The sequence below is a fragment of the Ursus arctos genome, unplaced genomic scaffold (genome assembly GCF_023065955.2).
Source record: "Ursus arctos isolate Adak ecotype North America unplaced genomic scaffold, UrsArc2.0 scaffold_3, whole genome shotgun sequence".
Taxonomy (NCBI): Eukaryota; Metazoa; Chordata; class Mammalia; order Carnivora; family Ursidae; genus Ursus; species Ursus arctos.
Window position 1 is genome coordinate 2,243,812 of NW_026622985.1, and position 72,089 is coordinate 2,315,900.

At 36.8% G+C, this 72,089-nt stretch overlaps 2 pseudogenes; both read left to right on the top strand.

Moving 5' to 3' along the window:
- Window positions 1–29,106: 29,106 nt before the first annotated feature.
- LOC113265780 (uncharacterized) lies at window positions 29,107–33,112 on the top strand (annotated as a pseudogene).
- Window positions 33,113–36,519: 3,407 nt separating this feature from the next.
- Window positions 36,520–54,387, top strand: LOC113265792 (UMP-CMP kinase-like; annotated as a pseudogene).
- The last annotated feature ends 17,702 nt before the right edge of the window (window positions 54,388–72,089 follow it).

Genomic DNA, 72,089 nt, shown 5'->3' on the forward strand with positions numbered 1-72,089 from the left:
CATTTAAATTAATAATGTAACTGTCATTTGAAAACTAGGGAGGAATAAAATGGTCCAGAGGCAGATAGACGGACGAATCAGACCCAGCACAAAATTATGAAGCATACTAGGAAAGATGGTTATTAAGTAGGGGAATAGGCTCCTCTCATCTCCTTTCTTCCTTCTATTTAAATAAAAGCTTTATGGTTAAGAACTCCCTCCTCATCAGAAATTTTATATGACTTGATGTAACAACAAAACAACAATAAAAATTACATTCTAATTACCACAAAACACTCACAGCAAACAGTCAGGGAAATGGCTACTATTATTGCCTAATTTAAATCATGGAGCTGCAGCAGACTCTTGTTCAACCACAGTTCAGGGCATCATGGAAACCTTAGCAGAGGTCTAAGATCTGGTGTTTTGGTTGCATCAGCTCAGTTTATGGAATGACCAGCTTAACTTCAGCACTGTCTGTTACCAGTGATCTCTTCTCAGTAGGTCTCAAGTTAGCAATCTCCCTTCTAAGCCTAAATGGGTAGGTCAACGACCTATTTGACAATTTTTTACTGTTAGAAATGGCAATTTCATACAGTTCAACCTAATAATGAGAATGCAGACAACAGAGGAATTTCTTTTTTTCTCACTCTTTTTTTAAGATTTCATTACTTTTTTTGTTTTAGAGAAAGGAGGGGAACGGGGGAGGGGCAGAAGGTGAGGGAGAGGGAGAATCTCAATCAGACTCCATACTGAGTGCAGAGCCTGATGCAGGGCTCGATTTCAGGATCCTGAGACCACGAGCTGGACTCTTAACTGGCTGAGCCACTCAGGTGCCCCAGAGGAATTTCTTTCTTAAATGTTATCATTCTGATAGACATAAATACATCCATTAGACAAATTCACGTAAGATACAGGGTTTTCCTTGAATTTCCATATCTTCCAAATGACTGGCTTTATAAAGCACTGATTACAAAATTTGAGGTAAAAAGAGCCTTGGAAAATATATACTTTACAAAATGCTTCTGCATAAAATATCTCCTTTAATTTTTGTAAAAACCCTATGACCTCAGTATTATCATTTTCTGCATTTTCTAGCTGAACTAAGATCTAAGTTTATTCAGATTCGTCCATGCTCTTAACTGCTGAACTGTACTGCTACCATCTGCAAACCCATTGAGATACACATCTAATCTTAACTTCATTTTCTAGATGAAAAAAACTAAAATCAAAAGAGGTTACGCCCTTATCCCAGGTTGCATTTTCTACTCTGCTCCAGTTCTGTTCACAGCTGGGTCTAATATAGATTTAAATGTCAGAGCAGTGTACTTTCCCATAAATACATATTTAACTCAAAATAGTCTTCTATTTATTCTTTCAATCACATCAGATGATAGTATCTTAATTATATGCAATTTTGTGGTTCCTATCTGTCAACTAGGGCTTTTTAATGTTACAAATAGTCAAAAGAAATAAAAACAATGCAAATGGGTTTAAATAAACAAAAAAAATTGAACTGAATCACTCACAAAATTGTGAAGTCCATAGGTAGGACAAGCTCGGGTTTGTCTTGAGTTAATGGTTACCGGTTGACAAAGACATAATTTCTTTCTCTCTCCGAGTGTGGTAGTTTTTTGTTTGTTTTTGTTTTGTTTTTTTCTCCTAAGGCTAGATTCTCACATATGGTAACAATTCCAGGCTTTAAATTCATGACTTTTAGTAGCTCTTTTAGATGATCAAGAAATATTATTTCACTAAAGTCTCAAAAAGTCTTCTTTCTTGGCTCAGTTTAATTGGGTTGATGCTAATTCTTATAGCCATATGAACTCTGTATGTTGAATGGTTTAGTCCTGATTAGCTTAGTTCAGATTCTAACTAAAGGTGCTACTGTGATTTGATCTAAGCAATCAGTGTTCAATCAGGGAACTGGGTCAATGCTATTCCCATCCCCACTCACCAAAGAAACAAAACCGAAGACTGACACTTAACAGGAGAGGAATGGAGGATTGTTGTTGAGATGTAAAATGCCAGCAAACCTATGGCCCAAGAAATTCAGTGTGACAGTGATCCTGTACTAAGGATGCACCCTGGGTACCCTCTGGGATCTTTGTGCTATTGTTCTTATGTTTTAGCCTTTTATTTTATTTATTTATTTTTTAAAGATTTTATATATTTATTTATTTATTTATTTATGTATTTATGTATTTATTTGTTTATTTATTTGTCAGAGAGAGAGAGAGAGCGAGAGTGCGAGAGCACGACCAGGGAGGAGGGGCAGAGGCAGGGAGAAGCAGGCTCAGGGAGCCTGATGCAGGGCTCAATCCCAGGACCCTGGGATCATGACCTGAGCCAAGGGCAGACACTCAACCAACTGAGCCACCCAGGCATCCTTCATGATTTAACCTTTTAATTGAGAAATACAATTTACACACTGAAAAGTCCATTAAATATAAATGCATGACATCATTAATCACTGTAAGTAGAACATTGGTATAATCTTGATCTAGGTCAAGTAAAAGCACATTGTCAGACCTGAAGAAGCTTCCCATGTGCACCCTCATCATCACAATCCCTTCTGACTTCCCTGAAGGTCACCATTATTACACGTTATGGTAGCCATGTCCTTGTTTTACTCAACGCTTCCACTGCCTACCACCTTAGTGTGAGTCCCTCAGCATTATAGATTTTCCCATTTGTAGCACTCTGCAGAAATTGAATTGTACAGGGTGGAGGCTGGCTCTAAAAGTCTGTAAAATTCCTTCATGTTGTTGTTGTGTATGTTGGCATTCCAGTGAGTGAAACTATCACATTTTATTTTTACAATTTACTGTTAATGAACATTTGTGTTAACCATCATGAACATTCTTGAATATGTCTCTTGGCATACACTTGACTTCATTTCTGTCAGATATATGCCTCTAGATTTGTTGGGTCATGGAAATATATCTGTTTAGCATATTAGATACTTCCAAATGGCTTCCCAAAGTAATCTAACCACTTTATTGACTGCTAGCAGTAGGAGAGTTTCTCTTCTTCCACACCATTGCTAAATCATGCCATTGTCAGGTGAATTTCAGCCATTCTTTTTATTTATTTATTTATTTTTAGATTTTATTTATTTATTTGACAGAGAGATAGAGAGCACAAGTAGGCAGAGTGGCAGGCAGAGGGAGAAGGAGAAGTAGGCTCTCCACTGAGCAGGGAGCCTGACGACGTGAGGCTCGATCCCAGGATGCTGGGATCATGACCTCAGCTGAAGGCAGTCACTTAACTGACTGAGCCACCCAGGCACTCCAAATTTCAGCCATTCTGATGGATATCCACCAGTGATACCTCATTGCAGCTTTACTTTGCATATTCCTGGTTAGAAATAAGATCTGTTGGTCTTTTCTCTGTTCTTTTTTGTTCAATGACTGTTGAAGTCCCTTGAACATTTTTTTTTTCTTGATTAGATTATCTGATTTCTTTGGTTTCATATATTCTGATAGGAGTTACTTGACAATTTTTTTTTTGTATTGCAAATATCTTCTCCCACTCTGATTTCATTTTCACTTTCTTAATGCTTCCTTCAGCAAAAAGTTCTTAATGCCGTAGCAAAACCTACCAGTCTTTTAATTTATACTTACTGATTTTTGTATTCTACAAAACTACTTATGATAGATCAAAACTATCTTTCTAAATTATTTAAGTTTTATTGTTTAATTATTTCTTTGACATATATAGTTACAACAAACTTAGAATTGCTACTTGTGTATGTATGGTATGTGATATTACTTTATATATCATTTTGTATTTATCTTTACATATAATCTCCAATGCCAGAGCACCAGTTTATGGGAAAAAAATATTCTGTTTTGGCTATTGTAGATAATACTGCAACAAACATTCAGGTTCTCTTCAAACTAGTGATTTTGTTTCTTTTGGAAATATACTGAAAAGTGGATCCAAAATGTTGGATCATATGGTAGATCTACTTTTAATTTTTTTTAAAGATTTTATTTATTTATTTGACAGAGAGAGACAGCCAGTGAGAGAGGGAACACAAGCAGGGGGAGTGGGAGAGGAAGAAGCAGGCTCCCAGCAGAGGATCCTGATGCGGGGCTCGATCCCAGGACCCTGAGATCATGCCCTGAGCCGAAGGCAGACGCTTAATGACTAAGCCACCCAGGTGCCCCTACTTTTAATTTTTTGAGCAAAGTCCATGCTTTCCATAGTGACTGTATCAATTTATATTTCCAGTAAGAGTGCACAAAGGTTCCTTTTCTCCACATCCTTCGCAACACTTATCTCTTGTCTTTTTGATAATAGCTATTCTAACAGGTATGAGGTGACATCATATTGTGGTTTTGATTTGCATTTCCCTGATGATGAGTGATTTTGAGCACCTTCCCATGTACCTGCTGGCCATTTGAATATCTTCTTTGAAATAATGCATACTCTAGTTCATTGCAGCATTATTTACAATAGCCAAGACATGGAAACAATGTAAGTGTCCATTGAGGGATGAATTGGTGAAGAAAATGTGGGGGGGGTGTGTGTGTATACCATGGAAAATGTGGTGTGTATATATATACACACACACACAGACACACGCCATGGAAAATGTGGTATGTGTATACACACACACACACACACACACACACACACACACATACACCATGGAATATTATTCAGCCATGAAAAGTAGGGACATCCTGAACTTGAAGGCACTGTGAGTCAAAGAGAGAGCAAATAGTGTATGATCTCACTTATATGTGAAGTCTAAAAAAACAAATACAAAAAGAAATACAAATACAGATTGAGGGTTGCCAGACTCGGGCAAATCACGGGAGGATGGAATGGGTAAAGGTGGTCTAAAAGCTCAAACTTCCATGGGGTGCCTGGGTGGCTCAGTCAGTTAAGTGTTGGGCTCCTGATTTTGGCTCAGGTCATGATCTCAGGGTTGTGAGATCAAGCCCCTGAGGGCTCCACAGTGGGTGTGGAGCCTGCTTGGGATTCTCTCTCTCCCTCTCCCTCTGCCCCTCCCCACCCCTGCTCCTGTTCTCCCGCTCTCTCCCTCTCTCTGGATGGGGGAGGGAGGGAAGCATGCAATTCCATTCCTAAGATGATTAAGTTCTGGGACTTTAACGCACACCATGGTGACTATAGTTAACAACACTGTTTTGTATATTTGAAAGTTGCTAAGAGATTAGATCTTTAAAGACCTCATTACAAAAGAAAAAAACTTGTAACCATGTGAGGTGATGGATGGATGTCACCTAAACTTATTGTGGTAACTATATTTGTATCTATATATACAATGTTATATGTCAATTACATTTCTATAAACCCGAAAAAGAGGGGCGCCAGGGTGGCTCAGTCAGGTAAGTGTCTGCCTTCAGCTCAGATCATGATCTCAGGGTCCTGGGACTGAGCCCCACATTGGGCTTCCTGCTCAGTGGGGAGTCTGCTTCTCCCTCTGCTTCTGTTCCTCCTCCTAACTCATGCTCTCTTTCTCTTTCCCTCTCTCTCTCAAATAAATAAAATCTTTAAAAAAAACTGAAAAAGAAAAAAAAAAAAAACCTTTCCCAGTCTTCTGTACTGCTAATAGTTCACAAATTTATATTCATATATGTGTGGATCTGTTTGGAGATCCTCAATTCTGTCCTGTTAGTTCATTTGTTTGTCCTTGGTTTGTCAGTTGACCACTTTAAAGACTTCAAGTGTATAATACAATTTGATATTGGAAACACGGAGTCTTCCCATCTAAGTTCCCATCAAAAGTAACTTAGCTCTTCTTGGCCCACAGTATTTTCACCAAAGTTTGTAATCAGCTCATAAGAGTCTACCATAAAACCTCTAATGAGGGGCACCTGGGTGGCTCAGTCGTTAAGCATCTGCCTTCGGCTCAGGTCATGATCTCAGGGTCCAGGGATCAAGCCCCACATAAGGCTCTCTGCCCAGCGGGAAGCCTGCTTCTTCCTCTCCACTCCCCCAGGCTGGTGTTCCCTCTTCTGCTGTGTCTCTCTCTGTCCAATAAATAAATAAAATCTTTTAAAAAAATAAAAAATAAAAAATAAATAAAACCCCTAATGAGTGAAGAGACATTGAATCTATAGGCCACTTTGGGGAACATTTTCTTCATTATAATACTCAAACTTCCACTGCATGAATGTGGTCCATTTTTCCTTTTTCTTGGGTCTTCTTTCATTTGAAAGAATTAAATGTTATTTGGTAGTTTCCTTCATGTTGTGTACCCAACTTAAAAAATAGTATGTTTTTGATATGTTGAAGCTATTGAAATGGTCTGTTTCTTGAATTCTCATTTTTGCATTTTGCTGCTAGCGTATCAGTATGATTTATAAATTGGCCCTGTATCCAGTAGTTTTGCAAAACTCACTAATCCTATTAACTCATCTGTAGATGATTTTGTCAGTGCACCAAATGTGCCTCCTTAGGAATTTCACACCCCCCCCCCCTTGGAAGAAATCAGAGAGACGATTGCCTGATTTCTTCCCTCTCAATATTCATTCATCTGTCCATTCACTCCTTGTTTTATTGTACTGGCAAAATCCTCGAACACAACATGGAGCTCAAGTACTGTTCCCAAACATCCTTACCTTGTTCTGTGTCTCAAATGGAAAGTTTTCAACATTTCACCATTTAGGAAGATAACTGTTTTAGGTCTGTCTACGTATGTTTAATCACATTAAGAATGTTCCTTTCTATTCCCAATGGCTAAGATGCTTTCCTATGAATGGCTGTTTGTTTCTTACCAAATACATTTTATGCATCTATTAAATGATCACAAGATTGTTCTTTTTATTTATGTGACGAATTACACTATTTGATTTGCTACTTTTTTTTTTAGGTGGATATCCTCTTTATTGGATTTTTTCTCCCCTAGAGGTAATAATCCAAATAGTAAACAGCTGACACAGCAGAGGCACCAATAAATCAGAACGGACAACATCTGTATGCACACAGGACAGCATGTGCATGTCAGCACACCTCCACCTGTCAGAGTACCTAACCCGCCCCTGGGCCTGTAGTCAGGCCTCCTTATTTATGTTGAATCCCTTTCTTTCTTTCTTTGCCCCCCCCCTTTTTTTTTGCATCTACTACTTTTAATACAACCTTTCGTGCCAGGTATAGGCTGAACTTGCTCAATCTAATTTTTTTTTTTTTTTTTTGCTAATGTTTGTTTAGAATTTTTGCACTTAAGGAGACTCTTGGAAGATGGCGGAGGAGTAGGGGACCCCTTTTTCAGCCGGTCCCCTGAGTCGAGCTGGATAGGTACCAGACCAGCCTAAATAACCACGGAATCAGCCTGAGACGCAGGATGATGCATCTGGAACTCTACAAATGAACATCTCCAGCGCTGAGTATTGAGGTACGAAGAGGGGAGCTGTAAACCGTGCACAGATAACGGAAGATAAACGGAAGGGGGAGGGAGCCGCCGCGTTTGGGCTCCGGGAAGCAGCAGCCACCTGCACGGGGGAGCGGGCGGACTCACAGAGGGCACCCGCGAGAGAGTGGACTGAGACCGGTGAGCCGTGAACGTGCGCCACCAGGCATCTCCCGGAACACCGGAATCCCGCTGTGCTCACGGGATCCAGACTGAGACCGGGAGCTCCTGGAGCGCGCGCGGGGCGGCTGGCGGCTGGCGGGCCACCTGCACGGGGGAGCGGGCGGACCCGCGGTCGGCACCCGCGAAACAGCAGACTGAGACCCTGAACCGGGTGCGCGCGCCACCAGGCTTCTCCCGAAACTCCGGAATCGAGGTGTGCTCACCGGGCATAGACTGAGACCGGGAGACCCGGGAGCGTGCGGGGCGGCCGGTGACTGACGGCATTAGAAACACAAAGGACAGAGACGCGCCGGCCCTGGAAGTGAGGGCAGGGACGCCGAGTTGGTGCGCACATCCCGGGACGCTGCAGGGTTAAGCAGCACCAACAGTAATAGAGTTAAAGTGGCCAGAACATCAGTGGAGAACGGGCCGCAATCCCTCTGTTCTGTGACAATGCAGCCTCTGCTGCTCTGACCCTCAGAAGAGGCATAGCCGGCTGCCAGGGAAAGCCTCCAGAGAACAAAAGCCTGGAAATACCGGCTCACAGCGTGCCCATCCCCATCCCCCCTCGCAGGGGACACGGAGACTCTAACCAAACAGGGTTGCCTGAGTATCAGCGCGGCAGGCCCCTCCCCCAGAACACAGAAGGCAGGCTGAAAAATCAAGAAGCCCACAACCCGAGGCGCCTGGGTGGCGCAGTCATTGAGCGCCTGTCTCCGGCTTAGGGCGTCATCCCAGCGGTCCGGAAAGGAGTCCCTCATCGGGCTCCTCCGCTGGGAGCCTGCTTCTTCCTCTCTCACTCCCCTGCTTCTGTTCCATTCTTGCTGTCTGTCTCCCTCTCTCAGATAAGTAAATAAATAAAATCTTTAAAGAAGAAGCCCACATCTCTAAGATCCCTATAAAACAAGGGGCACGGCCTGGGACCCAGTCAATAATTTGGGCTCTGGACAGCCCCGCAACCTCTCCTCATCAGAATGACAAGAAGGAGAAGCCCCCCCCCAGCAAAGAAAAGACAGTGAGTCAGTGGCCTCTGCCACAGAAGTAACGGATATGGATGTAACCAAATTATCAGAAATGGAATTCAGAGTAACAATGGTCAAGATAATGAGTAGACTTGAAAAAAGTATTCAGGAAAATGTTACTGAGAATATAGAATCCCTAAGGGCGGAAATGAGAGCGAATTTGACAGAAATTAAAAATTCTATGAGCCAAATGCAGGCAAAACTAGAGGCTCTGACGGCCAGGGTCATGGAAGCGGAGGAAAGGGTTAGTGAATTGGAGGATGGGTTAATAGAGGAAAAAATAAAAATAAGAGATGGTCTTAAAAAAATCCACGCCCACGAATGTTGGCTACGGGAGATTACTGACTCAACGAAACGATCCAATGTTAGAATCATCGGCATCCCCGAGGGGGTGGAGAAAAACAGAGGTCTAGAAGAGATATTTGAACAAATTGTAGCTGAAAACTTCCCTAATCTAGCGAGGAAAACAAACATTCGTGTCCAAGAGGCAGAGAGGACCCCTCCCAAGCTCAACCATGACAGACCTACACCACGTCACGTCATAGTGCAACTCGCAAATATGAGATCCAAGGATACGGTATTGAAAGCGGCCAGGGCAAAGAAATTTCTCACGTACCAAGGCAAAGGCATCAGAATTACGTCAGACCTGTCTACACAGACCTGGAATGAGAGAAAGGGTTGGGGGAGCATTTTTAAAGCTCTTTCAGAGAAAAACATGCAGCCAAGGATCCTTTATCCAGCAAGGCTGTCATTCAGAATTGATGGAGAAATAAAGACATTTCAGAATCGACAGTCACTAGCCAATTTCGTAACCACGAAACCAGCCCTACAGGAGGTATTACGGGGGGTTCTATAAAAGTAAAAAGGCCCCAAGAGTGATACAAAACAGAAAGTCACAGCCAATACAAACAAAGACTTTACTGACAACATGGCAGTATTAAAAGCATATCTCTCAGTACTCAGTCTTAACATTAATGGTTTAAATTCTTGCTTTTAATGCCACAGGGTTGCAGATTGGATAAAAAGAAATGACCCATCCATTTGCTGTCTACAAGAGACTCATTTCGAACCCAAAGATGCATTCAGACTGAGAGTAAGGGGATGGAGTACCATCTTTCACGCAAATGGACCTCAAAAGAAAGCTGGGGTAGCAATTCTCATATCAGATAAACTGGATTTTAAACTACAGACTATAGTTAGAGATGCAGAAGGGCACTATATTATTCTTAAAGGAAGTATTCAACAAGTGGATATGACAATTATAAATATATATGCCCCCAACAGGGGAGCAGCAAGATACACAAGCCAACTCTTAACCAGAATAAAGAGACATATAGATAAAAATACATTAATAGTAGGGGACCTCAACACTCCACTCTCAGAAATAGACAGAACACCCTGGCAAAAACTAAGCAAAGAATCAAAGGCTTTGAATGCCATACTCGACGAGTTGGACCTCTTAGATATATATAGAACACTACACCCCAGAACCAAAGAATACTCATTCTATTCTAATGCCCATGGAACATTTTCAAGAATAGACCATGTTCTGGGACACAAAACAGGTCTCAGCCGATACCAAAAGATTGAAATTATCCCCTGCATATTCTCAGACCACAACGCTCTGAAATTGGAACTCAACCACAAGGAAAAATTTGGAAGAAACTCAAACACTTGGAGACTAAGAACCATCCTGCTCAGAAATGACTCGATAAACCAGGAAATCAAAAATCAAATTAAACAATTTATGGAGACCAATGAAATGAAAATACAACAGTCCAAAACCTATGGGATACTGCAAAGACAGTCCTAAGGGGGAAATACATAGCCATCCAAGCCTCACTCAAAAGAATAGAAAAATCTAAAATGCAGTTTTTATATTCTCACCTCAAGAAGCTGGAACAGCAACAGAGGGACAGGCCTAATCCACGTACAAGGAAGCAGTTGACCAAAATTAAAGCTGAAATCAATCAAGCAGAAACCAGAAGTACAGTAGAGCAGATCAACAGGACTAGAAGCTGGTTCTTGGAGAGAATCAATAAAATTGACAGACCACTGGCAAGACTTATCCAAAAGAAAAGAGAAAGGACCCAGATTATTAAAATTATGAATGAAAAAGGAGATGTCATGACGAACACCATTGAAATTGGAAGGATTATTAGAAATTTTTATCAACAGCTATATGCCAATAAACTAAGCAATCTGGAAGAGATGGAATCCTTCCTGGAAACCTATAAACTACCAAGATTGAAACCGGAAGAAATTGATTTCTTAAACAGGCCAATTAATTATGAAGAAATTGAGTCAGTGATAAACAACCTTCCAAATAACAAAACTCCAGGCCCGGACGGTTTTCCTGGGGAATTCTACCAAACATTCAAAGAAGAAATAATACCTATTCTCCTAAAGCTTTTTCAAAAAATAGAAACAGAAGGAAAGCTACCAAACTCATTCTATGAGGCCAATATCACCTTGATCCCCAAACCAGGCAAAGACCCCCTCAAAAAGGAGAATTACAGACCGATTTCCCTAATGAATATGGACGCCAAAATCCTCAACAAGATACTTGCTAATAGAATCCAACAGTTCATTAAAAGGATTATCCACCACGATCAAGTGGGATTCATACATGGGATGCAAGCGTGGTTCAATATTCGCAAATCAATCAGCGTGATACATCATATCAACAAGAAAAGACTCATGAACCATATGATCCTCTCAATCGATGCCGAAAAAGCATTTGACAAAACACAGCATCCTTTCCTGATTAAAACCCTTCAGAGTGTAGGAATAGAAGGTACTTTTCTCAATCTCATAAAAGCCATCTATGAAAAGCCTACTGCAAATATTATTCTCAATGGGGAAAAGCTGGAAGCCTTTCCCTTAAGATCAGGAACACGACAAGGATGCCCACTCTCGCCACTATTATTCAACATAGTACTAGAAGTCCTTGCAACAGCAATCAGACAACAAAAAGGGATCAAAGGTATTCAAATCGGCAAAGAAGAAGTCAAAATGTCTCTCTTCGCAGATGACATGATACTCTATATGGAAAACCCAAAAGAATCCATCCCAAACTATTAGAAGTTATAGAGCAATTCAGTAACGTGGCGGGATACAAAATCAATGCTCAGAAATCAGTTGCATTTCTGTACACGAATAACGAGAACGAAGAAAGAGAAATTAGGGAATCCATCCCATTTACAATAGCACCAAAAACCATACGTTACCTTGGAATTAACTTAACCAGAGACGTAAAGGACCTTTATTCTAGAAACTATAAATCACTCTTAAAAGACATTGAGGAAGACATAAAAAGATGGAAAGATATTCCATGCTCATGGATCGGAAGAATTAACATAGTTAAAATGTCCATGCTACCCAGAGCAATCTGCACTTTCAATGCTATCCCGATCAAAATACCGAGAACGTTTTTCAAAGAACTGGAACAAATAGTCCTTAAATTTGTATGGAACCAGAAAAGGACCCGAATCTCCAAGGAACTGTTGAAAAGGAAAAACAAAGCTGGGGGCATCACAATGCCGGATTTCGAGCTGTACTACAAAGCTGTGATCACAAAGACAGCATGGTACTGGCACAAAAACAGACACATAGACCAATGGAACAGAATAGAGAGCCCAGAAATGGACCCTCAGCTCTTTGGGCAACTAATATTTGATAAAGCAGGAAAAAACATCCGGTGGGAAAAAGACAGTCTCTTCAATAAATGGTGCTGGGAAAATTGGACAGCTACATGCAAAAGAATGAAACTTGACCACTATCTCACACCATACACAAAAATAAACTCCAAATGGATGAAAGACCTCGATGTGAGACAGGAATCCATCAAAATTCTAGAGGAGAACATAGGCAGCAACCTCTACGACATTGGCCAAAGCAACCTTTTTCATGATACATCCCCAAAGGCAAGAGAAACAAAAGATAAAATGAATTTATGGGACTTCATCAAGATTAAAACTTTCTGCACAGCCAAGGAAACAGTCAGAAAAACTAAGAGGCAGCCCACGGAATGGGAGAAGATATTTGCAAATGACACTACAGATAAAGGACTGGTATCCAAGATCTACAAAGAACTTCTCAAACTCAATACACGAGAAACAAATAAACAAATCAAAAAATGGGCAGAAGATATGAACAGACACTTTTCCAATGAAGACATACAAATGGCTAACAGACACATGAAAAAATGTTCAAAATCATTAGCCATCAAGGAAATTCAAATCAAAACCACACTGAGATACCACCTTACGCCAGTTAGAATGGCAAAAATAGACAAGGCAAGAAACAACAATTGTTGGAGAGGATGTGGAGAAAGGGGATCCCTCCTACATTGTTGGTGGGAATGCAAGTTGGTACAGCCACTCTGGAAAACAGTGTGGAGGTCCCTTAAAAAGTTAAAAATTGAGCTACCCTATGATCCAGCCATTGCGCTACTGGGTGTTTACCCCAAAGATACAGACGTAGTGAAGAGAAGGGCCATATGCACCCCAATGTTCATAGCAGCAATGTCCACAATAGCTAAATCGTGGAAGGAGCTGAGATGCCCTTCAACAGATGACTGGATTAAGAAGCCATGGTCCATATATACAATGGAATATTACTCAGCAATCAGAAAGAACGAGTTCTCAACATTTGCTACAACATGGACGGCACTGGAGGAGATAATGCTTAGTGAAATAAGTCAAGCAGAGAAAGACAACTATCATATGATTTCTCTCATCTATGGAACATAAGAACTAGAATGATCAGTAGGGGAAGAAAGGGATAAAGAAAGGGGGGGTAATCAGAAGGGGGAATGAAACATGAGAGACTATGGACTATGAGAAACAAACTGAGGGCTACAGAGGGGAGGGGGGTGGGGGAATGGGATAGACTGGTGATGGGTAGTAAGGAGGGCACATATTGCATGGTGCACTGGGTGTTATACACAACTAATGAATCATCGAGCCTTACATCGAAAACCGGGGATGTACTGTATGGTGACTAACATAATATAATAAAAAATCATTATTAAAAAAAAAAAAGAATTTTTGCACTTAAGTTTATAAGGGTGGACTTTTTTTTTTAAATATATACTTTCCTTTTAAAATCTTTGTGAAACAAAGTAAAGATAATATGAACTGAGGAGGATTTATTTTCTTTCCTATTATTAGAGGTGATTGTGCAATTTGAAAATACTTTGTCCTTGAGTGTTTGGTAGAACTTCCCAGGGAAGCCACTGGAAACCAGAAATTGTGTGTGGGGTGTGTGTAAAGGTTTTTGATGACTAATTCAAGTGAGCAATTATAAGCAAATTCAAGTTTGCTAAGTTTTCACAAGTCAGTCTTTGTCTTGATAAATTATATTTTTTAAGAAATTTGTATATTTCATAAACATTTTAATTCATTGGAATAATGGCGTAAGTTTGTCTATATTGTCATCTTATTAATTTATAATGGCTGCATGATCTGAAGCGATGTACTCTTGTTCATTTCAGACATTGTTTATTTGCACCTCATTCTACTTTCTTTGTTTTTTTTTTCTCCTAACTTTCTGAGATTTTTGCAGCTTGTTTTTTATTCTAATACATGTACATAAGGTTCTAAATTTCCCTCTAAATGCTGTTTAGCTGTACCACTCTTTTTGATGGTGACATTTCTCTTAGTATTCAGTTTAATTTTCTTTGACTTGAGGGTTACCTAGAGTTATACATTTTAATTTTAAAACACCTGTATTTCTTTACATTATTTATTTTTAATTTAATTAAATTGTGATCAAAGAAGTAACTGCAATGGTTTCAATCTTTTGACTATTTTGAAACTAGTTTATACTCTAATAAAATATTCAAATATTTTACATGTGCTTGAATAGAATGCATATTTTATATTTATACGTTCATTTGTGGGTTCATAAACATCTATACATTTTTATTAGGGGAGTTGATTGTATTGCTTAAATTTTATATATTTCAGCACTATTTTTGATTGTTTACTTAATCAGGTGCTAAAAGAGGGAAAATAAATCGCTGGTACGATTGTGGTTTTGTCTTTACCTGCTTGTCTTTGGTCAATTTTATGTTTTATATAGTTTGAGGCCATGTATTTAGGTGCATACTACTTAAGAATTGCAAAATGTGTCTGCTGAATCCATCCTGATAAATAAAATAATTTCATTCTTAATCTCTGGCATGCTTTCAGCTTTATTTATTTATTTATTATTTATTAATTTATGAATGAATATATGTACTTACCTGTGGTTAGAGTTTAAATGATGTATATCTTTTATTATTCTTTGACTTTCAAGCTTCCCGCTACCTTGTGATTTAGGCATATTTCATTAAAATAGCATAGACCAGTTTATTTTGTTTTGTTTTTTTATTTAGTCTAACACCTTCCTTTTCATTAGGACTTTGAGTCCACTTTACATTCAATGTAAATACTTAGATACTTTTTTAAATCTACCATGTTACACTCCCTCTCTTCTTACCTCTTCTGGGTTTCTATTTCTTTCTCTCTCTCTTTTTTTTCTTCTTTTTTTATTGACTTCTTTTGGCTTTATTTTTTTTTTCTTTTTTTAAAATTTAAAATCAATTTAATTAATATCTACTGTGTTGTTAGTTTCATAAGTAGAGTTTGGTGATTCATCACTTACATATACCACCCAGTGCTCATTACAACAAGTGCCCTCCTTATGCCCATCACCAGCTTACCCCATTCTCCGCCCACCTCCCCTCCAGCAACCCTCAGTTTGTTTCCTATAGTTAAGAGTCTTTTATGGTATATCTTCCTCTCTGATTTCATCCTATTTCATTTTTCTTCCCTTCCCCTATGTTCATCTGTTTTGTTTCTTAAATTCCACATAGGAGTGAAATCATGTGCTATTTGTCTTTCTCTGATTGACTTATTTCACTTAGCATAATACCCTCTAGCTCCATCCCTGTCATTGCAAAAGGCAAGATTTCATTCTTTCTGGTTGCTGAGTAATATTCCATTGCATATATACTACATCTTTTTATACATTCATCTGTCGATGGACATCTGGGCTCTTTCAGTATTTTGACTATAGTTGATAGTGCTGCTATAAACATTGGGGTGCATGTGCTCTTTCGAATCACTACGTTTGTAGCCTTTGGATAAATAGCTAGTAGTGTGATTGCTGGGTCATATGTAGTTCTATTTTTAACTTTTTGAGGAGCCTCCATACTGTCTTCCGGAGTGGCTGTACCAGCTTGCATTCCCAAGTGTAAGAGCTTGCTCCACATCCTCACCAACACCTGCTGTTTCCTGAGTTGTTAATTTTAGCCTTTCTGACAGGTGGGAGGTGATATCTCATTGTGGTTTTGATCTGTATTTCCCTGATGGTGAGTGATGATCTTTTGGCCAATTTTTGTATTTTGATGTCTCCTTTTACAGTTTGTGAGAAAGAAAGAAAGCTTCACCTTTGTTTTGGGATGCAATACCTAAGGGAATGTACCTTCAGTGATGCCATCCCCTCTCTCCACCTGAGCCCTCTCTTCCCAGTGTGATCCCCGGCCCAGGTGAAGGCCCTCTTCTGGATGATTGGAGGAAGCCCCAGGCCAGGGGGTAACAAGGGGAGACTCTCTCCCTCAGGAAGCAGGTAGTGGGACTAAAGATTGTCTTTTCCTCTTAGTCCCATCTTGCAGGGGGGTCAGGTCAAGGTCTGCCCCATTTTTCCTTCCTAAGAGAGTGACATGTTTTAGCAAATCTGTTTTCATTTTGGAAAATATTTATGAATAAGTAGTTTTGTGTGAAAAAAATAAAAAATAATATAGATATAGTTAAATTTACAGTTGACCCTAGAACAACATTAGAGTGGGAAGTGCTGACCCCCATGCAGTCAAAAATCTATAACTTTTGACTCCTCCAAAACTTAACTACTAATAGCTTACTGTTGACCAGAAGCCTTATCAATAACATAAATGGTTGATTAATACATATTTTTTATGTTATGTGTATTATATACTATGTTCTAACAATAAAGTAAGCTACAGAAAAAAATGTTAAAATCATAAGAAAGAGAAAATACATTTGTTGTACTATACTTATTTATAAAAATATCACATATAAGTGGACACACACACAGTTCAAACCTACCTTGTTCAGGGTCACCTGTACATACATCTATATGTATATTTATATCCATCATCCAATATATATCTACATACTGTATATACAGAGACATAGATATACACATATAAACCTACATACACGTACATATAAATATACATATTTATGTACGCATACGTATATTTCCTTACAAGACAGTTTACCTTCATTTTTAAGTATTTAATCAGTCACTACACATATATGTGTGTGTGTATATATATGTATATGTATATGCATTTACGTATTTTCAATTACAATCACATATTTTCCTATTTTGATTATCCTTTATTTTATTCCTGAATTTCTTGCCTTTAATCTGGAATTGCATTTTTCTGCTTTAAAAAATTATGTCTTTGAGTATGAATGTGCTGGTTACAATTTCCCTAGTGTTTTTTCCCCCTGAAAATGTATTTATTTTACTTTCATTTTAGAAACAATTTTTTCCTGGGTATTTATTTCTAGGTTGGCAATTATCTTCTCCACACTTCAAAGATACCATTCATTGTATTTTGGCCTCAACTACTTCTGTGGAGAAGTCATTTTTGGTAATAGTTGTTTCTTTTTAAGCTCTTCTATGTTTTACCTTTGGCTTCTTTAAAAATTTTTTTCTTAGTAATTTATGTCTTACAGTTATACTATAAGTGTCTCTAGACGTGCTTTTTATGTATTTTAATCATGCTGGAGTACTTAGGACTACTTGAATCTCTAGAATGGTATCTTGTGACCAGTTCCAAATGTTGCTTCTCATGTCTACAATAACCAAAATATGGAGAGCCCAGAAGTCCATCAATGGATGAATGAAGATGTGGTTTGTATGTATAGAAGAAGATGTGGTTTGTATGTATATACATATGTGTACATACATATGCATATATACACATATGTACACATATGCATATATATACACACACAATGGAGTACTACCCAGCCATCAGAAAGAATGAAATCTTGCCATTTGCAACAACATGGATGGAGCTAGAGGGTACTATGATAAGTGAAATAAGTCAGAGAAAGACATATAGCCTATGATTTCACTCATATGTGGAATTTAAGAAATAAAACAGGTGAACGAACATAGGGGAAGGGAAGAAAAATAAAATAAGATGAAGTCAGAGAAAGACAAACCATAAGAGACTCTGTAGGAAAAAAACGGAGGCTTGCTGGAGGGGAGGTGGATGGTGGTTGGGGTAACCGGGTCATGGGCATTAACGAGGGCATGTGATGTAATGAGCACTGGGGGTTACATGCAACTGATGAATCACTTAATTCTACCTGTGAAACTAACAATACAGTATATGTTAATTAAATTGGATTTAAATACAAAAGTTAAACAAAAAAACAAAGCAAAACAAAATAAATGCTTCTTCTCCCCCCATTCTCTCTGGTCTCCCAGTGGGACTCAGTCCAATTAAATGAAAGTCAGTTTTTCTCACCTTTTTCCTTTTGTTGGTCTTTTTACAATCAATCATCCTTTTTTTTCCTATCAGTCCTTCAGTCTGAATAGTTTTTTGATCTATTTAGTTATTAATTTTCATCTAACTTTTGAGATCTGCACTCAACCCTACATTCCGAAATCATAGCTTTAATTATTTCTAATTTTTGTAGACTTTTTAATATAGATTTGCCTGTTCTTATGCTCTTTTCCAATGAATTATTTTATTTTCTATATTTGAATTTATAGTAGCAATAATAACTTTAGCATAAAAATGTACAGCTAACATAGTTTGCCTAATTATTTAAAATTCTTTCCAACTCCAATATTAGAGGCTTTGTTGGTCTATTTCTACGGCAGATCCATTTCTGTTGATTGGCATTTGTGTCTCTTTGTGTGCTGGTTATTTTTTATTGTGTGCCCATTCATATAAGTTGCTTATAGAAATTGTTTGTAAAAGTAACTTAAGGCCTAGGCTGGTGGTATTATTTTCTTTCGAAGAGAAATTCTGCCTTTCTTCTAGGTTTATGGTTATGAAAACATTAAGTAAAACTTCATTTCAGTTTTAGGCATTGATGGAGCTTTTCTGGGTTAGTCAGATGATTTGAAGCTTGAATAGAGTCTGGGCAAATGGTTACTTCATTTTTAGCTCTTCCTTATCATACTATCCAAAACTTTGGCATTTTACCTCAAAATATACAAACACTCATCTCCTCCTGCTGGCAGACCCCGAAATGTAGCTTTTGCATCCCTAGGACTTTATGCTGACAGACACTACACAGTTCCTCAAGTGCTTTCATGGAAAAATCGCTTTTTCAGATGCTGGGCTCACCATTCTGAAGCTTTGCTTTGTCTTGCATCTTGACTCAGTAGCTCATCTCTAATTCGTTAACTGCCTGATGACTTTGATCCTTCTGTGCACATCTTATTTTTATGTGTTCAGTATATTAACCTGAACCGATAAGATGTGTGTGTGTGCACACAAGATCTATACTACAGATATTGGTTCATGTGATTAGGGAAGTGAGCAATCCCAAATCTGCAGTCCGCAAGCTGGAGACCCAGGAGAGCTGATGGCTCAAGTTTCAGTCCAAGTCTGAGTCCCAAGGCAGAAGAGGCCTGACATCCCAGCTCTAAAACCAGTGGAGAGAAAGAATTCTTCACCAGCCTTTTATTCTATTCCAGCCGCCAATGAATTAGAAGAGGCCCATCCACCGGCTTTACTTGGTCTACTGATTTAAACGTTAATCTCATCCAGAAACACTCTCATCGACACACCCAAGAGTAATGTTTAGCAAAATACGTGGGCATTCCAGGGCCCAGCCACGTTGACACATAAAGTTAACCCTTACACCAAGGTTTCCAAGTTGTCCTGAGGGTGAGTTTGTCTAAATTACCTCATCTGTCATTACTGGAGTTGGAGGTCTTCACAGAATCTTTTAAAAATATGGATACACTCAGGGGTGCCTGGGTGGCTCAGTCGTTAAGCATTGTACTCCTGATTTCGGCTCACGTCACGATCCCAGGGTCCTGGAATTGAGCTCCACATGGGGCTCCCTGCTTAGTGGGGAGTCTGCTTCTCCATCTTCCTCCGTCCCTCCCCCCCGCTTATGCTTGCTTTTTCTCTCTCTCACTCACTTTCTCTCTCAAATAAATAAATAAATAAATAAAATATGGATACACTCTGTCTTCAGGAATTTATTTTCTTATGGACTGAGAGATACTGATAGAGCCATGTCAATCTCCAAATATTCAAAATAAATGAAATAAAAATGTCATTGAATTCTATCCTTTAAATGTTCCATGAAATAAACATCTTTTTCTCTTTCAATGCTCCATTGAGACTAAAGAATTCTCAAACTATGAGCTATAAATCTTGTTTGTAACAATTTCTGCTTAAACAGGTCATTATTACTTCATAATCTTTGAAGGCTGACAGTCAGGCAGAGTTCCTTGTAAAGTAAGAAGTATATTTCAGGACATATTTTTTTTCCTTAAAAATATCTTAGCCTCTTAAGTTTCAGTTACCTAATAATGTTTCTAACAAAAATATGTGATTTTGATGTACTTTATTAAGAGGTAACATTATCCTTTAACAACTAACCTTAAAAAATAATTTGCATTGTGATCTCAGATGCAGCAGTCTAATGACTGATAGGTCAAGAATTATCACTTACCGGAAACCAAACACTAACGATGGCGGCGCCGGCAGGCGATAGGCTGTTGGGCTTAAGGCAGGAGTGATCGCTTGAGCTGTGAGGACACTCTTGAAGAGCACGAGTCAACGAGTCAACGTGAGTGCGACAACTCGCGCAGTCCAGGGAGTGAAACACCCAGGGCCAACGAGCCACGAGTCTCCTGAGGCGTGAAGTATCTGTCTGCGACCCCTGCTGTCACTGCAGCTCCGGAGCGCAGAGTCCTCAGCCAGGAGGCGCAGCTGGCCGGGCCCCAGGCCCCGGCCTCCGAAATGAGAGCCCCGGGCCACTCTCTGTGTCGCAGCTTCGCAGGTGAGGGTGACTGTTGACTAGTGAAAAAAGGGACCCAAGGTTCATGACTATCTTCTTACTGGCAGTGGAATGACCTGTGGAAACCGTCAATCCATTCTCATTTAATAAATCTCTGGGATTCTTCTGGCCTCTGTGATCAAGGAGCACTTAGTTCTACAGTTTTGTGCAGAGCACTGGGTTTCTACCTGCCTGTAAGATTGAGGTCATGAACTCAAGGTCCTGAGACTGAGCCCCATCTCGCTCTGTACTGGGTGTGGACCCTGCTTAAGATTCTCTCTTCCTGGAGGGAATTAAGACGGCTGAGGAGTAGGGGACTCCTTTTTCAGCCAGTCCCCTGAGTGGAGTTGGATAGGTACCAGACCACCCTCAACATCCACAAAATCAGTCTGAGACGCAGGAAGATACATCTGGATCTCTACAAATGAACACCTCCAGCGCTGAGTATTGAGGTACGAAGCGGGAAGCCTTGAAATCGCGCACACATATCGGAAGATAAACGGAAGGGGGAGGGAGCCGCCGCGTTCCGGCACCAGGAAGCGGTAGCCACCTGCACGGGGGAGCGCGCGGACTCGCAGTCCGGCACCCAAAAGAGAGCAGACTGAGACCGTGAGCCGGGAACGCGCACTACCAGACTGAAGTGGAGCTCTGGTGTGCTCACTGGAACCAGACTGAGACCGGGAGCTCCGGAAGCACGTGGGGGTGGCTGGTGGCTGGCAGCTGGCAGTATTAGAAACACAAAGGACAGAGACCCACCAGCCCTGGAAGTGAGGGCTGGGATGCCGGGTGTGGGGCGCACATCCCGGGACGCTGCAGGGTTAGAACAGAAACAGAGTTAAAGTGGCCAGAACTGATCAGTGGAGAATGGTCCGCGATCCCTCTGTTCTGAGACAGAGGCTGGGATTCGGCCACTGCTGCTCTGACTCTCAGAAGAGGCACAGCAAACCGCCAGGGAAAACTGCCAGAGAACAAAAGCCTGGAAATACCTGCTCACAGTGTGCCCACCCCCATTCCCCCTCGCAGGGGACACGGAGACTCTACCCAAACAGTGTTGCCTGAGTATCGGCACGGCAGGCCCCTCCCCCAGAAGGCAGGCTAAAAAATCAAGAAGCCCACATCCCTAAGATCCCTATAAAACAAAGGTGCACGGCCTGGGTCCCGGTCAATAATTGGGGCTCTGGGCAACCCCGCAACCTCTCCTCATCAGAATGACGAAAAGGAGAAATCCCCCCCCCAGCAAAGAAAAGACAATGAGTCTGTGGCCTCTGCCACAGAACTGATGGATATGGATGTAACCAAATTATCAGAAATGGAATTCAGAGTAACAGTGGTCAAGATGATGTGTAGACTTGAAAAAAGTATTAATGAAAATGTTAATGAGGATATAGAATCTCTAAGGGAGAAATGAGAGCGAATCTGGCAGAAATTAAAAATTCTATGAGCCAAATGCGGTCAAAACTAGAGGCTCTGAAGGCCAGGGTGAATGAGGCAGAAGAACATATCAGCGAATTGGAGGATGGGTTAGTAGAAGAGAAAGCTAGAATAGAATCCGGACTCAAAAAAATCCACACTCAGGAATGTAGGTTAAGGGAGATTACTGACTCAATGAAACGTTCCAATGTCAGAATCATCAGCATCCCTGAGGGGGTAGAGAAAAACAAAGGTCTAGAAGAGATATTTGAACAAATTGTAGCTGAAAACTTCCCTAATCTAGCAAGGGAAACAAACATTCGTGTCCAAGAGGCAGAGAGGACCCCTCCCAAGCTCAACCACGACAAACCTACACCACGTCACGTCATAGTGCAATTCACGAATATTAGATCCGAGGATACAGTATTGAAAGCGGCCAGGGCAAAGGAATTTCTCACGTACCAAGGCAAAGGTATCAGAATTATGTCAGACCTGTCTACACAGACCTGGAATGAGAGAAAGGGTTGGGGGGGCTTTTTTAAAGCTCTTTCAGAGAAAAACATGCAGCCAAGGATCCTTTATCCAGCATGCTGTCATTCAGAATTGATGGAGAAATAAAGACCTTCCAGAATCGCCAGTCATTGACCAATTTTGTAACCATGAAACCAGCCCTACAGGAGATATTAAGGGGGGTTCTATAAAGGTAAAAAGGCCCCAAGAGTGATACAGAACAGAAAGTCACAATCTATAGAGAAAAAGACTTTACTGGCAACATGGCATCATTAAAATCATATCTCTCAATATTCAGTCTCAATGTAAATGGCTAAAATGGTCCCAAAAATGACACAGGGTTGCAGATTGGATAAAAAGACATGACCCATCCATTTGCTGTCTACAAGAGACTCATTTTGAACCTAAAGATACATTCAGACAGAAAGTAAAGGGATGGAGTACCATCTTTCACGCCAATGGACCTCAAAAGAAAGCTGAGGTAGCAATTCTCATATCAGACAGATTGGATTTTAAACTAAGGACTATAGTTAGAGACACAGAGGGGCACTATATTATTCTTAAAGGATGTATCCATCAAGGGGATATGACAATTATAAATATATATGCCCCCAACAGGGGAGCAGCAAGATACATAAGCCAACTCTTAACCAGAATAAAGAGACATATAGATAAAAATACATTAATAGTAGGGGACCTCAACACTCCATTATCAGAAATAGACAGAACACCCATGCAAAAAATCAACAAAGAAACAAGGGCTTTGAATGCCCTTGGACCTCATAGATATATATATAGAACACTACACCCCAGAACCAAAGAATACTCATTCTATTCTAATGCCCATGGAACATTCTCAAGAATAGACCATGTTCTGGGACACAAAACAGGTCTCAACCAATACCAAAAGACTGAAATTATTCCCTGCATATTCGGAGACCACAACGCTTTGAAATTGGAACTCAACCACAGGAAAAATTTGGAAGCAACTCAAACACTTGGAGACTAAGAACCATCCTGCTCAGGAATGACTTGATAAACCAGGAAATAAAAAATCAGTTTAAACAATTTATGGAGACCAACGAGAATGAAAACACGATGGTCCAAAACCTATGGGATACTGCAAAGGCAGTCCTAAGGGGGAAATACATAGCCATCCAAGCCTCACTCAAAAGAATAGAAAAATCTAAAATGCAGTTTTTATATTCTCACCTCAAGAAGCTGGAACAGCAACAGAGGGACAGGCCTAATCCACACACGAGGAAGCAGTTGACCAAGATTAGAGCAGAAATCAATGAATTAAAAACCAGGAGTACAGTAGAGCAGATCAACAGAACTAGAAGCTGGTTCTTTGAGAGAATTAATAAAATTGACAGACCACTGTCAAGACTTATCCAAAAGAATAGAGAAAGGACCCAAATTAATAAAATTATGAATGAAAAAGGAGAAGTCACAACTAACACCAATGAAATTGGAAAGATTATTAGAAACTTTTATCAACAGCTTTATGCCAATAAATTAAGCAATCTGGAAGAGATGGAGACCTTCCTGGAAACCTATAAACTACCAAGATTGAAACAGGAAGAAATTGATTTTTTAAACAGGCCAATTAATTATGAAGAGATTGAATCAGTGATAAACAACCTTCCAAAAAACAAAACTCCAGGCCCGGATGGTTTTCCTGGGGAATTCTACCAAACATTCAAAGAAAAATTATACCTATTCGCCTAAAGCTATTTCAAAAAAAAAGAAACAGAAGAAAAGTTACCAAACTCATTCTATGTGGCCAATATTACCTTGATCCCCAAACCAGGCAAAGACCCCATCAAAAAGGAGAATTACAGACCAATTTCCCTAATGAATATGGATGCCAAAATCCTCAACAAGATCCTGGCTAGTAGAATCCAACAGTACATTAAAAGGATTATCCATCATGACCAAGTGGGATTCATCCCTGGGATGCAAGGGTGGTTCAACATTCACAAATCTATCAGTGTGATAGATTTTATCCAGAAAGAAAAATTCAAAAATCATATAATTCTCTCAATAGATGCAGAAAAAGCATTTGACAAAATACAACATCGTTTCCTGATTAAAACCCTTCAGAGTGCAGGGAAAGAGGGTACATTCCTCAATCTCATAAAAACCATCTATGAAAAGCCTACAGCAAATATCATTCTCAATGGGGAAAAGCTGGAAGCCTTTCCCTTAAGATCAGGAACACGACAAGGATGCCCACTCTCGCCACTCTTATTCAACATAGTATCAGAAGTCCTTGCAACAGCAATCAGACAACAAAAAGGGATAAAAGGTATCCAAATCGGCAAAGTAGAAGTCAGACTGTCTCTCTTCACAGATGACATGATACTCTATATGGAAAACCCAAAAGAATCCATCCCAAACTATTAGAAGTTACAGAGCACTTCAGTAATGTGGCGGGATACAAAATCAATGCTCAGAAATCAGTTGCATTTCTATACACGAACAATGAGACTGAAGAAAGTGAAATTAGGGAATCCATCCCATTTACAATAGCACCAAAAACCATACGTTACCTTGGAATTAACTTAACCAGAGACGTAAAGGGTCTATATTCTAGAAACTACAAATCACTCTTGAAAGACATTGAAGAAGACACAAAAAGATGGAAAAATATTCCATGCTCATGGATTGGAAGAATTAACATAGTTAAAATGTCCATGTACCCAGAGCAATCTACACTTTCAATGCTATCCCAATCTTAATACCGATGACATTTTTCAAAGAACTGGAACAAATAGTTCTTAAATTTGTATGGAACCAGAAAAGGCCCCGAATCACCATGGAACGGTTGAAAAGGAAAAACAAAGCTGGGGGCATCACAATGCCAGATTTCGAGCTGTACTACAAAACCGTGATCACAAAGACAGCATGGTACTGGCACAAAAAACAGACACATAGACCAATGGAACAGAATAGAGAACCCAGAAATGGACCCTCGGCTCTTTGGCCAACTAATCTTTGACAAAGCAGGCAAAAACATCCGGTGGGAAAAAGACAGTCTCTTCAATAAATGGTGCTGGGAAAATTGGACAGCTACATGCAAAAGAATGAAACTGGACCACTCTCTCACACCATACATAAAGATAAACTCCAAATGGATGAAAGACCTCGATGTGAGACAGGAATCCATCAAAATCCTAGAGAAGAACATAGGCAGCAACCTCTATGACATCGGCCAAAGGAACCTTTTTCATGACACATCTCCAAAGACAAGAGAAACAAAAGATAAAATGAACTTGTGGGACTTCATCAAGATAAAAAGCTTCTGCACAGCCAAGGAAACAGTCCAAAAAACTAAGAGGCAGCCCACGGAATGGGAGAATATATTTGCAAATGATGCTACAGATAAAAGACTGGTATCCAAGATCTACAAAGAACTTCTCAAACTCAATACACGAGAAACAAATAAACAAATCAAAAAATGGGCAGAAGATATGAACAGACACTTTTCCAATGATGACATACAAATGGCTAACAGACACATGAAAAAATGTTCAAAATCATTACCCATCAGGGAAATTCAAATCAAAACCACACGAAGATACCACTTTACGCCAGTTAGAATGGCAAAAATTGACAAGGCAAGAAACAACAATTGCTGGAGAGGATGTGGAGAAAGGGGATCCCTCCTACATTGTTGGTGGGAATGCAAGTTGGTACAGCCACTCTGGACAACCATGTGGAGGTCCCTTAAAAAGTTAAAAATTGAGCTACCCTATGATCCAGCCATTGCACTACTGGGTGTTTACCCCAAAGATACAGACGTAGTGAAGAGAAGGGCCATATGTACCCCAATGTTCATAGCAGCAATGTCCACAATAGCTAAATCGTGGAAGGAACCGAGATGCCCTTCAACAGATGACTGGATTAAGAAGCCGTGGTCCATATATACAATGGAATATTACTCAGCTATCAGAAAGAACGAGTTCTCAACATTTGCTACAACATGGATGGCACTGGAGGAGATAATGCTAAGTGAAATAAGTCAAGCAGAAAAAGACAACTATCATATGATTTCTCTCATCTATGGAACATAAGAACTAGGAAGATCGGTAGGGGAAGAAAGGGATAAAGAAAGGGGGGGGTAATCAGAAGGGGAATGAAGCATGAGAGACTATGGACTCTGAGAAACAAACTGAGGGCTTCAGAAGGGAGGGGGTGGGGGAATGGGATAGACTGGTGATGGGTAATAAGGAGGGCACGTATTGCATGGTGTACTGGGTGTTATATACAATCATCGAACTTTACATCAGAAACCAGGGATGTACTTATCTCTTACCACCTAAATCCTTTTTACTCTCCCTTCTGTCCTATGCACTTAGAAACTTTGAAAAGTCAGTCAAATTTAGAGTCATGAAATTACAGTTACTGTTTATCACTAATGATGAGATGGTAAATAGATGTCTAATCTACATTCCTTAAATATTAATGTGTAGTGGAATGAAGTTCTATGCCTCAAAATGAATAATAAATCATCTTCCATGTAATATTTTAGTCAACCTTTGTAACATATCTCATCATGTAATTATGAACTATAAGTTATGTAACACTGATTATCATTTACCATGGGAATACTTCTTCCTTGAGTCTCATTTTAAGGATTTAGAAAAAAAGTATACTATCAAGAAGTAAATTTTTCCATATATTTGAAATATGTACACAAATATTTAATATATATATATTTATATTTACTACATTCCCAGATATACACACATACACATCTTCAATATAAAATATATTGTAAATTTTAAATAATATTCTGCAGTGTATTTTCCCTTCAGAATGCTTTATCAGTAATTTGCAGCAGGAGGAAGGTAGTATTATCTGCTTTTGAGAGTCACTGCTAGTCTAGAGCCATACCACCCTGAACATACCTGATCTCGTCTCATCTTAGAAGCTAAGCAGGGTCGGGCCTGGTTAGTGCTTGGATTGGAGAATCACTGCCATATTGCACCACTTTATGTTGCTATATGTGGGTCCTATCCCTTACTTTTTTTAGTGCAGCTAAAGAAAAAAAGGAGATTTTGGACCATTGTTCTATAATGGCACTGTAACATTTCTGAGGACTTGAGTCCCAATGTTTAAGTTGATCAAGAGGTGTTTTATTTATTTATTTATTTATTTATTTATTTATTTTTAAAGATTTTATTTATTTGACAGAGATAGAGACAGACAGCGAGAGAGGGAACACAAGCAGGGGGAATGGGAGAGGAAGAAGCAGGCTCATAGCAGAAGAGCCTGATGTGGGGCTCGATCCCAGATCGCCGGGATCATGCCCTGAGCCGAAGGCAGACGCTTAACCGCTGTGCCACCCAGGCGCCCCAAGAGGTGTTTCATTTAAAATCAGTTAGATCACAATCTGATTTGAGTGTACAAATTCACAAATATATATCTATATAGATAGATGATAGATAGATACATACATACATACATACGTACATATTTTCTTGAATCATTTCAACAGTACATAAAAAATGAAATCATGTTGCAAGGTCCCGCGAACCGGTTGAGGGCAGCAGCTATCCTCGTGACCTGGCCAATCTTCTGTGCAGAAGCAAGTGTGTAGGCTGGGGAGATTGAGTGACATGCTGCCTCACCTTGCTGACCAGAAGAACCCCTTGGTAATTGCTACACTGACTCCGTAGCCCCCAGCTAAGTTTACCTCAATGGAAAATTTTTTCTGGAAGTGTTGGTTCACCCTTTAATTTCATCACAGAACTCAAACTGATCTAAGCTTTACCATTTGGGACAGGCTACCTTGCTTCACTTACTGCATTTCTAATTAAATTACAGATGGTGATTTATAAAGAGAGCAGGAACTTTAGTGGGAGACTTCTTTGTGTAGTACATGCCACTTTTATTCTATGGGAAACACTGTTTTAATTCTTAGTGGGAAAAAAAGACCATAGAAATGTCAGGATGTTAGTTACCCTGTAGTAAAACATTTGTACTCATGTCTTCCAGATGACTGTCTTGAAGACTTTTCACCTAGAAAATCTGTACCTGTGCATTACGTATCCATTTACCATGTGTGCGTATTTGTGTACATTTTGAAGATATTTCTGAACATGTCCTACTTTCGTATCTGTATTTTTATTCTCTGAGGATTATTCATTGTTCCCATTCACCTTTGGGTAACCAGTAACTGACTGCTAAGTAGTACAGTGATATTTCATTAGTTTTAATGAAAATGATTTGATAAAACCACGGAAAAGTGCCTAATAAAATTCTTTAGTAAAGATGGCTCCATGATTCCACCTGGAAAGAACATTCCTAACAACCATTCCCATCACCCACCCTCACTCCCTAATAAGCAGTAAATTAGCCATCAAATGTAGGTGTGCCCAGGAACCGGATATATCTTTATGAAGCAGAAGCTTAGGGCTGGAGTGACAGGCCACCTGGACCCCAGGACTGACATAGTAATTATAAGAACAGTTCACCTCTTTGGAGAAAATAGGTTGCAAAATGAGGAAGAGAATCAGAAATACCTGTGTAAGGAGGAAGCTGGAGCAGGTCCCCCTGCCTGTGAATGAAGGCTGGAGGTGATGGCGACCACACTTTGGCACAGCCCTTGATGAGAAACCGCTGTCCTGACGGTGGTATAAGACAAGGAAGAGCTAGAAGCCTTCAGATTGACAGGCCAATTCAGTGGGTGAGAGCTCTCTGCTGCTGTCATGATATCTGGTGCTTTACTGGGGGTTCTGAAAGACTGGATAAAGGTAATTCAGACTCCCAGAAATGAAGACATGAAGAGAACAGGAAAAGAGAAGTCCAAATTAAAATTTAGAGACAAAATCATATATATAAAAGTTATACACACACACACACATTAGTTATATATATTAGGTATATATTTCATATAGAAATCATATCTATATCTATTTTATATGCAAAATCCAAACCAAGAGAAATTGTTCCCTAGGAAAGAAAACTAATGGACATAGAAAATGACTCCAAAATCACGTTTACAATCTTTAAGAAAATCAAGGCAAGAGCAACTTCCATTAAAAATGGGAAAAACAAAACAAAAAAGGACAACAGAGTGGCAACAACAGCATCGTTTTAAAATCTTTCCAGATCCCTACACACTATATTAGGCAGGACACCTTCACTATGTGCAGGAGAGTGAAGGCAAAGACCCAGGAATGCCTCCTACAACAGTGTGTGGTGATAGGGTAGCCTTGTGTTGCCCAAACCACAGGAAGGTGGAGACAAGACAGCATGAGTCATTTCTGCAACTATGAGCCGAGACGTGGATGGAAAGTAACGTGACTTCTAATGTCCCTGTGAGCCAGAAGACATAACATTCATTAACAGTTAATGTCCAAAAGTGAAACAGGAAAGGCTGAAGAAGGGAGCAAAACTGGCTTGGAAATATGCAGGCTCCAGTTTGCAGATGAGTAAAGGATTCTAGAGACACAGGTGGTGCTGGGGAAGCATGGGCCCTAAAAGCTCTGAATTAACCAACTTAAAGATCCCACCAAGGAAAAGCCAATGGGAGGTGAAATTTTTGTGAGCGGAATCCATGTAACAGGGACAAAGACAGGATGGGCAAAAGAGAAAAAAGGATCCAGACAAAAGTTGGGAGAGATAATTTTCAAAAAAGTTTGAAGCCATGTTTTTGGCAACTGTATTGTAACAATAAAAGGAAGTTCCAGAATCTAGAGCTATAGGGTGGTGGAGCTAGAAAAATTACTGAGATCCACATCCTCTTCTAAGAGTAGAAGAAAAGTTACCTCACTTAAACATGAACAAGAGAAAATATTATCGTTCGATTCCATAAAAGTTCCATCTAAAATATATGAAGAATATAGAGAATAAGAGTTATAAAAAATGACAACCCTTTACCAGATAGACAAGACTTCAAAGCAGATGCAATCTGTCAAAGTGATTTAGAATAAATTATAAAAATAATAACATTCGTGAAAACAAAGCCCATCTTAGAATTAGAAATACTCAGAAATACAAAGATTGAAGAAAAGAGAGATTTGAACACAACTAAGGAAGAATTGCTAATGAAATAAGTAGAAATCATTTTTGAATAAAGATTAAACTAGATGGAACAGAAGAGTGGATTAACACTAGGGATAATGCCATAAGATAAATAAAACAAGGATAAAAATTATTTGACAAAGAGCAAAGCTATACAAGATAGCATCTGAATGAAGGACACGCTAAGACACTAAGAACCAAAGCAACAGAAAGGAACAAGAGGCAAAACCGTAATCCAAGGAAAGTTCACTGACATAGAGATGACTTGGAAGTAAGTGTGTATGGAAAGAATGCACATCATACTTGGGAAAATCAATCTGAGTGGACAATGTTAAAACACATTTTAGTAAAACTTTTGAATTCTAAAGTAAAAGTCAGAAAATATATCCTCAGAGCATCCATGGAAAAAGTCTAAATTGCTTTTAAGTGACCAGATAATTTATTATCCAACCCAGGAGACTATAGAGTAAAAGGAATGAGCGCACAGGGCAACTGTCGTAAAGCAGGAACGTCCTGGCGGAAAGGAACGTTTGATTCTCCTATTTAAGAAAGAAAGAAAATCGAATCCACATCAGCCTTTTTGACAGCCATAGTTTATGCCCGGAGACAATGCAGTAGTGAATTTAAGTTCATCAAGGAAATAAAATAAGAACTAAAGATTTCATATCCAGCCAGATTGACTTCAAAATGCCAGGAGGGCTGTAATAAACATGCAAAAAGTCAGAAGTATTTTTCCCTTGACTCACTTCTGATATAGCAAAAGATCCTTTCAGAGGAAAAGACAAAACAAATAAAACAGCTCACATAGACTGCAATCTAATAAATAAATAAAAAATACAAGCAAAACCAAGCGTTTGATCAGATAAACATGGATTTTGCTTATTTAAGTCACCAATTACAAAGATTTTCAGATAACTAACAAAGTGAAATCTGACATTCTACCATGTATAAGAGACACCCATCTTATCAAACAATATTTAGAAAGTTTAAAAATAAAAGAATGACAACTATAAACCAAGAATAGGTAAATGAAAAGTAAAAAAGGAGTCTCATACTTGATATTAGAAGTCAGACCTGGAAGCACTGAAAAAGCAAAGGTCACTTTATAAAGCTGAAAATTTCACAACGATAATATAACGATTACTATCATTATTTATTATCGCTCCCACACCTTTCTTAGCGGAGAGAGTGTAGAGCTGCGGATGTTTGGAGGAATAGAATCAAAGTAAAGTCGAGGAAATTAACACGTCTCTCAATCCGATACAGATCAAGGAATGTAGACCTAAACAACGTAACCGACAAGACAGATCTCATAGATAATGTACCAAAATTGCGGTACAAGTAGAGAATAGCTGTTCTAAGTTTATGTGAAATACTGCCCTCGTTTGGACTGCAAAGAAAACCTTCATGAATCATAAAGGAGGACAATAACCCAAAAAGCATTCTCTGACCAACATATAGTATCATAATCAATTTTAAATTGAAGGCCTTTTTCTTAGAAAGTAAGGGGAAAAAAACAACTATCAAAATATATCGTGGGAGAGCTCCCACCTCACAGACACGCTGCAGGCTGTCCGTGCGCGAGGCGCAGGGGCCCGGGCAGGGTCTGAGGGTCGAGGGTCCGAGGGTCGGTGCAGCCTTTGGGCCGAGCGGGGAGCGGAGAGGCGGCGAGCCCCGCGCTGGGAGCCGCAGGAGGAGCGGTGCCCGCAGGTCAGCAGATGCAGGTGGCCCTGCAGGGTGACCCACACGTCAATGCCCTTCTAGCGCTGATGCTCCTGCGGACGGTGATGACCGACTGTTCAGTATCGCTACCAGCTCTACACTGCTCCTTCTGTCCGCAGGATGGAACCAGCAAGTCCACGTGGTCCAGACAGACCTGTTTAGTGTCCAACCTGTGCGGGAACATACAGAATCTAAAAAAGCGCATGCTCGTCCGCTCAGGAATTAAACCGTTCAGCGTGACCGCTGTGGGGGAACGTTCACCAGGGCTGACTGGCTGAAGGTGCGTGGCCTCAAGCGTGAAGGCAAACGCAGTTTCCAGAGCCAGATTCGTGCCATCACTTCCTTCAGCGATGTAAACGCCACGTGACGGCTTCCCAGCGCATTATCCGCAGGCCTTGGATTTACTAGCGCAAAACCTGCGGCGACTCTGGAAATGCAGTCGTGCACCTGAGGAGTCCGACCCGTGAAGCAAACCTTCCAGGGCCCTGACTTCCTAGTTCGGGACTGCTTCAGCCAGAGCAAGAACAGCCCCTCGTCTGGGTGATCTCGGAGAACGCAGTTCTGAGAGCAACTGCTCTGTTCAAATGTCTGTGATTCCCCAGCTCTCCTCGACCCAGAATTGTGAAAGCACATTCCCCTTGGGCTCTCTCCGTGGGCTGGCGGAAAAAGAGAGGCAGGACCAGAATAGACAAAGACCAGTGCTTGTGCCAAGGCAACCGGCGATGACCCCCCACACCCCCACATCAGAGCTGTACGCATGGAGTGGCTTCATTGTTGGTTTTTGGACAGTGCCTGTGCTTGGTCTTGTACATTTAAATTAAATATTTTAAACAAAAAATAAGTTTGGGAAAGAATTTTTCATGAATGAGAGGCTGACTTTTTTTAAGTTCACGATAACATATTATTGAAACTTAATTGAAACTATGAGACTTAAGGAGAACTAGTCTACTTAACCATTATCAGTTTCTTCTTCCATTGTTAAAAGTAGGCTAAGGAAATCAGTAGATAAAGAGGAATTCAGATGATTATTGACCTTCCTGAGATGAAAGAGTTGAACAGAGTAAATTACTGAACAGAATTGGACAGAGAGCCTAAGTAGACGTTTACTCCCATACACAGGACATTGTACAACATTTTGTAAAGCCTGATGGCTTTGGAAATATTTACGGAAACTTTCTTTTTTAAGAAAAAAAGGTAGGTATTACCTACCTATTAAGGTAGGTACTTCTGAAACCCAATGTACTTTTTTTTTTTAAGCTTTGTCATTTCTATTATTTTTCATGGTGAAAATTTGCTATTGGGATAGGCATTCCCTGAACTTTTTTAGTACTGCTCCAGATAATCTTTCTTCTGTGAAAAAAGGCAGAGAATCATGATTGAGAATAGTCAGGCTGTACATGACATGTGACAGGGAGTGGAAATGAAGTACATAGTCCCAGCTTTACAGAACTCTTTCAGTCTTGCTTTTCTGACTAAAACTGGTTTCCCTGGTCTTTGAATATTAATGCCTGGCTAACTAGGTCATTGCCCAAATCATTTTTTCTCTTGTCCCATGAACAATACTTTCTCTTACATATTCCAGCGTGATATCATATGAAACAAAAATACCGAAGATTTTCTAGTTTCTGTATAGTTTTATGTATTGTTAGAGATGTTTTAATTGTGCTGATTTGGACAAAATAAAGACTTCTCTGTTAAGTCTAAAATCCAAACAAGCACAAAATCCAAAATATATTCTGGGGGAAACAGAATCCAATTATCATAGAGAAAATAGAGAAAATGTTTAAAGAGCTCCTTCATAAAACCCAGCATGATTCAGATGCATTCACAGGGAAATAGTTTATATGGATTTTCCTCATATCTGTGGTAGATGCCCTGCTGGGAAAATGAACTGGTTTCTCTCAACATACTATTAGTCCTGGACAGTACCTAACATTATGTCCTTTGTTTAATAATTTCCAGTTCTTTTGTTTTTACATTGAAAAGCTTAACTTTTGTGATTCCTGTTTTTATGAATTTATTTAAGCTATGATTGTCTAAGTGGCCATGTCTCTACAGTAAAATTTGGAAATTACTTAACTCTTCAATGTCTCAATGACTGAAAGGTGTAAATATGTTTAGTGTATGGATGTTAGGTTTTAGGTGTCCCATGATATTTGGGAAAATCTTTTCCATAAAATAATTTTCATTCATCCTGCATAACAGTAAAGTGTCTCAGAAACATTCATGTATGTAAAAAACTGTCCATGATTATCCATTTTTGGTATCAATAAAGTATATTTTGAAGTGTTTATTATATAATGAATTATCCAGGTATGTATATACATGTGTTATTGGGGAGATATATTTTTGCTTGGAACTTTTCCAAGAATTTACTATTTTGGAAAATTGTGTCAATAACTAAGTATTTGGGCCACCGACTCAAGAAATCTGTGTTAGTCTTCATTTTTTGTTGTCACATTTGTGATTATTCTATATATAACTATATTTTTGAAAACTTCTTTCATAAAGTTTAAGATTGACATTCTAGGAATAATTGAATTTATTTTTATATCTTTGTGCACAGTTCTTCCTATGCCAAAACATTGTTTTTAATGAAGCAAGGGAACTGTCAAGATTAAGTAAATATTTTGCCCACATTTACCAAAAAATTTTGAAAAGACTTATCTTGCTTCTGACATACAGAAGGAAACAATTGAATATTATCCTTGAAATGTTAAAAAGTCTTCTAATCAGTAAGACAAAAGCATCAATTTTATGTAAAAAATAGCAAGAAGTAATAACCCCGATAAGCCATGGAATATTGGAGGAAAATTAATCTTACTAAATGTGAAAAGGATTATTAGTACACTGATAAAAAATTCAAGTAAAGTTATATCTCTGTCCAATTGAGCAATGATACTGTTTTTAAGAAGAATCAATGAGATGTTAAAACATTTTACAAATAACCATGTAACAGAGTATAACAACAAATTTTTATTACAACAAATTTTATTTTAGTACAACAAATTTTTATTACAATGCATTGAAATCATCCTATATTACAAATGAAGTTTAACTAATAGCATGTATAGGTTGTTTAAGGAATGAAAAAGTCATAGAGGAAATGCTATTTTAACATAATTATGATGGATACAATGGGGTTGCTATTATACGTATTCCTTAAAAATTATTTCATAGAAAAAATAATTCCTTTTACCGATGTCATTGTTTCTGTAACAGAGGAAACCACTGTTATAATTGGCCCACAACATGGATTTATAGCACTTTGGTAGATAACATCAAATATTTTGCTTATTTATATCATTATTACTGGTAACGTTTATTTATTAAAAGATCTTAGTAAAATACTTGACAAATCGTGGAATGACACAACATGAGTACTATCAATTAATATAACATCAATCCTTTAAATAACAGATTATTTGGTAAATTCTAACAACGAGGAAGATGTAACATTTTATCTTACACAGAAGTAAGATGGGTCTCTAAAGGAAATTGTTTAAATACATAATGTTTATTATATTATAATAATGACATTTTATGTCATTAGTTAAAAATTAAGGATATTATTTTCACTTCTAGTTGGAATGTAGTAAAATGTTAATGATTGTCACTTTTAACAAAAAGAGAAAAAAGATTAATGGATAAAATAAAATCATGCATTTCTATGACACTACTGAAAAGCAGTGGGTGCAAGAAAGGTTTGGTTGATTAAAGAGAGAGAAGTACAAATCCTTCATGTGTTAGCAGAGAACCATGGCATTATCTATAGACTGGTATGCAGAAAAGTGGGTCTGTCATCGACTGGAGACTGGAAAATTTGCAGGACTGAGAAGACATAAATCAAGCTTTGAGTGGCAGTTTAAGCTAGAGGGTTGGGTTGATATCTGGAGAGCCCCAAAAGGGAAAATAAATAGCTTAATCACAATGTTTCTCTGCCACCCTCTCATCAGACTGTAACCAAGGAAGCAGTCACGAAGAGGTAGTAAATCAAAGAGAATTTATGAAACGTTGTGTATTCTCAATGTGCTTGGATTCTGAGGTCCTGACAAAATTGAATACAAAGTTGAAGAGAAACTATCTGAAACTGGAACAATTCCCTCTGGCTCAAACCATATAAGATCAAAAGTTTTAGCCTTTTGGTGATGCTGGCGTAGAGTTTAAAGTCTTGGTTCCCTTTAAATGTACTCAATAAAAGTGTGGTCAGTTCCAGATCAGATCAATCATGGAGGAATCAAAATCATCAGCTCCTCATCATAACTGCCAGCTACAGAAGGTTTGCGATTTCTGCGAAAACAATAAGTGCAATTTAAAAATATACTCCATTCTTCACTTTTTTAATCTTTAAATAATACCAGGAATTAAAAAAAAATTAAAATAAACACAAAGAAAATAAATAAAATGACCAGAAAGAAAATAAGCAAATTCTGAGTACCCAGTCATTGAAATTAATGTAAAAGACTTGAAAACAAGTATTATTATTATTATTTTTAAATATAGGAAGGAATGGGTGAAGAAATACAGAATTTTGTAAGAGAAATGAAAACTCTAAAAAGGCTTAAACAGAAGTCAGAAAATAATAAAATATCTGAAATAGGAATGTTGGATAGGGTTAATAGCAGATCAGTGTAGTTAAAAGCAGATTAAGAACTGGTCACTTGAAGTTAACAGAGAAAAACAACTGAAAATAAAAAGTAGAGAGTCAGGGACCTGTGAGACAATGTGAAGCAGACTAAATTATGTGTAATTTGAGCTCCCAAAAGATAAGAGAAAGCCTGGGGCAACAACATTTTTTTGAAAGATAATTGTATAAATTAACACAACTATGATGAAAAACACCAACCCATATCCAGAATCCCAGTGAAGCCCGAAAATAATAATTAGAAAGAAAATACCACTTAGGTAGGTTAGAGTCAAACTGAAGAAAACCAAAAAAGAAGGGGTATCTTGAAACAAAACAAACAAAACAAAACACCCAAAACAGAAAAGAGCAACACAGTACATACTGGAGGGAAACAATCAGCTTATCCAGAATTAGCCAACTAAGAAGTTATCAGGAATGGGATTTAAATCCAGTTTTAACTGGCACCTGTATTCATGTTTTCATCACTATGAACAGTATGGTTTCTTCCATCAGTGAAATTTCCCACATAAATATGTTAATGATGATATATCAATATATCTAAAGGACAATATGTAATTACCTCCATAGATGAATAAAGCATTTTTAAAAACATCCAAAAAAAAATTATTAAAACTAAAAAACAAGGGGCGTCTGGGTGGTTCAGTCAGTTAAGTGTTTGACTTCAGCTTAGGTCATGAGCTCAGGGTACTGGGATTCAGCCCTGCATGGGCTCCCTGCTGGGCAGGAAGTCTGCTTCTCCCTCTGCCTCTACCCCTCCCCCTGCTGGTCTCTCTCAAATAAATTAATAAAATCTTAAAAAAATAAAAAAAATTAAAAAATAAAACTTAAGAAAACAAGAATAGATATTGTAGGTTTTATTATTATTATTTTACTATGCTGCTTCATTTTATTTACTAACATTTTGTTTGAGGATTTGCACATAAAAGACTGTTTTGTAGTTTTTGTGGATTTTTTTTTTGGTAGTATCTTTGAACTTGCTACAAGTTTATGTAGGAGATAAACATTTTGAAAATACTTTTTCTACATTCTGAATAATTTTTAAAGTATTAGAACTATCTGTTCTTTCAAGGCTTTTTAAAAATCAGATCACATTGCTATTTATGGGATGATTTTTAATAAATTATTTTATACATGATATGACAATTGGATCATTTAGATTTTTAGTCTCTTTAAGGCCAAACTTGATAATTTATAAGCTAGGAAATGATTCATTTTCTCTGTTTCAAATTTATTAGCTTAGAATTGCGCAAAGTAGTCTATGATACTCTTATTGATTCCCTTGTACATTTGGCTGTTTTCACATTTAACTTGTTATTTGTATATTTACTATTCCCCTTCCTCTTTTTCTTGATTAACTTAGCTGACACAATAACTCTTTAGTTATTTCCCTCAAAGAAATTGCTCTTGAACGAATTTATTAGTTATATGGTTTTCCTCTGTTTTCTTATTTATTTCTGTTTGTTTTCTTTATTGCTTACTTTTGCTTTTCTTGGGTATATTTTGTTGTTCCAACTCTTTGAATTTTCTGCTTCTAAAATAAGATAGTGTGACAGGTATGAAATTAATAATTAAAAAGTCATTCAGAATGGAGTCTAAAGGGAGGCTGGCGGTGGAGCTCTAATTCCCCTACCACTTGTTGTTCATTGCAGACCCAACAGAAAGGGACCCACCTTGCAAATCCATACTACTTTACTATCCCAGCAGGAGGAAGAAAGGCTTTCTCTTTTCCCTGGCAACAGCCCAGCCAATGAGAGACAGCCACAGCTCAGCCAATGAGAAGCTACTATACTTCCGGCTCCCAGTTACACCAATGGATTTTTTTGTTTTAACAGCCCCTCTGAACTCGCATCTTTCCTCCATGAGAGAGCGCTCCTCTGCTGTGTTCTGCAGACATGACTGTGTCCCAGACTGTAATTCTCTGTTATTCCTGAATAAACCCATTTTTTACTGGTGCTTAATTTTTAAGGTTAACATAGGCATATAGGATAGACATTTCCATTACAAAAGGGTGAGAATAAAAGGAGTAACGGTGTCACTAGTGCCCAGAATGTCAAAATTTGTTACATTTCAAGGCCTAAGAATAATTCTCTGTGTCTTGATGCTGTACTCTGGGCGCATGGAGGCTTGTTTGGTCCTGGCCCTAGCCTCCCCTCTCTGGCCTCTTCATTTACCTGAAGTTCTACCCTCAGAACTACTCTTCCCTTTCTTTAATAAGCCGCACTTGTTTATAGCTTAGTTGCTCTATCATTCCAGTTCCTGCCCTGGAATCCCAGAGATGTGACAGTTTTCCTGTATTTTATCCCATCTCTGGATCCCTTTTAGTCCTGGCTGGCAGGGTTTTAGCGCTGTAATATCTCATTAGAACTCTTGCAGATTTTTTTTTTTTTCATTTCAAGGGGGTCCACACAGTTAGACAAGAGTGCCTTCCATGTATTTTTCCTGAGAAATCCCATTTTCTCCTGTTTTCTGCTAAGAAGATTAATTAGATTCTTGACTCACACACCTAATCTCTTCCAAAAGGGCTTTCCAGACACACTCACTCATGGCTTTCTTTCCAGAGTAGCTTTACCAGCAATGCAGACTTTCTGGTTTTAACATCTTTTGTGATCTGAACAGGCTGAGAACTTACAAAATCAACAAGTCATGGTTCCTTTTGCTTACCGATCTTTCCTCAATCTTTCTCTTCCCTCTCGCATTTTGCCATAAGCAGGAAGAGGAAACCAGGTTGCATCTTCAGCACTTTTTATATTTTCACAGTTGTTCCAGAAGCCGGAAGTCCAAAATCAAGTTGTTAGCAAGGCTGGCGTCTCCTGGAAGATCTCAGGGAGCATCATTCCATGTCTTCTGGTGGCTGCTGTCATTCCTTGGCATTCCTTGGCTCTGGCTGCCCTTCCATCTCTTCCTTCGTTTTCACATGGTTTTTGTTTCCATGTGTTTCCGTCTTAAATCTGTGTCTTTTAAGGACACATATCATTGGGTTTAGGACCCACTCTCAACTTAGGTACATCCGCAAAGACCCTATTTTCAAATAAGACAGGTACCCCTGGAGTTAAGACATGGACATATTTATTTTAGAGCCAATATCCAATACATTACATCTTTGTGTGTTTATGTATATGTGTGTGTTCCATTATTATTTTTTAGAAATTCTCCCTCCCTCTCTCTCTCTGTCTCGCTGTCTGTTTTAACTACTCTAGTTGTATAGCACAAAATCAGAGGCTCTGTTGTAGAGTATCAGGACTGTTGGATGTTCAGACATTTGGTAGAAATTCCCTGTGAAACAATCTGTAGTTCTATAGTAAAATTCTCTATGTCATCCAGACATTAGTTGTTTAGGCTTTCTACCTCTAATGGGTTAATTGTCTTACTCTGTATCTCAATAAGTAATTATCCCTTCCCAGAGAGGAAGGCAAGCCATAAGAGACTCTTAATCATAGAGAGCAAACTGAGGGTTGCTGGAAGGGAGTTTGGTGGGGGAGGGCTAAATGGGTGATGGACATTAAGGAGGGAACTTGTGATGAGCACTGGGTGTTATATGTAAGTGATGAATCACTAAATTTTACTCCTGAAACAAATACTACACTATGTGTTAACTAACTATTTAAATTAAAAAAAGAAAAAATAAATTATCCCTTCCGATGTGATGTTCACATTTATGTACATGGACGTCTTCAAAATAGCTTAAGATTTAAATATAAATGTATTTTCTTCTATACTAATGACTATTTGCCCTTCTTGCTTGTTTTTTATTTCATATTTTCATGCTTTGGCAATATATTTTTAAAAATTAAGCAATGACTTATATATTTAATCATATTTTTCAAACACCAGGATTTTGATTCATTCATTATTAGGTTTAATCTTTTTCTATTCTCTATCACTTTAGTTTTTTCTTTTATTATTTTCCATCTTGTGCCTTCTTCTGGTTTACTATGTTGCTCCTTTTCTATGATTTTGGGCTGGGAACTTAATTCATTTTTATTTATTTATTTATTTATTTATTTATTTCTTACAAAAGTGTATAGTGGCATCAAATTTCCTCTGATCAATGTTTTTAATATATTCTATAGATTCTGATATATTTATTTTCCATTATCATTTTTTGTTAGAAATTCAGTCATTTTCATTTGTATATCGCCTTTAATACAAACATTGTTTAATAGAGGGTGACAATTGATATTTTTAAGCAAAAATTATAAACATGTGCTATGGTTTTCTTGGAAGTAAACCATATAAGATTGTAGCCCAAATAATGGGAGGACATATAAATGGAATTATAATATTTTAAGGTTTATGCATCTACAAAGAGTGATATGATATTAATGCACAGCAGATTGTGATAATTTAAGGGTGGTTATGCAATTTCTACAGTACTAATTTATAAACAAACAAGAAATCCAAAATGATACAGCTAAAAAATAATAGAGTATATAAAAAGAATACTGAAAATAAGCATTTGAATAATCAAAACAAAGTTGTAAATAAGAAAATAAATAAAACAAATGGAAAACAAACCACACATTCAACCACATATATAATTGCATTAAATAATGTTGGACTAAATAATTAAAAAACAATTAAAAGTCCAATTAAGAAGATATAGATTGTCAATCTGGGTTTTTTTGTTTTTTAGTTTTTTTAAAAAGCAAGACTCAAGTAATTCTATTTAAAAGAGAGGTACTTGATATATGAGGACACAGGCTGAAGGTGAAAGTAAAATAATTGAAAAATATAGACCATGCTAACTTCAAGCATTAAAAAATCCTGGTGTACTAATATCAGAAATAAGCACTTCAAGTTAAAGAAGAGTATTTTATAAAGATAAAAGGGTTGATTTATAAAAAAAAAAAAAACTCATAATAATTCTAAGTAAGTATGTACCTAGGAGACTCACTTCAAATTAAATGAAGCAAAATCACATATTTTTTTTACAATTATTTACAAAGAAACTAAATTAGTTATTGTAACATTTCTTAGTTACATATTTGGTTGAAAACAGATTCAGTGCAGTTGTGTAGTTAATGCAGAAACAAAGAAATCAATTTCAGAGTACTTATAGAATATTTAGACCCAATTTTAAGTTACCATCAATGAATACAAGAATCTCTTTAATTTTATTAATAATTATTAAAAATTATTAAAATAATTTAATAAATCAACATTATGTTTTCAGTGTATATATTTTTATAGTTATTGAAGCAGAATGAAAAAAACCTGTTCTGAAAATTAAATGTTATTATTTTTAAATCTGAGGGTTGCCTGTTGTTCTTCAGGCTTATCCTGGTATTGTCCATAAGGTTTCACATTAAATTGTATATTACCTCTTTTCTCTCCTATTACCTATTTAAAATATCATCCCCAAGATTAAATGTATCTGGATATATGTGATAAGTCACAAAGTACAAAAAAAATTTCCTATTATATTTTGTTACAATCACACCTCATAACATGTTAAAGAAATTTATTTTGATATTATACTTTAAATAAGGTCCAGATCATATGCAAGAACATCTTATTTTCTCACCTTTGAAACTGATTGGTCCTGACTTGTTATTCTTCCTTAAGTTAAGGTGATTTACCTCTTATCAGACACAAAAATGAATGGCTTATTCTTACTTATTCTCAAACTAATTTTTATTCTAATGTCTAATATTTATTTATTTATTTATTTATTTATTTATTTGAGAGTGCATGCCTGTGCAAGCGGCAGGGGAAGGGGCTGAAGGACAGAGAGACTCTTAAGCAGACTCCACGCCCAGGGCAGAACCCACTGTGGGGCTGGATCTCATGACCCTGAGATCATGACCTGAGGTGAAATCGAGTCGGATGCTTAACCGACTGAGCCACCCAGGTGTCCTTCTAGTGTCCAAATTTGAAATCTGCAGCTGCTCTTTCATTTCTCTTCAATTTTTTTTTAAAAATACTATATCACCATTTTACTTCACCTAAATCTAAACTTACTTATTATTGATATAAGCTTCTATTATTTCTTCTAGTTTTGAAATATATATGTTTTTCCTGTAAAGTATTTCCTATAAGAACTTACATTATAATAAGGCCACTATAAATTATTTTAGAACTTTTATGTGTAGGTAGTTTATTAGAAAATTATATTTAAATTTCAGTGTTAAAAAAGACACTACAAAATATTGGATAAACGGGATGGTGTGTTGGGTCTACTAAAGTTGACCTCTAATTTAGACTTTCTATTTAGCAACTTATGGCTAAATATGTCATAGTTCTAAGTTTTATTTTCATAAATTTCCTAAATATATTTCTCTAATCCTCTACTATCACATATTTCAGTTTCTTTCTTTCTCTTTCTATATACTTTATTTTTAACTGTTATTGAAGTATAATTATGATTCATTGTTAGTTTCATGTGTACAACATTATGATTCCACAATTGTATATATTACTCAGTGCTCACTAAATAAGAGTAGTCACCATCTGTCATGAAATGACATTATGACAATCTTATTGACTATAGTTCCTATGTTGTACTTTTCAACTTCATGACTTACTTTTTGTAACTGGAAGTTTGTACCTCTTAAGGCCCTGTATCTGTTTCACCTATCTCCTGACCCACCTTCCTCTAGTAACCATCATTTTGTTTTTTGTATTTTTGAGTCTTTTTCTCTCTTTTTTCTTTGTTCATTTGTTTGTTTTTTAAATCTCACATATGAGTGAAATCATATGTTATTTGTCTTTTTCTGCCTGATTTATTTTACTTAGCATTATTCCCTCTAGATCTATCCATGTTGTTGCAAATGGCAAGATTTTATTCTTTTTTATGGATGAGAAATATCCTAAGGTATAAATATACCACATCTTTATGCATTCATCTATTGATGGGTACATGGGTTCCCCCCATATCTTGATGACTGTAAATAATGTTGCAATAAACATAGGGGTGCATATATCTTTTCAAATTGTTTTCATTTTCTTTGTGTAAGTACCCAGTAGTAGAATTACTATATCAAATGGTATTTATCTAATCCTCTACTATTACATATTTCAGCCCATATATTTAATATAGTGGAAAGGGAGTAGATGGAAAGCCACAACATCCCTTTCTTGTCTGATTGATTAGAAGAGTGGCAGTGTCCCTTAGGAAAGAACAATCCAACATGTGGTTCGTTGCTGGGAGACCTGTTTCTGCCACCCATCCTATCAAAATTTCACAACACGTAATAGAACCAGCAGACACTTTTTGTGAAGTCAGAGTACAGATAATTGATGTTTCATTCCAGGTAATTACAACACAAAGCAGTATATCTGAGGGATAGTGTTTTAGAGATTTCCTTGACCATTACTCTAATGTGGGTGGGCAACCATGCTGCTGAGAAGAGTCTAAAATTAGTTGAGAGAAAGAATTGATGCTAAAATGTAGTCTTGACCAGAAGATGCAGATAACAGCAAACAACTTATAAGATGGAGTTCAACTGAATGTCAGCAGACACTCAGGAAGAGAAGAACTAGCTACTTCATGAGTGCAGTTGGGCTAGGCAAAGACCGGAAGGCGTAATTGTACATTGTGGAAGACAAAACTGCAAGATGACTCTCAACCAGATGCATTCTTTGATTCAATGTTATGACTGAGGACTCACAGAACTGAGAGGTCTTTTGGAGGAAGGAAAGGCAAGAAATGAGGAATACCTAATGTTGAAATTAGAATAGAATAACTCTAAAAACTCTTTTACTACAATTCAATTATTTGCTATTATGCAGAAATCAAGACACAAACTAAAACTTCAGTAAAGTGTTAGAAGAAAAGTTATATAATTTCTGTATACCCAAAATTCTAGTCCAAGAATTAATCCAAGAATTAATCCAAGAATAAAAATCATCTCACTGGAATATGCGCTTCTTTCTGGGTTACACTAAACTCCTTTTAAAATCAATTTCATTGGATAACACAGCAATTAGATAGTGAGCATCTCAAGAGATCAGTGAATTCTCCAGAAGGGGCATGATAAAGGAAAGGCCAAAAAGTTTTGCAAAGGCTAATAAAGTGCCAGTAAATCTAATCTTCTTCAGTTTATGCTACCCTTCTTAAGACTGAGTTCATGTATAGAGAGTCAAATCCAATGGGAAACAGGTCCATAAATATTATTTCATATGTATATGACATATCATATGTATTTGCTATATTTCAAACAAGTCACTTCTCATTTATGATAATTCTAATATAATTTTTTAAAGTTTTGTTCAACAATATGTTTTGTGGAAATATTTTGAAATGCCGGCTTTCTAAGATAGCTATTTTTTAAAAATCAGGCTGCATACATATATCTCATGCATTTAAATATATAAATATGTAATACACAAGTTGGAACTAATAAATACAATTTATAAAGTTAATGTCACATTTAGCTCCCTTGATGAAAGCCTGAAACAGGAAAGTCATCTTCTCAAATCCCTATTCAGTTTCCTTGTGCTCTAGTTCCTTGATTAGATATGACTGTAATAAAGGTGGATTTAAAAATCTTGTCTGAAGATTTTTTGTTCTATTCACCTCCTTGTGAAGTGAGGTTTTGTTCTGTCCACATCCTTGTGAACTATCACTCATGACATTATGAAAAATTTAAAATACATAGGAATCACCCAGGGTTCTTCTTACAAGGTGGATTTCTGGGTTCCAGCCACAGAGATTCTAATTCAGTGGACCACATACTCCTAATAATCCTGGTGTATGGACCAGACCTTGAGGAGTACTGGTCCGTTCACAGACTACACTTTATTCCTAAATGGTTAGGAATAACTCTGATAGAGCATGCACTTGGATTCCTAACTCTGATAGAGCATGCACTTGGATTCCACTTTTGCTCATGGTTTTTGTAACCTCTAAGAACTGACTTCATAAATTATTTCTCTCTTTAAAACTCTCCCTCTTTTAGCTCTTTCCTCTAAGACTGGAAACATCTCATTGTTAAACAACAGCAATAACAATATTCCCTTTCCCTCATTCCACCTTCCTTTCTTGCTGCTGCTTCTCTCTGTCTGCCCCTCCCCTACCTTTCTCAACCAGTCTTCTTACAGGCATAGTCCACTCTTTGACCTCATCCCTCTCATTGCCTGATAACTCAAGGCATTACATCTGCCATATTTCACGCTGCAGTACAAAAACTGACAAAATCATCTGGTGCTCAACACCCTGCCAAGTAGAATGGGCTCTTGCTGTTCTTATTTTACTATACCTTAGTTTGACTGAGTTGTTTATACTGTGGGTCACTCACTCTTTGAAACTCTATTCCCTTGATCCCATCACCAACCTCTCTCATGGTTCTTCTTATCCTTTAAGTAATCACTTTTTTGCCTGTTCCACAAAATCGTCCACCTCCTCCTTTGTGGGTAACACATCACATTCTCCAACATTCTGCCTTTAGCTCATCCTTTTCCTAATTTTGTGCTGTCCAACTTCTACTTTTGTCCTGACATTCTTCCTGAGTTTTGGACTCAGATGCGGAAGTGTTACCCTGAATTTCCGTAATCAAGCTTAAGCATATTTAATAATTTCCTTTCCAATCCTATTCTTCCTGTCACAATATGTAGATCCATTTCATTCTAGCTCTAATCATGAAAGCCAGATACATGGCATTCAGCTTCCCATCATCCCCATGTCTAGCCATTCTTACTTCTTTAATGCTTCCTTCCTAAGTCCTGTTCTCACCAGCTTTATATTTACTGTTGAGTGGGCATCAACTCTCATTTGGATAATTACTGCGTCCTTCTAATTGTGTTGTCTGCCTCTTCTCTTGTTTGACTTCTCAATTCTACCTTACCCGTTGTAGACAGGTGAATTATCTATAACAGAAATCATGATCACTTATTAAAATTCATCCAAGATCCAACTACCTTATGTTTATTAGTCTGGCAAATGTTGAAATTACACTATTTCTCCAGGTGCATTTGTGTATACATCTTACTTTGCTCCCGACCTGTGAGTGAGAGTGAACAAACACCATTGTATTTTGCCGCTAACCAACCCTCTGCCTACTTAGAATATACTTTGCTTCATTTCTTCTTATTAAAAATTTTAATATAGAAAAATTCACAGAGTGATATAACAGAAACATACATCAAGAATTACTTTTTCCTTCGGATTTTTTGAAATTGAAGTTGTGCTAAATGTTTAGATTAGAATGTGAAAGTGTTAGTTCCACTTCTGCTTCTTGCTTTCATTGTGATAGTAAGTAATTGTTAACCTTTGCCTGCCTGGCTTCTACACCTTGAAAATGAACAGAATCATTGTGCAATCTTCATAATGATGTAAGAATTAAATAACGTGCATTTTGCAAAGTACTTGGAAAAGGTGCTTGACACATGGAAGATGCTCAATAAAAGTTGGCTTTAATTACTGTTTATTGTTTATTTTGTTGGCTTTAATTATTATTATTATCAATAATTTTATCAGAATTGCATTTCCATATTCATGAAATGGGTTATCTCATTTTGCTTCATTTTTTATGTATTTCAATAATATTTCTGTATTTTTTTTCCAAAATTATTTTTCTAAATAGACTCTTTTGGTGGGAAAAAGTAAAATATTGGCACTTTAATTTTTCTAAGTGGCTACTGCTTTTACAATGCTGTTGCTATTCCCATTTTTTAATTTATCTAGCAAATCAGCATGCTCTACAATTTGTAGAGTCCTTTGCATTTTCTGGATAGATAAAGCAGAATTTTAAAGCAAGGAAAAATTAGCTTTCTCTTTTTAAATCTTTTGCTACTTTTTTTCTTGTTTTGTTTTTTGACTTGAGTTTCTAATAAAATATGGTGACAAAATGCTGTCCTTGGCCAAACTTTAGTCAGGTTGCTTTTGACAAGTCCTTGACCTTGGTCTATCCTTTCCAGACTTGCATAGCTTAGTTTTAGCAAGAACGCTGCTGTTAGTTTAGATGGAATCCACCCGCCCTGATTAAGTGATTAGTCTCAATATCTAGTCAAATTCCTCCTCCTCCTCTCCTCACATCTGGTCACTCTGGCTGCCTCGGCAAGAATCCCCTCTAACAGTTGATGTCTCTTTTTAGTAATTTTCCATACACTGAACCACACCCCCACACACATCTTTTTCCTGGCTATAAATCCTCAGCTGTCTTATTGTATTCAAAATTGAGCCTAGTTCTCAAAAGATAAAATGAATTTATGGGACTTCATCAAGATTAAAAGTTTCTGCACAGCCAAGGAAACAGTCAGAAAAACTAAGAGGCAGCCCACGGAATGGGAGAAGATATTTGCAAATGACACTACAGATAAAGGACTGGTATCCAAGATCTACAAAGAACTTCTCAAACTCAATACACGAGAAACAAATAAACAAATCACAAAATGGGCAGAAGATATGAACAGACACTTTTCCAATGATGACATACAAATGGCTAACAGACACATGAAAAAATGTTCAAAATCATTAGCCATCAAGGAAATTCAAATCAAAACCACACTGAGATACCACCTTACGCCAGTTAGAATGGCAAAAATAGACAAGGCAAGAAACAACAATTGTTGGAGAGGATGTGGAGAAAGGGGATCCCTCCTACATTGTTGGTGGGAATGCACGTTGGTACAGCCACTCTGGAAAACAGTGTGGAGGTCCCTTAAAAAGTTAAAAATTGAGCTACCCTATGATCCAGCCATTGCACTACTGGGTGTTTACCCCAAAGATACAGACGTAGTGAAGAGAAGGGCCATATGCACCCCAATGTTCATAGCAGCAATGTCCACAATAGCTAAATCGTGGAAGGAGCTGAGATGCCCTTCAACAGATGACTGGATTAAGAAGCCATGGTCCATATATACAATGGAATATTACTCAGCTATCAGAAAGAACGAGTTCTCATTTGCTACAACATGGACGGCACTGGAGGAGATAATGCTAAGTGAAATAGGGGCGCCTGGGTGGCACAGCGGTTAGGCGTTTGTCTTCAGCTCAGGGCGTGATCCCGGCGATCTGGGTTCGAGCCCCACATCAGGCTCTTCCACTGTGAGCCTGCTTCTTCTTCTCCCACTCCCCCTGCTTGTGTTCCCTCTCTCGCTGGCTGTCTCTCTGTGTCAAATAAATAAAATCTTTAAAAAAGAAATGCAAAGTGAAATAAGTCAAGCAGAGAAAGACAACTATCATATGATTTCTCTCATCTATGGAACATAAGAACTAGGATGATTGGTAGGGGAAGAAAGGGATAAAGAAAGGGGGGTAATCAGAAGGGGGAATGAAACATGAGAGACTATGGACTATGAGAAACAAACTGAGGGCCTCAGAGGGGAGGAGGGTGGGGGAATGGGATAGGCTGGTGATGGGTAGTAAGGAGGGCACGTATTGCATGGTGCACTGGGTGTTATACACAACTAATGAATCATCGAGCCTTACATCGGAAACCGGGGATGTACTGTATGGTGACTAACAGAATATAATAAAAAATCATTAAAAAAGAAAAAAAAATTGAGCCTAGTTCTATACAGAGGTCTCTTTTCCCATATTGCAAGTTTCTGAATAAAATCAGTCTTTATCCCTTTAAGGAGAGTCTGGCGCTGGTTCTGTTTGATAATAGAACACTAGGTGTTATAATGGTTATGACTGGTTTCCACCTGAATTTAATTGGAACACTTCTAAAATGGAACACTAAGTGTGAAGTTTACTATAGGTTTTATAAAAAATATTTTTCATTTAAAGTTTTATTTTTTCCCTCTGCTCAAAACTTTTATCACTGGTATGTATTAAATATCTCAGAATATTTCATCATTAATGTTTGTTAATTTTATTTTTTTATATATTTTCTTGTATTCTCCTAGTCTTGTTTTTTTAATGGATTTTGACCATTAATAGGGTGACTTAGCATGCATAGATTTGTAATGTTGAAATATTGTCTGCACACCTGAGGCCAAATTTGACTAGTAATTTTTTTTTTGTGAGTTTTAATTTGCTCTCCTTTTTAAAGGATTTTTGCATCTACACTCATAAGTTAGATTGGGCCATATTTTTTTGTCTCTATTTGTCTTATTTTGGTATCAATGTTAAAATACACTCATATAATGAAATGGATAAGTTCATTTCTTTTCAAATTCTCTGAATCATCTTGCAATTATTTTTTTCTCACCTTTCTTGAGGTTGGCAGAACTTGTTTATAAAACCACATCTGTAACTAGATCTTTTTGGTGAAAAAGTAGAGATGACAACAGTTTAATTTCTCTATTTCCTTGTTTTACTTAGGCATTCTACTCATTTAAAAATAAATACTTTTTTAAAATAAATAATTTTAATTTGTAAATTCCTAAACATTATTTTCATAACAAAATAAGTTCAAAATAAAATATTGGCGTAATTTGTTCAAAGTGTTCTTTAATTAAAAATATTCTAGCGGTAGTCATGCCCCAGTTTTATTTCTCAGAGTGTTTGTTTAGGCATTTCTATTCTTATTTCATTATTTCTGTCTGCATTTTGTCCTTTCGATGAGTTTTGCTGTGGCTGCTCCTGATGCTGTTGTTTCGCTGTTGTCTTTATTTTTTTTTTTATTTTTTAAAGATTTTGTTTATTTATTTGAGAGAGGGAACAAGCAGTGGGGAGGAGCAGAGGGAGAGTGTGAGAGCAGCAGACTCCCTGCTGAGCAGGAAGCCCAATGTGGGACTCAGTCCCACAACCCGGAGATCATGACCTGAGCCAAAAGCAGACACAACCAACGGAGCCACCCAGGAGTCCCCACTGTTGTCTTAAGAACCAGTTTGGTTTGGTTTGTAGAGGTTGAGGACATTGTAGATGGCTACTTTGTACCCATTCCCCTCCAACATTCCCAAGACAGCTCCTATTTGTTCAGTTGTCTATTCTTTTTCCATACAACGGGACTCAGAAAAGCTAACCCTAGCCTCATCTACAAGGATGCACCTTGTCCAACTAGGGTCAATTCTATCTTTCCAGAGAGAGATTAATTCTCGAGTATGTGAACACATTTGGCCCAAAGTGATGCTAGCTGATATTTGAAAAGGGTTTGAGCACATTCTTTTTTGTTTGTTTGTTTGTGTGAGCTAGTGCATGCTATGTTTTTCTTCTTCAGGATTTGTCCTGCATGAATGAAAGAGAGGTCTGGGAATACTGTGGCATCTACCTGTCTAAAGATAAAGCCAAAGCATGGATGGGAAGGACCAAGAGACCTGGAGAGATGGACCTGAAGTCACTAGAAGCAGCAGCCTTGAATCCCATTTCAACTCTGCCTTCATGTGCAAGTGTGATGATCAATATTATGTTTCAGTGTGGCTAGACTACAGTGACCAGTTGTTTGGTCAAACACTAGATGTTTCTGAAAAGTATTTTTTAGATGTGATTAACATTTAAAATAATTTTACTTTAGCTGAAGGAGATTATTCTCCATAACGTGGATGGACTTTACCTAATTAGTTAAAGGCATTAAGAGCAAAGACTGAGGTTTCTCAGAGAAGAAAGAATTTTCCTTCCCGACTGCAACATAGACCCTGTGAAGGTGTTCCCAGTTTGAATATAAGACTGGCATCAACTTCTACTTGAATCTTCAGGCTACCAGCTTGCCCAAAATTCAGATTTGCCACCAGCCCCTACAATTGTATGAGTCAGTTCTTTAAATATCTCGCTCTTCTTTCTCTTGTTTCTAATATATATCTAATTTGTACCTATATCTGTATCACAGAGAGAGCTGAATAAATAAGCTGTAGCATTAACACTGGATTTAAAGGATATTTTTATGCTAAGGCTATTATTTAGAGCCTTAGATCTTTGGTTTCAATGAAGCTTTATCAGCCAGTACCGAATTTAAAAACAATATATAGGAAAGCACTTCCACAATAATGGGGTTAGTTACCTCCAAAAATTTACTCCTTACAAAAGCATCAGAAATCTTGTAAAAATTATTAAAATAAACTTTTACAGAATTCTATAAATTAACCAAAGACTGGCAATAATCCAAGCTATATTTTTCAAGAAAAATAGTTGAATCTCAGTAAGATTAAGCTTAGTGAAAAGTTAAATTGCCCTTTTCCCCTTCTGCTGTCCCTAGCTTCAAGGGAGCCTTACAAACCAACAGTCTTGTAATAATGGTAACCATGAAAACTGGCAGCCAAATACCTGTTGGAGAGAGAAGAATAGGTTTGGAACTTTCCCAACGACCCAAATAATTGTTATTATTTCACATATCTGGCAGTTACTTGAAATACCTCACACCAAGCTTATTTGTATTAGAAGTGATTTAGAGTTTGTTCAATTCTTTTCTGTGGCATGTTTGGGGAAAATCAGTGTCAATTGGTTGAACATTGCAACCGCCTCAGGTGGTGATGTAACTCAGGCAAACAAGAAACCAACTGAAAAACTTAAAAGGAAAAGCTGTGGCATGAGATAAACACAAAGAGCTTTGAAAAGTTTTGACGTATTCTTGGGACTAGAAAACCACATTCGTGCACAGGACTGCGCAGATGCTGAAAATAAATCTGAGACTGTCCTAATCTCTTTCCTCTGGCTAATCTTGAGACTCTGTGCAACTACGAAGTGAAGAATAAGGCAGTGTTGTAAACTGTCTGCCAGAACACTGAATGCATACCACACAAACCTCAGCAAAAATTGGGAGTCTTATTGTTTTAAGAAAATCAATATTCAATCAATAGTTGATCACTGACCTAATTGAAGAGTCTTCAGTGGCCATACATGATGAAGAATATAGACTTTGCAGAATTAGTATAAGAAAGTCACTAAAACAAACAAACAATAACAACAACATGAAAAAAAGCAACAATAACAACAACAATAAACTCTGAGAAAAGGGGAATCTGATTCCAGATTTGCTACATTATATCACTTAGAGTGTCCAGGTTGAAAAAAACATATAAGACATGAAAAGAAGTAGGAAAGTATGGCCAATACACACACAAAAAATGTCAGTGGAAATTGTCCCTAAGTAACTCAAACATTGAACTCATTAGACGAGAATTTTAAGTCAGCTATTTTAAACACGTTCAAATAACTAAAAGAATCATGTCTAAAGAACTAAAGGAAAGTACCTGAACAAAATCTTACCAATAGAGAATATTGATATAAATGCAAATTTTAAAAATAAACCAAACAGATATTCTGGAATTGAAGAGCACAATAAATGAAATACAGTGGGTTCTGAATAGCGGAAGATTTAGTGAACTTGAAGGAAGGTTAATTGAGATTATCTAGGCTGAAGACCAGAAAATTAAAAATGAAGAAAAAATTAAAAAATAAATCCTGGAAATCTGAGACACCATTGAACATATCCACATACAAACTTTGGGAGTTCCAGAAGACAAGGGAATAGAGAAAGGATACTTGAGGAAATAGTGGCCAAAACATCTCAAATGTGATGAACGCTGTTGCTCTACACATACAAAAACTAAAAAAAATCTCCAAGTAGAACATATTCAAAGAGATTCACTCCTAGACACATCATAATAAAACCATCAGAAGCCAAAATCAAATACAGAATCAAATACAGAAATCAGCAAGCGCCATAAGACTCTTTATATACAAGGATCTCCAATAGGATTAAAAGATGATTTATCATAAGAAGCCATGAAGGGAAGGAACAGTAGGATGGCATATTTAAAGAGCTGAAGGAAAATGACCACCAACCAAAAATTTAATATCCGTTGAATCTGTGCTTCAAAGATGAAGTAGAAGTCACAACATTCCCAGATAAAAACTGAGAGGATTTGTCTCAGATTTGGTTTACAAGAAATAATATAGGGAGTTTTTCAGGTAATTTAACCCATATAAAGAAATAACAACACCAGGGGTTGGTGAACACATGGAAATTCAGGGGGAAACACTTGCCTGGAGAGGGCATGGAAGCTCTGTGCCCTGCAGCTATGGATCTATCTGACAGCTCCTGAGTTACATATTCTTTACACTAAATCAGTGATCTAAAATATGGCTACACACACCTTTCTACAGGAGCACTTCTTCACGATGAAAGGAAGAGCCCAGATTCACAGTATGGTGAACTCATTGAAAAGTACGTTAAAGAAAAAAGATGGTGCCAGTTGAGATAACCATCAGTTTGTTTAAGAGGGAAAAGGATCAGACAATGGCTGCCAATGCTCAGATGAATAAATTCTTAATTGATGGGTTTCTAAGAAATCAAGACAACCTTCAAAGTTGGAAGAAGACCATGGATGGGAAGGCAGATGTGTCTTTCATTCCGTGTTTTTGTTGTTGTTGTTTTGTTTTTGTTTTTATTGTAATAATGAAACCTGTATTGAATGATGTCTTGAGAGGGGAAAAGTAGTGGTAGAAGTGATGACAACAGAGGGAGCTTGGAAAAGAGAATTGAGACCTATCTTCAGTCAACAAAGCCAATTATTGACTTATATGAAGAAATGGGAAAAGTCAAGAATATAGATGCCTCTAAGTCTATTGATGAAGTTTTTTATGAAGTTGTGAAGATTTTTGACAAAGAAGGCTACCTCTAAGCATGAAAGCATCCTCAAAATCATGCTTGACTATTGCTTTGATAACTGCTATTACAATCTCTTTTTAAGACAAATTTAATCTTTCATAATGGCTGGATTAATTAATGGCTGGAAAGTATGTAATAAGACAAATTAAACTTTTTATCTTAGTTTTCTTTCTTTCTTTCTTTCTTTCTTTCTTTCTTTCTTTCTTTCTTTCTTTCTTTCTTTCCTTCCTTCCTTCCTTCCTTCCTTCCTTCCTTCCTTCCTTCCTTCTTCTTTCTTTCTTTCTTTCTTTCTTTCTTTCTTTCTTTCTTTCTTTCTTTCTTTCTTTCTTTCTTCTTTCTTTCTTTCTTTCTTTTTGGTTATATGAGTAGACAGCAAATTTGGGTCTAACTTCATCTTAGCTATGGTGCTCACAAAAAAAAGAAGGATATCAGCTAGTTATTTGTTTTTACTCAGAAACCATACTCTCTTATAGTTTGTGCCTTCTGTGAGCAAAACTTTTTAGTACATGTGTATATTCCTTTAATAATTACAACATGTTAGGATTAGGGATTCCCACTTTCTCATTTTCTTGCAGGTTTTAAATTTCCAACCTGTTAAGTGAATTTTTGGACCAAATTCCAAAGGAACTTTTTGTGTAACCAGGTCTTGCAAAATGTGTTTGGTAAACAAACTCATAAAATGAATTTCTAGAAGTGTTTTAGTATTTATCAAATAACTGAGCTTTTCCTATAGAAAGGTAAGAAAACTTAAGCTTTGTTTTATTACAACTTATACAAAGTTGTGTGACAGGGCATCCTCTTTGCTTCCAGGGATTGGGATGGGGTCACTGGGGGTTCAGAGCCTGGCAGAACTGTCAGCTTTATTCTGACATAAATCTGAGGGTAAGGGGCAATATCACATCTAATGACATGTGTTCCTGTGCTCTATTATATAGTGTTACTAACGATTAAACTGATCTTAATAAAATTCCTAGCAATGGAAACTTGAAATATATGTATTAGGTTTATGGTAAATTATTTGGTTAACGTTTTAGTAACACTTCATTCAAAGTGTTTTTGTTTTCTAGACTAAATGTCGGGTTGATATGAAGTAAAAACATCTAATGCTTAATTTCCCATTTTGTTGTATTTTCTTGATTACTTTCTTTCAGTTATTTGTTTAAAGAGATTTAAAAATCATTGCACTTTGGTCAGGAAAATAATAAATATATCTTACAATTGTTAAAAAAAAGTAACACCATAAAGATAACTATAAAAAAATGTTTAAATGCATTTTTGTTTATGACTTTCTCTTCTGCTGATTTAAGGGACAGCTGCATAAAACAATAAATATAAAACTGTGTTGATGGATTTATAATGTATATATGTAATTTTTATAACAATAACAGCACAAGGGAAAAAAGAATGGAGCTACATAGAACAAATTATCTAATAATAAAAGCAAATTTGTATTAATATGAACTAGGCAGATTTAAATTAAGATGTTTACTATAACCTCAAGGTCAACCACTAAGAAAAAACTAAAAATTACATAGGAAAAGAAATGACAAGGAGATTAAAATGGTACACTAGGAAGTATTTAACACAATAAAACATAGTAATGGAGAAATAAAGAACAACAACAAAAAAACCCAATAAGATCTATACAAAGCAAATAACAGTGACAGACATGAATACTACCTTATCAGCAATTACATTAAATATAAACGAATGAATCCTTCCAATCAAAAGGCAGATAGATAAAAAATAAACATGACTCAATTATATACTGCCTGCAAGTTATACATTTTATAGTCAAAGACACAAACTGGTTTAGAGAAAATAGACTTTAAGATAAAAGATGTTGTCAGGAACAAAAAAGGATATATATGATGATAAAATGTCAATCCATAAGAAAGACCAAACAATTATAAATATGTACGTACCTAACAACTGAGACCCAAAATATACAGAGCAAAAAATGACAGAAATTAAGGGAAAAATAAAAAATTTAACAACAACAGTAGAGAATTCAATTTCCCACTTTCAATAATGGATAAAACACCTAGACACCAATCAACAAGGAAGATTTGAACAACTATATAAATCATTTAGTCCTAACAAATATCTGGAGAACACTCCACCAAAAATAGCAGAACACGAATTTTTCTCAATCTTATGTAGGACATTACCCAGTATAGATTATATGTTAGACCACAAAACAAGTCTCAATAAATTTAAAATGATTAAAACCATACAGAGTATCTTACCATGATCAAATAAACTAGAAACCAAAAACATCTGAAAAATGAGAGATTAAAAAATACATGGAAATGTAAAAATACACCCCTAAATAACTAATGGGTCGAAGAATAAATAAGGAGTTAGAAAAATATTTTGGAATAATAATTGGAAATGAAAACAAGACATACCAAAATTTATGTGATGTAGCTACTTCAGTGTGAAAAGAGAAATGTGTAGCAGTAACCTATATTTTAAAAACTCTAAAAATCAATAACCTAACATTCTACTTTAAGAAATTAAAGGAAAAGAATTAACAAAAAAATACAGCAAATGGAAGGTAGTAATAAAGATTAGAATGGAAATAAAGTAAAATAAAATAATTGAAAAATATACTATATCAAGAAACCAAAAGTTCGTTCTTGAAAAGACCAACAAATTTGACAAGACTTTACTTAGACTGACCAAGAAAAAAGCGTTAAGACTGAAATAATTAAAATCAGGACTGATGGGACGCCTGGGTTGCTCAGTTGGTTAAGTGACTGCCTTTGAGTCAGGTCATGATCTCAGGGTCCTGGAATCAAGTCCCACATTGGGTGCCTTGCTTAGCAGGGAGCCTACTTCTCCCTCTGCCTGCCACTCCCCCTGTTTGTGCATGCTCCCTCTCTCTCTGACAAGTAAATAAATAAAATCTAAAATAAATAAATAAATAAATAAATAAATAAATAAATAAATAAATAAAATCAGGAATGAAATATAGAATATTACTGCACACCTTACAAGAAAATAAAAACAGAATAGAATACTATGAATAATTGCATTTCAATAAATTATATGACCCAGATAAAATGGACAAATTACCAGTAATACATAAACAACCATAACTGAGTCAAAAAGGACTAGAAAATCTGAATAGACTGAAAACAACTAAAGAGATTTAATTAGTAATTCATTTTTTTAAATGTCAAAAGAAATTACCATGTCCAGATGGCTTTATTGATTAAGTCTACTAAATGTTTAAAGAAAAATTAATACTAATCCTTTACAAAGTTGTCCCAAAGATAGGAAAGAACACTCCCTAACTCTTTCTATAAGGCAATATTACTCTGAGAAGAAAGAGACCAGAAAAGACCATACAGGAAAAGACAACTCTCTACCAACAATTCCTGTGAATATATACACAAATTCCCCCACCCCCAAATAATAGCAAATTGAACCCAGCTCTATGTAAAAAAATGATTTTAAACCATGATCCAAGTGAGCTTTATGCCAGAAATGAAAAATTATTTCAACAGTTGAAAGTCAATCAATGTAATATACCATATTAATGGAATAAAGAGGAAAAAATTTTGATCATCATAATGCAGAAAAAGCATTTGAGAAATACCAAGACCCTTTCATGATATAACATTCTACAAACTAGGAAAAGAGGGAACTTCCTAAACCTGATAAGGTATATCTTCAAAAGCGTACAACTAATGTCATACATAATGGTGAAACTCTGAATGCTTGTCACCTAAATTCAGGATCAAATACAAGAACATCTAATCTTTCTATTTATATTCAACATTATACCAAAGATATTAGCCTGGGCAATTAGGCAAAAAAGAAACAAAAGACATCAAGATTTGGAAGGAAAGTAAAACTATCTCTATTTGCAGATGAGCTGATCATGTATTTATAATATCCTAAGGATGCCGCGAATATTATCGGAAATCATACATTCATCAAGGTTGCAAAATACATTATCAATATACAAAATAATAGTTGTATTTCTACACCTTAGCAATAAACAACCCAAAAATAAAATCAAGCAGTTTCATTTTCAGTAGCATCCAAAAGGATAAAATACTTAGGAATAAATCTAAGTGTTATGAACTGAAAACTACAAGACATTGTTGAAAGTGATTAAAGTAAATCTGAAGAAATGGGAAGATACACCATATTTATTGATCAAAAAACTTAAAAATCGTTAAGGATGACAATACTTTCCAAACTGATATACAGATTCAATACACCTCTATCAAAATCCAATTGTCACTTTTGCAGAAAATGATAAGCTGATCCTAAAATTCATATGAAGATGCAAGAGGTCAAGAGTAGTAAAAACAAAGTTGAAAAAGAAGAATAAAGTTGAGTGATTAATACTTAAGACTTAAAAATTTACTATGAAGCCAGATAATCAAAATGGTATGATATTAGTATAAAGATAGACATATAAATCAATGAAATAAAATTGAGATTTCAAAAGCAAACTCTTACATTTATAATCAATTAATTTTTGAAGAGTTTCTAGGCAAAAAAAAAAAATGGGAAAGATTTTTCCAAAAACTGATATTGGGAGAACTGTGTATCTATAAGAAAGAATGAAGATGGATCCCTACTTGAAATGACATACAAAAATGAATTCAAAGTGGTTCATTGACTTAAAATAAAATGTTTAGAAGAAAATGTAGGAGTAAATCTTTTATCCTTGGATTAGGCAATTTTGTCTTAAATATGACACCAAAATTACAACTGACAAAACAAAATACAGAGAAATTGAACTTCACCAAAATTAACAATTTTTTTTTGCTTCAAAAGTCACCATCAGTGAAGTGCACAAACATCCCTGGAAAGGGGGGACTATTTGTTAGTCCTATATATGAGATAAAAGATTTGTATTCAGAATATATAAATAACTCTTACAACACAGCAATAAAAAGACAAACAACCCAATTAAAACAAATGGACCAAATACCTGAATAGAAGATTACCCAAAAAAGATAAAAAAAAAAAAAATCCAATAGTAAATGTGTATATCAATGAACCCTTTTGTATGCCAAAAACTACCTTAATATTATTTTTATTCTTCAATACTTTTTTTATTGTGTAGATTTCTGAATCGACTATTACTTTGCTGTAATATTTGAATAATATTTGAATAATGATATTTGAAAAATATCATTCCGGTAACTCCCAGCATCTGTATATTCTGATGTGTGGGATGCTTTCATTGTGGAGTTTGTTTCTATTTAAGTGACCTATATTATCTCTTCAGGATTTTTAATAAATTTCATTTTGCTTACTATTGTGCATTGTCACTAGATGGGTCCAGGTATGAATTTGATTGTATTTATCTTTTACACGATATAGTATGCTTTATTCTGTCTTAGAATATATGTCTTTCCTCAATTCAAAAAAAAAAATTCCTAGTTTTTATTTTTAATGTGTCTCTTCCGATGTCCTAATTTTGTTTAAAACAAAACAAAACAAAAAACTAGAGTTCAAGCTCCTTAACCTTCATGGTCCATGCAGTTCGGATGACTAATCCCCCACATGGTTGTGAAAATTCCAAGCATTGAGCTATTCCTGTTTTTCATATACTTCTGAGAGTTTGGCTTCAATTCCTACTTTTTTCTGCTCTTGATCTATGATATATTTTTGTTTTTATCTGACACCTAGAAATTTGCTTCATTTCTTTGATATTCACATACTTGTATTGGTGTGTGTATATAAATTATTGTGTTTTATAGTAAATATCAATGGCACTGGTGTGTAAGCACTGTGGAGAGGAGGAACTTCCACATGATCTCTACCCACCACACTGATTTTTTTATTGTCTCCCCCCTGAATACATCTGTGCACCTTTCAAGACTCAGTTGTCCTTTGATTTCACCATAATAGCCATCTCTGGGGAAACAGGCTATTTCTGAGCTCCTCCTATGTGTTCCCATGTGTCATTACATGTACATCTAATAGTATATTATATCTACACAACAATCTATTACTTTAGCCTGTCTGCACTGCCAAGTTACATTTGCAAAGCATTAAAAATAAGTTTTCAGTATCCTTACAAAGATTAAATGTTCTCTTTACTGAACACAAAGAACCCAATCTGATTTGTATATATTTTAAGTTCCTAAAATAACTAATACTAGTTAACAAGTAATATTACAGAGATTCTATTGTAGAGAAAAATTAAGATGTTAAAATTATAATGTCATATCTTACAATAATCTTTGTTTTCCTGTGGGCAATCAATCTCTCAGGGGTGTAGGTAAAAGATCGCTCATGAAGGATGGCCTCAACTTCCAGACCAATTTAACTTCAAAGCTTCTGATATTGGTTATTTCTCAGGGGTTGTGATTTTTTTTCTCTATCACAACCACAGTTGGTCTAAAGGTAATAATTTCCTGGGCAGGAATCCAATTTTGTAACTATCTCTGTCAGCATGCCGATTTTGTATTGTGCCTTATAAGACTCAGTAGGATCCATCAACATAAGCTCAGATAGTTCTACCACAATACTTAAATGTGTGCTTAAACTAAGGCATTAGAGACAAAGTTAACAACTGGAAATACGCACAGTAAATTTCTGAGATAAGCATTTTGAAATTTACTGGCAAAGATGATTATTTGTATATATCATGCAGGTTTGCCTTTTATTTTACCTGCCAGCATCTTCTCAAAGGATCATTACTCTCTTTTCTACTCTACTGATATTCTTATTAATTTCATTTCCTAGGTGGAATTCTTCCCTTGGTTTCATGGTCATTAATAAGGCTGAATAAAGCATAGTCAGTAAGATTTGAAAAAAATTTCCAAGTTTAAGGAGGTGGTATATTTAAATACACATATATAATCTAGGGGAGTGAAAAAAAGATAAAGTGGTAGAAAAGAGTAAGGTGAAAGACTTCAGTAAGGTATTAATGCTGAAGAAATCTGGCTTGCGGCCCATAAAGACCACCAATGATGAAAGACCACATAATCACACTTACTTATGGGATCACAAAATGTGAACTCAATAATAGCATCAGTAATATTTAGAAATACTTATTTCCAAAGAAGTAAATGTTTTGCTTTCAATTGAACACATCTCTACCTTGCTGTAGCAGGAGGTTTTAAGCTATACCTAAGCAGAGTCACGAGGGTAATCTTAAGGAAACATTTCATGGATAAGATGGAATGAAATTCTATTTTCTTACAGCCTGAAGATGGACTTGTACATCTTATTTTTATCTTCTTCTTACTTCTGGACCAAATATTAATATAAAACATTACACATTAACAGGGCAAAACTGAGTATCATTTACACCCCAATTAAAAAAAATCAAATTATGTGAAAACTGAGTGTTATGTTAGAAATTTACAAGCAAAGGTTTGATTTAAGGTTCTTATAAATTTTTGAAATAAATATAACATACTAATTTAATTGTTCATATGTCCCTTTTTCTTTTTCTTGAAAAAGGAGTATAGGTGATATACACTGTGGATGTATGTGCATATTTGGTAGACGCTATAATTCAAGATTTTAGTCTGTCGTGAGGCTCAAGAAAAATAGACCCCCTTTGACTGAAGTGAACAACATACACACTAAATCTTTAGTCTTGGGCTTTTTAAAAAAAAATAATTTCATAAGGCATATTTGGATGTTGCAACTGATCATGAAATGAAATAAAAAAATGATTTTTTAAATGAAGTCAGTTCCATATAGTGACCATTAACAATTTTTTAAACCTGAATTGTAGGGTAGGCAATTATAATTTTATTTCCAAATGCAAATATTAATTTAAAGGTAAAATACATTTGATCCATATTATAAGGCAAACATTGAAAAGAAACAAATTAACAATTCAGTTTTCATGATCAAGGTGATCGAATGTGTAGTTGATAAGATTCATGAGTTCCTCCCAAAGAGAAAGATATGAAGTATATAGACTCTTTATCAGTCTAGAGGTAGAAGTTGTTAATAATATAAGAAATTCCCATTTTCTATATAGCATCTCATGATAAATGCAACATATATTTCTTATATCTTCACATTTCTTAAGCTTGAATCAAGTAACTTGAGTAAATGGAGGTACACCCAGACTGAATAAAACATATATTTAACTTTTCTTCCATCTTAAGTCTCTTTGAATGGGAAGACTGGAGGCCTCTGAAACATTTCCTTAGCACAGAACATGTGGTGAGGAGTCTAGAAGACCCAGTTGCTGGAGTTCATGAGACAAAGGATGAAAGAGAAGAGAACTTCATGGAAGGTTCTCTGGAGATCTGTGGAGGGTCAACTTTGGGCATTATTCAGCTAATACTGATCAATGTGTGAGGAAACCACTTCTAAGACTGGGGAGAGACCAACTGAAAAGATCATCAGTAAGACTGTCTGCAGTTCACACAGGGCTCAAAATAGTGTAAGCATCACTGGCAAAAACTTTATGTAAGTAGTGGGACACACTCTAGAGTCATTAATACTTATCATTTGTAGGTGTTGATAGATATCCAGGAATCACAACTATTTGATAAGAACAAGTAGCATGAAAACTAAGAAAAAGATTAAATACATATAATGTGTTAAATGAAGAAACAGAAAAACAAATTAAAATCAATAGAATTTATATCTAGAGAGACAGAGCAAAAAAGAAATAAAGAAGTTATCACATCTAAAAAACAAGAACAGGCTGTTATACACAAGAAATAATCATCAATCTTTCAAAATATATATGTAATTGTCAAAAAAATCAGTGAAATAGTTGAATAACGTAAAATGCATGCTTGAAGACTAGTAACACAGGAGAGGCATAATGTGAGGACACGGTTTCAAGAATAACTGCAAAGAGTTTTATTAATTTATGTGCATCAAATACCCCTGTTAAAAAACAATGAGAATTCTGGTATAATGATAAAGGCATAAAACTGTTACTTTCCACCTTTTTGCCCCTGGGAAGCATTTAAAAGTAATAAAGCTAACGTGAAACAAAATACAATTACTGTTAGAACTAGAAAACATTTAAAATTGCCAACCCAAGTGTACAAAACTGCTAAAAACAGTGGAGATTGAGGGGGAAGATCTGTAAAAGCAATCAGGAGAAGACATTGTGGCTGTTGCTTTCAGAAACAGCCGGTAAAGAATGCTTCTTGGAGGCAAGATACACAGAGAGGCAGTGTCTACATTACTTGTTTACAATAAGAGAGTGATGTCCAATAGCTGGCAGTAGGAGTTCTCCTGAATCCTGTTTGGTTCCAAAGGGTATAGGAAGTAGAGCTAAATGACTCGCAGCCAAGTCATATTTGCAAAAGCCTATCAGTAGCTGTGCCCAAGTGGAAGAATTGAGGGTTCACGCTGTAAACCTCTGTAGCTGCCTTTCTCCATTTAGCAGATCTGAATACATCCCTGTACTGACTGGCTCTTTTGCATGGACTAGGTATGGGCCATGTGAAAATTTAACTTATATTTTGCTATTATGAACTCTTAGAATGCAGCCTTCCCAGCATGGCCACTTCCTCAATAGACAAGAGGAAAGAACAGCAGCAGAAAAGTAGGCATTAGGCTACGTAAACAAGAGAGAGGATTTACTATAAATCATCTGTCCTGAGGTAAGTAGGCAATATTAGACTGAGTATCCAGAAACACAGTAGGACATTAGTAGACATTAGAAGAACGCAGAAGTCTTGGTGGTAACCCAGATATGGTGGGCAGTGTAACTGCATCCCGACATCCTTCAATAACAGTTGAGTGGCAGCAGTGTGATTCAGATGGATTGACTCCATCCTTAGCCTCCTCTTTCCATCCCCACATCACAGTGATTGGTGTAGGGATGAGCGCCCAACCCACATTTAAGACCATCAGCATGTAGTCTGGACATCCTGAATGTTTCAGGGTTGGCATATACCCTTGGTTTGAAGTGGAGCTAGGGATTTTTGTGCAGATGTTGAACACATGATCCCACGAATTGTTAGCATTCATTTGGAGCCATATGAGAGAATCTTGAAATAAAACTGTTAATTTAGAAGGCAGAACAGAAAGACAGAAAGACATAAGGCAAGTAGTTCCTCGCTTATGTCAATGGCTTGATGTACCAAATCCAGTCTGACTGGAATTACAGGAGTCAAAACTTATTCCTTATTCTATCCAGTTTTACATTGGTTTCCTTTGACTTAAGACCAAAAATATCCTGCCAAAGCCGTTTCCCGGGTGCTGCAGCCAGCCTAGAGGCTGGTGGTTTCCAAGCCCAGTTGGCAGTAGAAATACTAAAAGATAACCTAAAATGATGACTCAGCCACTGAGACTGGCATCTATGAAGGTGATGTGACTTTAAATTACATCCATTCCTGACTTCATGCCGGAGGTAAACGAAGAAAGGAAATGGTTGGGGTACCAATAGCTGCACAACTCAAGATTGTCTTAGAACTAGGTGGTGAACAGCTGGAAAGTGAGACAAGGAAAAGAAAACACATGATTTTTGAAAAACAGTAACTGTGGTCTTTGGTTTGAGATTATGTCTCTCTTCCAAAATGAGGAAGCTGAGCACTAGAGATTTTATTTAACTTTCTCAAAGTTATTTACTGGAAAAGTAGATTAAGCATTCAAATTCATGTCTACCGATCCCAAAAGATAACACTTCGCCTTCTGCATAATTAGTTCTCTAAAACCAGGAATATTCAAGCATTCATGGGCAAACATATTTCAAGGCTGCATAGAACCAATCCTCTCATTAATTATCTACCCATTCTTTTCCAACTGTGAGAATCTATGTTTCTATTTTAGTGTCTAGTATATATGAGGCAGGTTTCATAGATGACTTCAGTATGTTCTCTGAAATAGTCTGTTGTCAAATACTTACTGATTCCTGTCATAGGGTTCTTTACCTGAATACAAGGAAGAACTCAGAGGTAGGATGGTGTGATTGTTAAGGTAGATTGGACAGTTTGGAGGGCTCAGGTTCCTTGCTGTCGTTGACACATAAGCTGCTCTCATGCTTTGTTGTTGTTCTTTTTCTTCTTTGCCTTTTCTTGGATCCTCTATACCTTCCTCTATACATGTTATTAACACCAGATGTTGTCAAATCTGATTTTCTTATTTGGTATTTGAGTTTTTTGTTTATTAGAACTGCTGCCAACACAGCAAAATTCAGTGTAATCTTTCACATCTGAATTGCCCATATGCAATTTGGGCAGCATGTGGATTATGCTTAGTGTAGACTGTGACATGAATTCAGTTTCTTTGAAGTTAATTGTCAGCTCTTACAGCTATAGCGACGGCAGAATAGTCAGCAAAATGCTGCAATCACCATCATTAAGAAATTTTGAATGACTGCCTTTAGATGCAGCATAAAGCTTATTGATGTGGGGGAAAAAGGATCATTTCAGAATCCTGAACATTTATCATGGTACTATTGCCAAGTTCCTAATTATATCTTAAGGCATGGCTTTGTGAAAGAAACTGAATAGAACTGAATCTACTGTCAAATTCTCCTGATGTTGGTAAGAAGAACTGACAGAGCAGCTTTAAAGCTAACGTGCATACCCCATCCATTGCTGTTACTAATAATGCAATAAACTTGATTATTAAGTAACACACAGACGAATGACTAAAGAGAGCACAGAGAAATTTTGACTTGAAATAACCAAGCAGAGAGGAAACTGCCAGTATGGAGATAAGAGCTCTGTTACCTAATGACAACACTGTCTCCAGGTATAACAACGAGTAGATAGAGGCTGAACTGAAGGCAGGTTTTTGTCAGATCTACAGCACCTGCTCAGAAAACAGCCGTAATTGTGAGGCCAAGTAGAAGCAAAAGAACTGGATGACAATACCATACGTTTTACAAATAACAACATTGTTTCATAAAAATTTCAAGTCATAGAGAACAAAATGCACTTCTCTAACTTCTAAATACCATAAATTTTGTTTGCAAGCTTGTAGTCAAATATATGACGGACCTGTGTCCTGTGGTTTCGGTTATTCCTGACACCTTCCCGTAAGTAATATATCCTAAAGCCAGTGGTTGATATTTGCCCATGATTTCCTCTATCTCATCTACATGTGCCCTTTTTGATCTTTTGACCCTGTTACTGTGGTTGGTACAGTAATGTGCTGACAATTGTTTGTGTCTCTAAGTAAATTCTACTTTTTCATAGCAGTGTTCCATTTTCAATGCTTATTCAGAGCTCAATAGTATCAGTTTATCTCATTTAAATCTCTCAAACCACTTGTGAAGTAAGTGACAAGAATGATGACAATCAGGTTAACAATTTATTTAAACATAGACAAGTAATGAGTGGGAGATCTGTAGGCTCAAGCCTCCATCTATTACACACAAATTTTATGACCTGTCTTCAACTCTGCATGCAGCCTTCCAGCAAGAAAGGCTTCACATCCTTCCTTCCAGAGACTAAAAAAAAAAAAAAAAAAAAAAAAAAAAAAAAAAAAAAAAAAAAAAAAAAAAAAATCTATCAGTGCACAGAATTTCAAGGAAGGAGATATAGGAATCAAATAATTTACATTTTTATCATTTCATTTTACTTGGTGAATTAACTGATAAAATTGCATGTTGTGATCTATAAAAATAAGAAATACTAATATCTTTAATCTTTACAAACATAATAGGATAATTCTATAATCCTGTAATAAATACTTATCTTCTTATATCTCTCTTCTTCCAACAAAACTTGATATTGCCCCATTTTAGGAGGTGGTGGTCTATGATAAAATACTGCAATTTAAGGAAAGGAAAATCTGGGCTGAGGCAGAAAATCTTACTTTTGAAATTATATCTCACAAGACAAGTATGAATGAAATTGCAGTGAAAACCAGGGTAAAAAATGTGAGGAACAAATGTCAAACTGTAGGAATAGAATCAGTTATATAGTGGATAACTCGAGAAATTCTCAGAATGGGAACTGAAACATGCAGAGTATTAAAGAAAAAATAAATAAAAACAGATTCAGTTTCCAGTTTAAGGCCAAACCTCCAATCTGAGGTCCAGACTCCAAAACCTCTGCGTTCTCATAAATTAACTGCTATCACTCCATTCGTTTAATTTGCTGCTGGTTCTTTCCTATCATCAAGTAAACCTGTAGGCTTTATTTAAATTTAACGTTTAACCAAAACGATCTCTATGGATCACATCATCAATGCTGGCCACTGACCAATGCCTCCCCTCACTGACTGGTCACTCTTCAATTCATGACTCCTCTGGCATTGCCAAAAACCTTTGCTAAAGGCATCCGTTACCTTGATGTCTTTAAATAAAAGCAACACTTTTAAGGGTGCATTATGCTTGGCTTTCTGAGATATTTGGTTGTTTTAATTTTTTTTTAATTTAAAAAATCTGTTAAGTATGGTTGGTATATACCACTTCTGTGTGTACCACATAATGATTCAACAATGACATACATCACGCTGTGCTTGCCGCTACAAGTACACCTAACATCTGTCACCACACAAAGCTATTACAATATGATTGACTATTCCCTCTGCTGTATTCTTTATTCGTGTATTTATTTATTTTATAACTGGAGGGGTGTATCTTTTGATCCACGTCACCAGTTTGGCCCATCCCTCTCCTATCTGGCAATCACTAGGTTATTCTCTGTATTTATTTATTTATTTATTTATTTGGCTGTTGGTTTTATTTATTTATTTTCTTTTTATTTAAAAACAATTTTTTTATTATGATACGTTAGTCACCATACAATACATCATTAGTGCTTGATGTAGTGTTCCATGATTCATTATTTGTGTTTAACACCCAGTGCTCCCTGCAATACAAGCCCTCCTTAATGCCCATCACCGAGCTAGCCCATCCCCCACCCCCCTCCCCTCTGAAGCCCTCCATTTGTTTCCCAGAGTCCATAGCCTCTCATGGTTGTTCTCTGTATTTATGAGTCAGTTTCTCTTTTTGTTGTTCTTGTAGTTTTTGTTCATTTGTTTTGTTTTTCGGATTCCACACATAAGTGAAACCAAATGGTGTTTGTCTTTTTCTCTCTGACTTATTTCTAGCATAATATGCTCTAGGTCCATCCATGTTGTCACAAATGGCAAGATTTTATTCTTTTTATGGCTGAGTAATATTTCGTTGTGTATATATCCCATAACTTCTTCTTTATCCATTCATCTATCCACACTTAGGTTGCTTCCATATCTTGGCTTTCAAAACTAATGCTACAATAAACATAGGTGTGCAAAAAATAAATAAATAAATAAAATAAAACAACAACAAACAACCACAGGTGGGCATATATTTTTTTGAATTAGTGGTTTAATTTTCCTCAGGTAAATACCCCCAAGTAGAATTACTGGATCATATGGTATTTCTATTTTCAATTTTTTGAGGAACTTCCATGCTGTTTTCTGTAGTGGCTACACCAGTTCATCCCCACCAACAGTGCACGAGGTTCCTTTATCTGCCCACCCCCACCAACACTTGCTGTTTCTTTCTTTTTGATACTAGCCATCCTGTCTGTTGTGAGGGGGTATCTCTGAGCCATTCAGTCTTTAAAGCATGGTCTTTCCTTGGTCTTCCTGGTGTACCTACCACAAAAAAGCAGTCCTATTCTCTCCTTTCATCTCATTCGTTAAAAAAAAAGATTTTATTTATTTATTTGACACAGAGAGAGAGAGCAAGTGAGCACAAGCACGGTGAGTGGGAGAGGGAGAAGCAGGCTCACCACTTGAGCAGGGAGAGCAGGGAGCCCGATGTGGGTCTCCATCCCAGGACTCTGGGATCTTGAACTGAGGCAAAGGCAGACGCTTAACTGACTGAGTCACACAGGCGCCCCCTTTCATCTCATCCTTAAAGTTGGAGTTCATCACACCTCTACCAAAAGCCTTTTCATCTCAAATTACACAATTTTCTGAATTTATCGCATCCATGACCTCAGTTATCAACATATTCCAATGGCTCATTTATTCAGTGCATGATTATTGAAAGCCTATAATGGTCCAGCCCAAATATCCATTCCTCGGCCTAGAACTAACTCTATTTTCTCATTTGTACATGGATGAAATTCAGTCACTCCACATTTCACAGATCAAATCTTATCATCTTCTCCACCAAGCCTTCCTCTGCTGAGTTTATCCTGTTTCAGAAAATACTATGAAAGTTGACTGATTACTCTAGGGATTGTGAAGTATTGTCCATAGATTTCCAGGCTCTCTAATAGATGTCTCTTCATATGTAATGTTCACCCCCTTGCATGCTACTTCAATATTTTTTAAAGTTTTATTTATTTATTTTGAAAGAGAAGGTGTGAGAGAGTGCAGGAGGAAGGTGGGGAGAGGCTGAGGGAGAGGGAGAGAGAAACTTAAGCAGTCTTCATGCACAGTGTGGAGCCTCATGAGGAGACCGATCCCACCAGCCTGAGATCACGACCTGAACCGAAACAGACTGTGCCACCCAGGGGCCCCTACTGTACTGTTTTTTTTGTTTTTTTGTTTTTTTTAAAGAATGCTCTTCCATAAGTGAAAATCTAATTCTGTAACTACAGTCCTCAAGGGTTTCTCATTCACCTTAAAATGAAACCGTCCATTTTTAACATGACACACAAGCACGTGAGTGTTTGGGCCCCACTTTCCTCTTGATGGAAAGTTCACACTCATCCTCTATTTTAGCTAGACTGAACTACTTTATCCATTGAAGGAACCAGACCATTCCAACAAAATTTCAGTATTTTCATTTTATCACCTCTCATTTTCTAAGCATATTCTTAATAATCATTTGTTGTTATTATTATCATAATTAAAATTATTTCCTCTATTATGGTTTGTAACTAGTTTTTGTTTTTATAGAAGAAACATGTATTCCAATGCCACTGGTAGTTACAGATAGAGAATAATCATTCAGTTACGTTGAGACTGTTGAATAGAGAATGAAGTTGAATATGCACCTGCTGAGTGTTCTGGGTGTTAACAGAAGTGAACTGGAGGACTGGTTACAGCACACAGGTGCAGGGTGGGTGACGTGAGGGAAAGACCAGGTGGTCATCTTCAGGCTGAGTGGAAGTGATATGAGCAGGTGAGCTTGAAAAGATGACGGATTGTGTCAATCTTGGACTTACTTGTGAAGTGCAGGTTTGGTTTCTTGATAACCTGTACAACTTTTCATTTTTCTCTCGGAAATAATTGGACCTTTTAGAAAATACAGTGAGTTTTAAAGTTGAAGTAAGAAAACGAGGTCTACTCTCTCTACTTTTTAATGAGAAATAAGACTTATTCAAAAATGAATTTATAATTTGATATGCTATCATATACTAAGATACACAAATGAACACAATTTAATCTCTTTCTTGGAAAGATACTGATATGTAGAAGTTGTACAAAATATGAAGGTGACCCATCAAAATCTTAAATTTACTGAATTATTATTGACAACAGAGATTCTTCTCGACTCTCCTTAGTCTCACCTCCTCCCCGAAGTGACACTCTGACAGCCACAACAGATCATTTTCTGGGCTGTAACTCTCACTTCGTATAACTGGTTCCCTTGCAGTAGAATGTGTGCTGAATCTACTAGATTTATAGCAGTTTATGGTAAAAAAATATATACATATATGTATATGTGTGTGTGTTGCACCTTTAGCCTGTATTGTGCAGGATGTATGACACCTCTCTGCTCACTGCCCTTTGCTCCGCTCCAGCTATATCAGACGATTTATTCATGTTCCTGATTCTCCTGTGTACATTCACATTTCTGCTTCTAAATTCCTTTTTTATCAGCTGTGGTGCTACCATGTATTCTTTCTCAGAATTCACACTCACTGTGATAAATATTTGTCATGTGACTTTTAAAATCTTCTATAGGCAAATATCTGCAAAATGTTTACCTCCAATTGGACCTGAATTCCAGACTTTTACTTGACAGCTAATTATAAATTCTACTTGGATATGTAATAGTTATGTCAAATTTAACATGTTCCAAAGTGAAATCTTTATTTCTATTTTAAATTCAGAAAAAATTTACATAAAACAATTTCACAAACAACTATTTCTCTGTACCTAAAACTGTTTGGTTATTTCATAGCACTTATAATTTTTTGTAATTATTATTTAACTTAGTAAAGTTTCTGTAATATAGGTTACTATATGACAGCTTTAGTTATTTATTGCTGTACAACAAACTCATACAGAGACACAGAGTCTGAAACTTACCTTGATTATCCTTGTAGATGTGTGGGTTGGCAAGACTTGGGTAGGTGGTTCCTTTGCTTCCTTTGGGGTTGGCTGGAGCTGCGGTCACCTGGAGGCTTCACTGAGGTGGGCACATTCAAGAAGTCTCAGTCCTCACAACTAGCTGTTTATATTGGCTCTCAGCTGAGGGCTCAGCTAGGTCTACCGGCTGGGATAACTCAGTTCTCCTGCACATGGCATCTCTATGGGGCTTAGGTTTGTCTCAGCATGGCCACTGAGTTTCCAGAAAGAGAATTCCTAGCACCACAAGTAGATGTCTTAGAAGATACATGGGATCACTTGTGCCTCACTCTATTAGTAAAAACAAGCCACAGGGGTAGCTGTGATTCAAGGTGGGTGGGACACAACTCTACCTCTCATAGGAAGAATGGCAAAGAGTTTGTAGCCATTTTTAATCCCTAGAATTAGCTGCCTGATCAGAATTATTTATTTTCTTCTTACATGCAGAGTGCATTCACCCCTCCTAAAACCTCTTGAATTCTCATTCTATAATGGCATAACGGTCAAGCTTAAGGTCCAGGTTTTTTCGTCTAAGTAAGGTCCAAC